Genomic DNA, 72,089 nt, shown 5'->3' with positions numbered 1-72,089 from the left:
TTCTAAATCACAACATATTTTGACGAGTGTCCTTTTAAATAAAAATGGTTTGGACATGAATGTAAAGTTTTACAATGACCAAAAGATCTAAAGTATTTTTTGGTTGTTTGCTAGTAGCATATACTTAAGATGTTCTCCTTGCTATCTCTATTGATGATATAGACCAACATATGTATGTGGTAGAGTATCGTGCCATCCTTAAATATTAACTTATGATTCTATGATAAAGTTTGCTCTTTATATAGTAAGACATACTTGAATATATTTGGAGAACAAGTCATTCATTTAACAAGATTCCAAATTCAAATATCAATATGACTTTGTTAAAAATGTCTTATTTGATATATTTAGGCGTGTCGGGATATCCGTGAAGAAAGAAACGCATGTGAATTTTTGACTGACCCACAAAATGGGAGATCGACTCTTTAAGCTAGCAGATGTTCGGGAGTACGGGTGGTTTAAAAAGAAACATGCGTGTGTTGAATTGACTGAGGTTTTCTCACTAGTGAGACTGATGATTGTAAGTTTTACCGTGGCACATACAACTCTCAAAGCTGCTTCAAGTAATGTGGTCAAACATGAAAAAACTTGTTCTGATAATTAACATCATTTCATACGATATCTTTGACACTTTTGATTTTCTAATACTAGAAGTAATGGATTTTTTTAAGAGTGCAAAGACACATGCATGCATAACAATGGTGTGTCTCCTACGACTATAAATGCAATTTTTAAAAGAGTTATTTTTGTCATAAAAAATGTTAGTAGTGCAACCTATTGTCCGTTTGTCTAATATATATACTATGACTTAAAAAAAATTATATTTCATTTGTATTGCTTAATTGCTTAGATGCTTCTATTATCTTATGTGTTAGTACTACAACATGTATCTCTTACTTTCTTCTCTTTAATAAATTTGCAAATAGTTTCATATTCACAATTTGCAAGTAATTTGAGTCCAAAAATAAAATAAAATACATGATTAACAAAAGTTCAGATTTACTGAATGATTAATTATGAGACTAATGTTGCTCTTATCAGATGCCCGTATAGTGATAATTAAGATTCGTCATCATTTACTAATTATATATTTCGTGTGATCGAATTCTTTTAAAAAGCTCACTCTGGAAAGTTAGTTGAGTCACACCAACAATAGAGTACTTATTTTAAAATTGTCACTTTAGATAAGATTTTGTAAAATAATAATCAATTTTTAAAAACAGTAAAACTATCACTTTAGAAAATGTTTCTTTTTACTATACTCTATCTCTGATTATGCTTGTGCCAATTTCCAATCAAAATCTTTAGAAAAACGTTAAAAATGGAAAAATGAGAGATCACCTAGATAGGTATGACATTTTTGTAGTTGTCCTAATTATCACTTACTACCATATTCCTGGTTAACTAACTTCTCAAAGAAAAAAACACTAATTCATAATAAACCCGCAATAAATATTGATTTATAATCCTATCTATTTTCTTATTACCAAAATGATAGTAACGTGTGAAAATGGACTCTATCCTTCAAACTTCATTGTGAAGCTTGTTTAAAAACCACAGTGATTTTTTTTTTGACAATATAAAAAATAAAAATAAAACAAGTGGTTGGTCACTTAAGAATTGGGATTTCTAGATGATCGAAGAATCTACGAGGGAGGATACTATTCTAGCTTGACACGTTACCTTCTTTTTTTTAAAATAATTTTCTTTAGTGTTATTTCAAAAAAAATTACAAAAGTTTTTTAATAAAAATTTTAAATGAAATTTTGATTCATTTGAATTATTGTTCTTGCTATTTTAGGTATTTTGTCATCTTATTAAAAGAAATTAAAATTCAAAATTTTAAAAAATTATTTAATTTTGAAGTTATTTCGAATAGCTTTTTATAAGTATTATTTTCAAAATATAACTTTTTGAAAAAAATTATAATTTGACTATGTTTTGCTCTTCAATAATGCGTATTTATGTTATAAGATGTCAAAACTAGCCTTTTGATTTATAAAAAACAAATTTGAAAAAAGTTTAATATTTTGAAAAAAGTTTTCATAAAAAACATTCTTAAAAATACAAAGAAAAAAATTATTATTTTTTAAAGGTAAAACAAACAGGCTCTTAAATATATACCCCTAATTTGATTATGAGCACGTAATATCTCATATTCTCTTAAATGTTAATTTCCTTATTTAAAGGGACAAATTGAGTAACTAAAGAATTAAGAAGAGATTAATTCTTAATCAATTCTCTTGATCCTTACTAGTTAGTAAGCAAGGAAAATTTGGTAATTGAGATGAGTGACAATTTGAAGAATATAAGAGTTAGCAAGGGTAAGATGGTAAAAGCACAAGTAAGCTCGCTAAAAGACAAGAGACTTTTCTACATGTCATTATCCATTCTAATTTTCATTCATTTTCCTCATTCTCGCCAAAGTTAGTAAAGAAAGAAAGAGGAGAAGAGAGAAAGGAAAGGAAAAAAGGAAGAGAAAAAAGAAGAAACTTGTGGAGGAAGCACTCGAAGGAGATGAAAGAATCATCATCATATTCATCTCTTAAATTTCAATTTAAGGTTCTATTAAGGTGGGTTCTTAGTATAGTATTGGGAGGGGGCTTTTCATGAAAATTGGGTTTAGGGTTTTGCTAAATTCTCACTTGATGGTGAAATTGATGATTGAAACATGATTCTTACTATGTCTTGTGCTATTATCATTAACATGTGAGAATATGTTGTATTGACGTTGTATGTTATGTTGTGTTGTTGAATCTTGATGTTGTGTTGGTGTTGTATGTTATATTGTGTTGTTAAGTATTGAAGTTATGTTGTTGTTGTGGTTGTATGGTGTTATAACATATTGATTGCATGAATTATGTTGTTATTGTTAGAGGTTTATGAGGTTAAGAAGTGATGAAATCATAGTGGTCTATATACCCTTATATGATGTTGATTTCATGGTATAAGATGCCTGGATATGTTAGACTATGATTAGGTATGGTTTATGATGGTTAAAGGTTAAAAAAATGTGTTTAAAAGTGAGATTTTTGAAAGAATTGCAAAGTACAATCGATTTCCTTGAAGAAATAGTCGAGGTCATCATGAATTTATGAAGAAATTTGGAAATTTCCAGGTGACAATCGATTGTTACCCTGCTACAATCGATTGTCATGCACATATTTTTAATTTTCTATTGGTAGAGAGTTGATAAAGTTAGGACAATCGATTACCCCCTTGTAACAATTGATTATCTCCCATGTTTCATGCCATATATTACTGGTTTTATGATTCTAAGCTATCATGGATGACCTATAACTTATACTATGATATGTATGCATTAAATTAACAATAATTGATCAAATTCTATGAGAATGAATGTGCTTTAACCTAGGATCTTGGTTAGGTTTAATAACTAGAAAAGATAAACTTAGGTTATGACGAATGACTTAGGTTGTGATGCTCGATTATGAAAGGTACCTTAGTGTGCAACCATGAGAGAGTAGTCACTTGAGATGAATCGTTCCATCTATGAAAGTTCCAAAAGTCTAATCATCTTTGTATGGAAAAATATTATGATAAAGTGATTGATAAGAATAATTACGTAGTGATTAATGAGTATAATCATGTAGTGATTAAAGAGCATAATCACATATTCGGGAATAACCCCTATTTGTGCTAGTCCAAAGTCTGATTCTTATGTAAATTAGTGAAAGGGATAGACGAAACATTGAGATGGATACTGTGATCCGCGTCTTGACCCATGTAAGAGGTGTTTGACAGGGAAAGTATTTTGAATAATGGATAATATAACCTGTGCCTTGACCCATTTAAGAGGTGCTTACCAGGGAAAGTACTCTGATTATTGTGGGAAGTCTGTGACCCGTTTCTTGGCCTAAGTGAGAGGTGCTTGTCGGGGAAAGACATTCCTTAGAGAGCGCACATTTGTGACCGGTGTCCCATTTTTATAGATGTAGGATAGATCAGGTAAATTTTTCCAACATGACAGAGATCCGTGACCTGTGTCCATAGTCCCAGACGTGTAATCATTTGGGGAAAATACTTTGTTTTTTTGCATTCCCGAGTAGTGATTTATTGAGTTATTTGAACTCAGGTTCATATGTTTCCATTCAAAGTGAAATCCCTTAGATACTCAAGCTTTTATTCTATCGTGTGGATATATACACGTAAGAAAAGTTAAGTGATTTAAGTTAGAGTATCGTATAATGGTCCTTTATAGCCAAGTGGACCCATAAGATGGGAGAGGCCACTGAGATTATCATCTCACCCCATTGCATTGTTGAATTTTCAAGTAATTCAAGGCAGGATAAAGGCAGGGGTAAAGCCATGCGAAGATATTTAGAAGATTTTGATGTTTCAAGATGATTTTCGCTGTATAGATTTTCGTATTTTGTTAGGCATTCATGTATACCAAAATCCATATCATGTACATTGGGTATCTTGTACTTCTATATAAATGATTTTGTTAGACACTTATGTTGTGGCAGTACCAATTAACATTGTGTATGATATTATTCTAGATTTATATTATACGGGGTGTTACAAGTACATACTTATGAAATTACATAAATTGACCGAAAATCGATAAAATTTAGAAATAATATATTTGAGTATTTACAATAAAAGGAATTGTTTTGGACCGACCAAATAATCTAGAAAGTATGATCCAATGTTAAGGATCAAATTTAGAATATTTTTACAGAATATTCAGAATATTTTTACAAAAGAGATTCGTGCACTTAGTAAATCACTTAAGTGCACTTGGAAAAAAACTCACTACCGAGGAACAAAATCTCAAAGTGCTTAGATCCTTAACAAGATAATGGCAACCGAAAGTACTGGCGATATCCGAGAAGAAGAGTCTATCTAGAATGACTTCTGCAACATTGTTCGGAAAACTTCAAGAATATGAAACAGAACTTGGAAGACTTGAAACGCATGAAATTCAAGTAAAAGATTCAAAATACATTGCCGTAAAGACAAGATTCAAACACCATGATAGCAATCAAGAAGAGTCCACTAGTGAAGAAGATGGTGATTTTATCAAGAAGTTTGAAAATTTTCTAAAGAAAGAAAGGAAAAAGGAGATCATTAAAGGGGAAGCACCAACAGGGAAGGTTAAATGCTTTGAATGTGGAGAAAAAGGATATATCAAAAGTGAATGCCCTACACTTGAAAAGAAGAATAAATACTTCAAGAGAAAGAAGGAAAAAAGGCCAAATAAAGCATATGTAGCATGGGATGACAATGAAGTAAGTTCATCTTCCGATTCCAAAAGCAAAGAATGTGCAAATCTAGTATTCATGACTTCACACCATTCAGATGATGAAGACGATGAGGTTAGTAATGAACTTTCCCTTTTTGATAATAATGTTCAAGGTGCTATAAACGAACTGCTTAATGAATGCAAAATCTTGTATAGAACGGTATCAACACAAGAGAAATAAATCAAATCTCTTGAAGAGAAAGTCGATATAATGCAAAAAGATTTTGAGGTTGAAAAACAACAATACGTTGATAAAGAGAAACAAAACTCTACATGCAATAATTGTGAATCACTTTCTTTCTAAATTGTCCAATTAAAGATAGTTCTTGAAAGATATGAAAAAGGAAAAATTGGTTTGGAATGTGTCCTTAGCCAACAAAGATATTCCAATGATAAAAGTGGGCTTGGTTATTCAAAGTTTTCAAAACCAAGTTCTAACAAAACTATCTTTGTTAAGGCTAGTGACCAAACAACCCAAGAGAAAGTGAACAAGCCTAAAGTTGTTCATCAATATCCTAAAAGAAAAATATTTGTTAAAAATAAATCTTATGTTCCAAGATATCAAAACAACTTTGTACCTACTTACTTTTATTGTGGTATTGTTGGCCACACATCTAATGCTTGCTACGTTAGAAACTTTAGTGTGGCAAGTGATCATTATGTATGGGTTAAGAAAAGAACTAACTATGATTGACCCAAAACACATTGGGTACCAAATCAAACTTAATTTGTTTTGTAGGTTTGCTTGAGGACCACTTAAAATCTATGGTGCTTTTGATAAGTGGTAGTTCTAAGCATTTGATATAAACTAACTTTCAAATAAAGTTCTAAAAGTCCAAGGGTTATTTCACATATTTGGAATACCTTAAAGGAAGAATTCTTGGCATTGGCAAAGTTGGAGCACTACTTTTCACATCCAATTGAAGATGTACTTTATGTTAAAAGACTAAAGCAAAATCTTCAAAAGCAAAAGTCAACTTTGTGACAAAGGCTTCAAAATCATATTCACAAAAGATGAATGTTTTGATGAAGTCACTCATGAGGTAAAACTCATAGATATAAATTTATTTTATTTTTTATAAATTTCTCTATAATTTTAAAGTCTTTTCCCATCATTTTCACATAAATTATGACTTGAGAAGTGTCCCCTGGGTAGCCAATCCAACTTAAAACGACTTAAGATCAAGTTCCCCCATCCTTTTCCCATCCTTTTTGCTAATGACAAAGGGGGAGAATATATTTGTATATGTGTATGCTTGCTTGTATCTAATTTTTGCAACCACAAAGAAGTCTAATTCTCCATGAATCAAGGGAGAGCATTGATCAAGGGGGAGTTATCAAAGTTAGGGGGAGCATTCGCATTAGAACATCATGCACTTCAAATTTCAATTGTTTGTCATCATCAAAAAGGGGGAGAATGTGAAGTCAAGACACTCCATCTATTTTGTTTTGATGAAGACAAAGTAATAATCAAATGATCATGACAAAAATATGGAAAAAGCCTCAAGTGCATTTAATCAAATCAAGTACTCAAAATTCATCATGTGTGAAAACTAGCATCAAAGAAATTATATTTTGAAGAATAACATTGATCTTGATTTATTGAGGTATAAGCATGCAATTATATTGATAATTTTAGTGCTCAAATTATTCTCCAAAAAAAATCACTTGCATGCATTGGTCATTTGTGTTCAAAATCACTTTCAAATATATTTTTTTAATCATATTTGAACCATGTTAAATCTCTTTTAAATATAATTTTTTATTATGTTTGAACCATGTCAAATCACTTTCAAATATAATATATTGACTTGAATAAATCAATAGATATTGCATTAGGATGGTTCAAATATTTAGACAATTATTTAAATATTATAATTTTTTCAAACATGCAGTTTTTTAGTAATTTATGGCTTTTTTAGCTGCCGTAACAGCACAAAAACCGCCACAATTTACAACGTTATGAACCTTTTTTTTTATATTTAAAATTTGAAAAATGCTGCAAACTTGTTAAGTCAAGTGGCCGTTTCAACTGACTTAAGAAGTGCTGTACAGAATTTAAAATTATATTTTTTCATGAACCATTGTTATTTTAAACTATTGCAAACCTTCATGAAAATGTTTCAAAATTTACCATGTTTCATAGAGGTGTTGTGCACTTATAAATACATGAAATCTTATATATAAATGCAAGGTTGTCATGATGGCAACCCTAGCCATGTGGCATCATAATAACAACTCTTAGCAACATTTGACACATGTCACTCTAATATCAATCCTAATTTTACTTTTTTAAAAATTGATTTTACAAATCCCATTGCAATGTTAAAAAATTATGCTTTTTTTAATTATTCTCTTTTATTTATTTTGTTTAATAATAAAATTATAATTTTTATATAATCATGAATTACTTAGTTTTTCTAAATAATAAATACAAATCAAAAATATAAAAAGATTAATAAATTGATATAATTATATAATATCCAAATATCTAAAAACAAATATTAAAAAAATGTATATAACTAATTTATGATAGATAATAAATAAAAAATATAAATACAATATATATATATATATATATATATATATATATATATATATATATATATATATATATATATATATATATATATATATATATATATATATATATATATATATATATATATATATATATATATATATTTATCATTTCTAAAACATAAGTTAAAAATCTCTCTTTTCCACATTTCAGATTTAAATTTAAATAATAATAAAAAGTAACGTCGATATTTTTTTATAAAAATTAAAAATATTATAGTATGTTTTTTCTTTATATTTTTAATTTTTGATTTTTATAATAATATTATAAAGTTTCCCATATCATGTTGATTTTATTATTATTAAAAAATTTCTCAAATCAAAAAAAGATATGTTAGAGAATTGAAGTAAATAAAATATTGTGAATAATAGCTATTTTTAAAAATAAACTAAATATTAAGTGATATGATAATTTAAATGCTACATACATTTTATTTTAATACTTTCATGGTATAAAATAAAAATATTTTATTGAATAACATAACTATAACTATTTTTTTCCACATGAATCAGGAGTACAAGATATCATGGCTGATCTGGAAGTCTATGACATTTTTTTTTACATAAATACATATATTTTTAATCCTAATATATTCTTATTTCTAAGATATTATTATTGTTATTATTACATTCATTTGTACGAAATTTATTTTTAAAATTTGATTTTATATTTTTAAAATTTGATTTTTATAATAATATTTTAAAGTTTCCCATATCATGTTGATTTAATTATTATAAAAAAAATTCTCAAATCAAAAAAAGATATGTTTGAGAATTGAAGTAAATAAAATATTGTGAATAATAGTTATCTTTAAAGATAAACTAAATATTTTTTTTGAATCAATATAACTTTGATTAATTCAAAAAAGCAATATGTACACGGAAATCGCTCACGATCCAGCCAAACTCGAAGCCTATACACAAAAACAAACCAAGAAGCACCACCTATACCATAAGGCTTGCTATGTAATTCTTATATTTCTTAACATTCCATAATCTATAGACAAAACTATCTAAATATCACTTAAACTAAATATTAAGTGATATGATAATTTAAATGTTATATACATTTTATTTTAATACTTTCATGGTATAAAATAAAAATATTTTTATCAAACTCAAAACTATATGTTAAAGAAGTACTGAAGTAGATAAAATATTATAAAAATAATAATTTATAAATGGAATTAAAGATAAAATGATATGATAGTTTAAAGTTTATAAGCATTTTATTTTAACTCTTTAGTAATATAAAATAAAAATATTTTTTAACTTTATTATAAAAAAATTCATGTATATTAAATATTTATTCATTTTATTATTTTTACAGATTATATATATTTTTTAATTTAAAATGTAAAATAGGGGTGTTTTTTTTTTCTTTCATTTTGACAGAAATCTTTAGTTTATTATTTATAATGTTAAAACTATAAAACTTAATAACACTAATAAAACTATAAATTATTTTTACAACTTTTTTTATTGATTTCTCCCTTAAATGGTCTTTGAATTTGTTTATTAAATTACAATTTTTTTAAATTTAATTCGTAATAATGGTTATTGAATTGATTGTTAATGAAACTACTCATTTTCTAAAATTCAATTTGTTATAAATAATAAATACAAATAAAAAATATAAAAAGATTAATAAAATTGATATAATTATATAATATCCAAATATTAATGAAATAAATGTATTAATATACCAAATAAATATTGGAGTTACATCTTTTTATGTTCTGTAACTCCTGTTATTTAATTATGGTAATTCATTCACTTATCATATTGATATAAATTTTAATTAATAATTTAATTGGTTATTTATTTTCATTATTTATTATTGTTCTATTCATATTCACATGTGTATATATATATATATATATATATATATATATATATATATATATATATATATATATATATATATATATATATATATATATATATATATATATATCATATTGAGTTATCATTGCTATATATTTCTTCATGCTAGCATAAGAATTAAACTTTTGAATGTTAGGTTGAGACTATTTTAAGGTCATATCTTCATCTTCATTTTCTCTTATATTTTATTTTCATTTCATTAAAAAAATCACATTATATCATAATAAAACTTCAGTAATATTCTTTTCATCTTAGTCTCACGTTTTTCCCTTTTCAATCTATGTTTTACTTATTTTCTTACGATTAATATTTTTTTATATTACAAAGATGATTAACAAATTATTAAAAGCAAACTATACAAACTTACCCGTGCATCGCACGGGCAAACTACTAGTTTCATATTAAAAATCACCTCTTCCATTGCAATTTAACATTGTATTTTTTCACTCATATTTTCAAACAAGTGTTTTTGTTCTTAATATTTCATAAAGAATTTTCTACATGTATGTTCATAACATTCTAGAAAATTCATATCATTCTCATAAACACTTGAGCACTATATTTTCATCATAAATTGCTTGTTTGGAAGAGAAGATAAATCCTAGTGATTGATATATGTTCATCAACATTACTACTCAAATATATTTGGTTATTATTGACTTGCTATCTAGGATTGTTGGATGCAAGGGTTTTTGATTAGTGAGAGGATTGTTCTCATAATCAATTTAGTAAATCCAAGAGGATTGTTCTTGGTGGTTGAAATCTTGTTGTCCAGGATTGTTGGAAACAAGTGAGTCATTAAGGGAGGATTGTTCTCTTAGTGTACTTAGTGAAAATCCAAGAACATTGTTCTTGGTGTTTGGTTTGTCTTGTGTAAGTCACAAACAATAGTAAAATCTCTTTCACGTTGAAAGGGGACTGAAGTATTCTCGAATTGTGAGGGGAACCAGTATACATCATTGTGTTCTTTATTTTTCCGCATTTACCACTTTCATAAATCATAACCAGAAAAGAAAGTAACACATTTCCAAACATTTCCAAACTCTTGCACCAAACCAGAAAAATAATAACAACTTGTTTCTAAAACCGGATAAATCTTCAAGGTCCTAATTCACCCCTTCTTAGACGCGCATTTCATACTTACAAAATTTATATTGATATATATTTTTCGATTATTTTAAGAAATATTGTATTTTCCTTTCATTATACAAATAAACATATATTTATTTACTATTAATAACTCATAAATAATAACTCATAAACATTTAATATTAAAATGCATAGTTAATATTGAAATAAATGACATTTTTGGAGATATATTTCAGATTTAATATTGAATTTACTCGAAGATATATTTTTGAACTAAACTTTTATTAAAAAAAATGAAATTTGATGCGTTCAAATATGCATATTTGAATTCACTCAGGAATATTTTTAGATTTTAAAAAATGTACAAATAGAAATGATCTTCTATTTTGTGATTGGTTTTTTTTTACAACCCTTTGTAAACGGCCCAACACAAATTATATGGCCTCCAACACTAGCGGCAAAGTCTTGAACAACGGAATTACACAATTGCCTTTTCTTCTTGTTTGGATTCTTTTGTCAAGCGACGCCTAAACACAAATCTTATTAAGTTAAACAATTTAAGTTTGGTAAGGCTTCATTTTCCTCAAACCTTTTAAAGTAAAGAAAGTGCTGTAAATATAATGCAATTGGGTACTACCTTATTGAAATATCCATGTTTTGTTTTATCTATACATTATACATGTTTCAACAAACAAGTAACCAACTTAAATGGCGTAGGTATATTGACTATCAAGTCACAAGGATTAAGAAAAATAAATGTGACAAAGTCATAAAGTACTCCTATTTTGTACCTTATTGTATTATTGAACATCCTAAACAAGATTTTTGGGGTTTTATATATTTATCTATTCTATCTATATACAGTGAGATTTTGGGTTTTAAGCCACATACTAAACAAGATTTTCCCAATAATTTTGTAAAACGTAAGGCATTGAACTTGTATTTTCTCATTAACTAATGTTGGGTATCTGTACAAGTACATTCAATTCGATAGGAGTCCAAATCAGGGAGTGTCGGCAATAGTATAATAGAATTTATTTTTAGGCATAATTCTTTCTAAATCATAAAATAATTCAATCAAGATTATGCTTTTTGTGTGTGATGAAAATCAAAGTTAGGCTTGATCATTAAACACTGATGGTACTACTGGGTTTTGAGAAATTAAATAATTAAATGATTACTATTTATAACTAATGTTTTAAAAATCAGTTAGGCTATCCTTTTGGCATAGTTATGAAATTAAAGAATTGATGGTTGATTTAAAAAGTCATTGATTATATAACTTGATCTCGATAACAAAGATGCATAAATACTAAATCGGATTGAGTTAGATGAATATGTCATATGAAAAACATATAATATCTAATATCGATATATTTTCAATAAAATATTTAATATCGATATATTTTCAAATGTTGGTGCGAAATATTTTTTCTAAAATGAGATTAATTTTAAATGCTATAATAGACAAGGTCGAATCTACGATTTAACCTACGTCCGACATAGGTTGGGATACTTATTAATATTTTGAATTTTGAATTTTTTTGAAAAATAATACATGTCTCAAAAGATATTATTGTTTGAATTATGTATTAGGTTGCTCTCTTTAAAATGTTTCACAATACAACTCAAATCTGTGTAAAAAGACTATCAATTACGAAGTTCCCATAATAGAACAACTCAAGCAAATAGTATGGTATCGTACTGGACTGTAAGCATTGTTCGAGAATACACCTTCAAGTATATTCTAAAGACCACTCATGTTAAATTCTCTAAGGAAGAGAAGAGCAGTTTTCTTAAAAGACAAAAAAATCTTTAAAGAGAATTTCAAAAAATACTTGTAAAGTTGAATGACTAGAAATGTAAGGATGAGTTCTAAAAATTCAAAGAGTTGAAAAGAGGGTGAAGAGGAAAAAATTCCAGAGTTTCCAGTGATATTTGATAAGTGACTCAAGTCTTTATTTATAGTAAAAGTGTCAGCTTCAACCCATGAATGAACGAACTAGATCATTTGAGCATTATGGAATCAAATTGTCAAATGAAAAAAAAAAAAGAAGAGAGATTTCGGAAGTAGATGTTTAGTTGAGGTGATTGGGAGAAAATTTGAGAGTGGTGGCACAGTCTCACACTCAATCACAACTTTCTTAATAAATATTGGCTTTAACAATAATGTGACATAGCTTGCTCACTCAACATTGTCTATAGTGGTAATCGGTCAAATATTAAGAGTACTCGAGATGACGTGTCAATGCTGAATTTAAATCTTATTAAAAACTAAAGTTTCTAATGCCAAAAAATAGCATTAATGCCAAGATAAGCCTCGGGCTCAAGCCCAAGTCCAACCTTAGTCGAGCCGAGGTAGACAGGTCGTGCGTGATATTAATTAATGACATTTATTTCTTCGTTTGCAAAATTTTTACACTCTTTGGGAACACGTAAAGAAGACTGCCTCTGATATATAAACACTTGAAAGTAGGCATGACAACGGGGCAAGGCAGGGATAAATTTCACCTTCCCATCACCTAAACCTAACTTCGTGATAAACCCATGTTCCATGTCCCCATCCGCAAACAGGATGAAGAAATTAACAACAAACCAGTTCCAAACAAGTTTGGGTTATGTTCGGGTATCTCCATCTCATTCATATTCCTACAATGGAGATAATTTTTTAATGGCTTAATTACACTTTTTGTCCTCACATTTTGACTAACTCGCAAAATTAGTCATGCCTTTTGCAATTTTAGTCCTAACCGCCATTTCCCCCTCCAAAAACTCGGATGTGTCGAATTTTTAATTTAAGTGACCTAAAGAACACCTATGTGATAATGCATATTTGGCCAATTTAAGGAAGACGAGATTGATGAAGAAGACTTAATAAGGAATTAGGGCAATGACATTTTTCTTTTAATTTTTTTGTTTTAATTTAAGAAATGTTTTAATTGTATTTTTAAATAAAAAAAATTACGGGTTTTAATGACATGTAAATATCATTTTCCAAATTAGCACTGTCACATATGCGTTCATATATCATCTGTGTGTTTTTTAGGGGAAAATAGGGGTTAGGACTAAAATTGCAGAAAATATGATAGTATATGGACTACTTTGTTCGATTTGAAAAAGACAGGACCAATTTTGCGAGTTGGTCAAAATGCGAGTACCAAAATTGTAATTAAGCCTTTTTTAATAGAAATAGTTTATTTCTGCAAACCCAAAATCTACCCCAAACACAGAACCTATCTTGAACACTAACAAACATCGAGATACGTTACAAACAATAAAGTACAACATAAAATATCATATCATTGACCATACAACTAATATTTCAAATTACCAAAACTAAATTATCAAAACTAAATTGTACCTATGAGCCAAACTCAATAATCTCCACCTTGGCGAATATCAAACTCGTATGAAGATTAACTACATAATGCCATATCCTAGTAATTGGGGGACTGTAGTTCCTGTTTAACACTGAGAAACATATAACAAGTTCAAACAGTGTTTGAACTTGTCACTAGCTTGGTCAACATATCATCTACATTCTCTGAAGTGTGAACCTTCGGAAATAATATTTGTCTGAACGTCAACAACTTTGTGATCTTGTAGAACCTCACATTAATATGTTTGGTCCTAGCATGATACATTTGATTGTTACCCAAATAGATAACACTCTAACTATCACGATGCAATTGAACTCCACCTTGATTAACAGCCAACTCTTTCACTGACCCTATAAGCCACAATGCTTCCTTGACAACTTCAACTACTACGATGTATTCTGCCTCAGCTGTAGACACTGCTACTATGGATTAAACTTGTGATTTCCAGCATATAGGTCCCCCCACAAGAGTAAAGACATATCCTGTTGTAGACCTCCTATCAACCATATCACTTGCATAGTCAGAATCCACATATTCCACAATTGATGGAACCCTCTACTCCATGCTGAATATGATTCCACGATTCGTTGTATCCTTTAAGTACCTTAGGATCCACTTGACTGCTTCCCAATGCTGCTTCCTTGCCCTGGACGTGAACTTACACACTTGAATAGTTGCTTGTACCAAATTCGATATAGTGCAAATCATAACATACATCAAACAACCAACTACACTGACATTAGGAATCTTACACATACTTTCAATCTCTGAGTATATCTTCGAATATTGTTCCAAAAAGAGCTTAAAATGATTCGACAATGGAGTACTCACAGGCTTTGCTTTGCTCATGTCAAATATGCTAAAAACACCTTAAACATAGCTTTTCTGATGCAACCATAATTTATTAGCTTCTCTATCCATGTGAGTTTCCATCCCAAGAATCTTCTTTGCAGCACATTGATCCTTCATATCAAACTCCTTACCCAACTTGGTCTTCAACTCATTTACTTCATACAAATGGTTGGCAGCAATTAACATATCATCAACATAAAGTAATAGGAAAATAAAAGAGCCATTATTAAGGCTCCTCACATAATCCATCAATCATAATCACACCTTCTTTAGCCACTCCGGAGCATGTATGAATCAAAGCGCTTGTACCATTTCCTTGGAGATTGCTTCAAGTCATACAAAGACCTCTTTAACTTGTAAAAAAGTTTGTTATAATGGAGATTGCTTCAAGCCATACAAAGGCCTCTTTAACTTGTAAACAAGTTTGTTATGTCCAATATCAATGAATCCTTCTAACTGTTCCATGTAGACTTTATCCTCTAGATTATGATGGAGGAAAGCTGTTTTTATATCCATTTGCTCTAAATGCATATCTCTGGTGGCTACCAGGGCCAATACTTCCATGATAGAAGTGTGTCTAACCACCAAACTGAAAATATCGTCATAATCAATCTCATTCTGCTGTGAATACCCCTTTACAACTAGGTGAGCCTTGAACTTTCCCCCTTCTATTTTTGATATTGCTGGCTTTTTCTTATACACCCGCTTACAAAAAATAGCTCTCTTTACTTGTGGTAGCTAAACAAGATCCCATGTATCATTCTTTTTCAAGAACTTTATCTCTTCTACCATAGCACTCATTCACTTATCCTTCTCCTGGATAGACATAGCCTCTCGAAAAATAGAATAGTCTCCTAAAGTGTTAAGAAGAGCATATGTTGCTAAGTATTCAAACTCATATCTCACTGGAGGTGTAATATGATGGGGCTCCTTATCACGCACAAATGTATAGTCTTGTACTCCATCTGAATCTTGCATTCCACTTGAATCTGAGTCAGGTTCATCCAGATGTTGGGATAAAATATGCCTTGGACTCATTGGTCGATCCTTAGTGCCCACCTGAATCATGTCCTGACTGGAATTTTCTGCCTCAGTATTTGACACAATTGTCACATCTAACTGTTTCAACATCGACTACTCATCAAATATAACATCTCTGTTGAAAACCACCTTCCTCCTAACTGGATCCCCCAACTTGTACCCCTTCACAACTTTATTGTAGCTAATAAAGATGCACGGTTTTGACTTGAGGTCAAGTTTAGACCGATTCTCACTGGAAATATGCACATATGTTGGACACCAATAAATCCTAAAATTACTCAGACTAATGGTATTACCTATCTACACCTCCTCTGCAACTTTGGCATCCAATGAAGCCCGTGGTGATTTATTAACTAGATAGAATGTCATATTGAGTGGTGCTGCCCATAAACCTTTTGAAAGACTAACATTCAACCGAAGACGCCTTGCCTTCTCTGTCAGAGTCATGTTCATTCTATCTACAATACCATTTTGATGTGGTATCCTCCTCACAGAAAAGCTCCTCTGAATTATATTCTCCTCACAAAAAGCATGAACTTGTTGTCAATGTATTCACTTCCAACATTATCAGGATGGAAATACTTTATTTTTCTTCCTATCTGGTTCTCAACCTCTACCTTCCACAATTTGAACTTGGCAAAGACCTCATATTTATATTTCATAAAATAAACTCAAATTTTACGAGAAAAATCACCAGTAAATATCACAAAGTACCTGTCTACTTCAATGGGGCGAAACCCTCAATTGAATTAAAGTTCAATGAGTGCACCCCTCTTGTAGATCTGAAAATAATACTGGAAATCTCCTACCATACTCTGACAAACGAAAAATTGTGAAGCTTGAGTATTGTTCACGCGCGATTGACTTCGAAGGAAAGATTAAGTTTAACAACTTTAAACTGAAGACGAGTGCAAATTTAAGGGTTATGTGGAACACATTTTGCCGTAGAAAATTTTTTTTGATCGAGTTGGATGCGACAATTGCGAGAACGGTCGAAGATATTATGAAGATGTAATGTTTTATTTATTTTTATACAATCAATGTTAATTTATCTTCATTATGCATCTTTTTGTTTTTATGTTTGTTTATGATATATTATGGTTTGAAAATACACCTCCATAACATTTTCAATCAGAGACACATTTCCATAATAATTTTCCATTTCCTAACAAATCCGTTCGTATCCTATATCCTAATTCCTAACAGTATGCTAGACCCAAATGCATGTGGAGGGAGTGCTATAGAGATACATTTCCATAATAATTTTCCATTTCCTAACAAACCCCTTCGTATCCTATATCCTACCAGTATGCTAGATTTGGATGCATGTGGAGGGAGTGCTACAACTCTATCCTAACAAAACCCGTCCTTATCCCATATCCTAACAGTATGCCAGACTTATTAGCATGTGGAGTACAACTATGAGGTTGATGTATTACTGAATCTTCTCATCCAACTATCGCATTTTGATTTTCTAAGACTCTAATTGTGAGTTTTAAAGAGATTGAAGTGGAGGGGTTTGGCTAAAAGAAAGGAGGAAATAGAAATGGAACATGGACAGTCATCTAACTTGAATAAGAGAGTTTATTTTTCTCCATAAGACAAAATCCTCCAAAATAGAAAAACTCAAATTGTATTAGAGGAGAATTCTGGAAGGTTAAGATGGTTTAGATAAATTATTCAAATCAAATTTATGTAGTTATAATACTCAACTAAAAATATATTAATCAAAAACATTTATTTATCATTCTCTACAAAAACACTCGAAAGATTTCTCTATTTTGCCCTTCCACCAAAGTCCCCTCATCTTCCTTTCAAACTCAAAAACAGAGTCTAGATGAAAATCAAACTCATCATTGTCGGAATGTCAGGGTTTGAAGACTCATTCAATCGTTCTCAATCTCACAATTCTGCCGAGTGCAGTCTATCAGAAACAAGTTCATATGTGAGTTAGCTCGAATTTGGTAGCTCAAATTGTAAATTTAACGACGAACATGACAGTAACCTTATTCTATGCTAGCAAACAAATCATGGAAAATCAATAATGAGGCAATCTAATAAATTGAGTCGATTTTTCAAGCAGTGTCGCTAGGAAGAATTTTATGTATAAATCTAATGACAATAAAGTGTTTATGAGGTGTTTAAAAATCTCTCATAAGTCATAAAGGATAACCTCATTATCAAAATGTGAAGCCTAAATAGACAGAGAGCACTGAGGAATGAGAAGAATTGATATTTGATAACCCTTTTCAACTAACACTAAATATCTTATAACACTAAATAACATCTATAGAACAGAACATACAAGGCCACACACTTACAGGGAGTGCCCGTTAACACCACAATAGGACCAACAAGACAATCCATTTACAAAATTTGTATGTCTATAAAATCTTTGACAAAACCAATCCACTCCCGGTATGGCTCATATCTTATTGCACTTTGATCATTCAAGCAGGTGAAAACCTGAAACAATAACTGCAAAATATCCAAACAGGAAAGTATAAATAGCCAAAATTGATAATTGATAATCTAGTTCAAAACAGGAGCAGTTGACAAATAGAAATTTAGATTGATAATGGATTTTTTTTTTTTTAAATATCACATGTCTAAAACAAAATCCTAGACAAACTTCAATCATCTTTTACCCTCTGGTGAATCCGAGTAACTTTCGCATTCTGTTTAATAAACTATATGCTGATGTGATGCATATTCAATTAAGAAACAGTTTATTTATTGCTCAGCATTTAGCAAAATTGAAGTATCACCCTAGAGAAACTACATAAAATTCCATACCCTGATCACACGCATCATGGTTACCGAATTGAGATTCAAATCGTGAAGATCTATTTTCCGAATCTTGAATCGAATCTTAATATGAATCATAAGCTACAACACATTAAATATATACTTTTTTAGGTAAAAGTAAAGCAAGAGATATATGCAAAAGCTCTCCGAAAAAGATACGTAAACCAATTCGTATCGAGTTGATTTAAAGTTTTTTTGAATTTAGATATGAATCGTATGCAATGTAAGATACTGGTAAACATGCCAGCAACTCTATACAAGAACATCAGACAAAACTTAAAAAGAATACCAAACTCGGCATTGACATTATAATATGCAACTTTAGTGAAATTCCAACATACCTAATAGGCCGCTTTCCACTTTGCTATAAGTTCATCATACACAAATTCTTTTCTTTCTTTGACAAGGCTTTGTCTCAGCTTTGACAATGTAGAAGAAGTTAACTTGATTCCAATAGCAATAATATGCTCGGCATACTTAACTGCTTCAGGGACCCTATCATTATCTCGAAGCCCTACAACCAGCAGATTAGCAGTACCCTCTAAATCCTCACGGTAATTCTCAACCAAACACTTCCAAATTTTTATAGCCATAACAGGATCCCCCTTATCCAAATAAAGCCTGACCGCCGCATCACAGTTAAGCTGATCAGGAAGACACTCATTCTTCAGCATCTCAACAAACATCCTCGACGCCTCCCTTGTTTTCCTCCCTTTAATCAAAAACCTAAACAACAAATTATAAGTAAGGGCATCAGGAAAAGCCCCCTTATAAACCATTCCATCAAGCATCTTCATAGCAGCATCAATATCATCATGATAACAATACAAAGCAATCATCGAATTATACATAGCAGTCGTAGGCTGCAACGCGGTTTTCCCCAACATAACATCCCAAAAAAACTCCGCCCTCCTTACATCATGAAACCTAACACACTCATCAAGCGCAACTCTAAAAAACCTAACCCCCGGATAACACCTCCTATCTCTCATCGAATCAAAAAACTTAACAGCATCACGAATCCCATCCGGCCCCTTAATCACAGTACAAAGAAACGAATCATAAGCCGGAACATTAACCGGATCCCAACCAATCTCAATAACCATCTCAGCAAAAGTCTCTTTAGCACCAACAACATTCCCATCACTCTCCAAACCCTCCATCAAAATCGCATACGTATCCGAATCCGGCCTCACAAGCTTCTTCCCAATCTGCAAATAATCACAAGCCTCAACAACCCTACCGCTACTACAAACAGCACTCAACAACGAATTCAACGAAACAACATCCCTCACACAGCCATACCCATCCATAACCTCAAAAGTCGTCACAGCATCAGCAATTCTCCCCGCATTAACATAGCTAGCGAAAATCGACGCAAACGTCGACCGCGAAAGCAAACCTTCTCTCCGCATAGATTTAACCGCGTCCCACATTGCATCGAACAAACGGTTTTTACCTAAAATATCGATCACGAGGTTCCACGCGTAGGGAGTGTGGTTGTGGTTGATGCGGTGGCCGGACCAGCGGAAGAATTTGACGGCCTGGGCGGGGAAGCGGTAGGAGAGCTTGAGGACTTGTTCGACGTCTTGTGGTGTGACATCGAGGCGGGAATCTTCGAGAGATTTTTCGACGGTAAGGGAAGGGTTTGTGGAGATGATTTCAAAGAGGGATTTGGTATTGCCGAGTGGTGGTAATGGTAGTGGAGAGAGAGTTGTGGTGTTTTGAAGGATTGGAACTGATGGTGAAGGAGATGAAATTGAATGGTAGCTTCTCTTTCGGTTAACGTTCATGTTTCTTCTTCTTCTTCCACTTGTTTTTTTTTTTCTCCTAATTTTTTTGTTCTCTCTCACCTGCGCAGAAACTGTAAAAGAAATCTAAATAAACCCTACCAAGGGATTTTAAAATAATAGTATCTATCTACTTAATATAAATTCAAAATTGTTACGATGGCAATGCTATCCATTATTATGATGGCAATCTTACCCATGTGTTATTATTATAATAACTCTTGGTAAAAAATTTAATTGCATTATTATTTATTAGATCCTATATATAAAATAAATAATAATAATAAATATAATAAATATAATAATAGTAATAATAATATATATTATATAACATTATTATATTTAAAAAGAAAATAATATATATATATATATATTTAATTATTAAATTTATTAAATTGACACTATATTAATAATTAATAGCAATAATAATTATTATAAGAACAATAATAATGATAAGAATGAAAATACAAAATAAAATTACTATATTTTTTACATTTTATATAATATACTATATATTTTATACAATTCAGTATATAGATATAAAAACCTACCAAAAAATGTCAAATACTTTTTTTTATTAATTTTTATAATTTATGTCACAGCTAACATTCATAAAAACATTTTACTACCTTTATATTATAAATAAAAAAATTACATATCTTCTTATTCTATTTGTATATAATATTTAGAAATAAATAATTAAAATATTTTTTATTTTAAAGCATTAGGACTCAATAATTTAATATGGAATGTCTTTAAATTATTAGCTCTTAAAAGTAACTTACTTTAATACTAAATTTTTCATATTCTATTCTATTTAAAAAAAAATAGCTAAAAAATGTATCCATTAAATATAATATCCAAATATCTAAAAACAAATATAAATAAATATATAAATAAATAATTTATAATAGATAATAAATAAAAAATATAAATACAATTTAAATATATATTTATCATTTTAAAAATATAAGTTAAAAATCTCTCTTTTCCATATTTTAGAATTTAAATTTAAATAATAAATAAAAAGTAACATTGAATTCTTTTATAAAAATTAAAATTATTATAGTATTTTTTCTTATATTTTTAAAATATGATTTTTATAATAATATTTTAAAGTTTCCAATATCATATTGATTTAATTATTATTAAAAAATTTCCCAAATAAAAAATATATATTAGAGAATTGAAGTAGATAAAATATTATGAATAATAGTTATTTTCAAAATTAAACTAAATATTAAGTGATATGATAATTTAAAATTTATATACATTTTATTTTAATACTTTGATGGTGTTATCCTGGAATTTCGACATTTTGACTTACTAGTTAAAGTATGATTGGGAAAGCACGTCGATCCAAAGAGAGATGGGTTGAAGGACTTGTTGAGTCGAAGAGCCTCCGACTTCAAATAAGTTTTATAGCCGGCGGTAAGGTTTCGCTACTTAGAAGAAGGAATTGAGAAATACTCATGTGTTTATTAGAATCAGTCGAAGGTAGCGGATAAGACTTGACAATTGTTTCTCTAGAACACGTGGAGGTTTGGCAGGAAACGATTGCGTGATCGCACACGTGTTGGCAGATGCTTGGTCGACCGTCAGAGCAGTTATTGTTTCAGACATCTATATAAGCAATAGTGTTTGCAGGTTTTAGGGTCCGCATTTTTATGTTACAAAAGAATACTCTAAATCTCTGTGCAAAAAAAGTGAGAAACGAGTGTTACTTTCTGGAAATGTACGTATGCGTACTATTTTAATCATTATGTAATAGATTTTTGTTTTTTTATCTTTTACACATATTTGTATTGTTTTTGTTACCTTTATTTCCTGCCAATTTTCCTTACATGCCTTCATTTTCTGTCATGCTTTAAATCCTGTGCACAGCTTCTTCTTTACAACTTGTCTTTTACGCATTAAATATAAGTCAAACCAAAATAAGAAAGGAATATAGCATAATAGAGTCCTGGGATTTACTAGTTGATCATGCAAAGTAAACTTTAAAAAGAAACTAGCGGTTGTTTGCCAAAATTCTGGGTAAACAAATTGGCACGCTCAGTGGGACACTTTGGTGCTAATATTCATTTGTACTAAATCATTCTTTTGATCATTATTCTTTGGTGACAAAACAGTGTTACGATTATGAATGATATTAAGAAGTGGTAGACAATTGAATGAAATGTCTAATAATAATACAAACGCTTCTGATCCCCCTAGAAATAATGTGGATATTTTCCCAACTAATACACTTCCACAGAATTCAACAGTTTTGTCTCCAGTCGGGACATCATCCGTCTTTGGTTCGACGATAGCCATTGCTTCGTCACCAGTAAATCCACCACGGTCGCCTATGAATCTGACAAGACCGCTATTCCTAGGAGGAGTCATTCCTCCGTCTGGTTTTCCCCCTTATGGTATGCCTACATCGATGATGGTAGGTTTACAAACTAACCCGTCGATTTATTCTGATAATATGATGGCTACCAGTACCTCTTTAAATCCAGGCAATCGACCGACAGGGATAGGATATTTTTCCCAGGCATCGCCTTCGTTAAACACAACATCTATGTTGTCTATTATGCAACAGATAGACGAGAGCAATCATGACATGGTGAATGCTCTAACACAACAAATTGGCACTATTTTTACTCCCATGATAAATAATACTAATCAAAGTTATGAGATGTTAGCTGGTCAAATGGCTAGAATGGCAGATTTCTTTGGTACCCCACAAGTTCCACCTAGACCCACTCCTCAGGCGTCAAATATAAGGCTTGTCGACACACGAGGAAATGGGGCTAAGCCAGAAAACCAGCGACAAGTCCCCGATCGGGACGAAGAGGAGCGTATCGACCAGAATGTTCCAAGAATGGTGCAACGTCACCAAGACGCAGATCAAGTTCTTAGAAACGTCCAGCAAAAACCTAAACAACAAATTATAAGTAAGCGAATCCGGAAAAGCCCCCTTATAAACCATTCCATCGAGCATCTTCATAGCAGCATCAATATCACCGTGATAACAATACAACGCAATCATCGAATTATACATAGCAGTCGTCGGCTGCAACGCGGTTTTCCCCAACATAACATCCCAAAAAAACTCCGCCCTCTTTACATCATGGAACCTAACACACTCATCAAGCGCAACTCTGAAAAACCTAATTAATGAGTTATGCATCGAATGGCAATCAATAAAAATTAATTATTCAGTCATTTATACCTATTTTCTCTTTTTTCTTATTGTTTGTGATTTCGTTATTTATTTAGAGGATGTATTTAAAATAGTGAAAAGGACAACAATATCTTTATTCATACATTAAAATATTTAAATTTATTTCATAGTCATGTGTGGAATTTGATCAATTTAATCTATTCAAATTAAAAAAAATTAAAAAAATAAAAATAATGAAAAGGACAACAATATCTTTATTTTAATGTTTTAGTATTTGAGAAAATATGTGATGCACTGAGCGTGTAAAATGTTTTTATATGGTCAACTAATCACCATCATGTATTCAATTAAACCACTATTTTATTTTAAAAATAATTTAATAATATGACTAATTGATAGCTTTCTATTAGATGACAATGTAAAATTATTTTATACTGTTTTACCTTTTAACTCTTAGTATTTTACTATTCTTCTCCCTCTCATTGTTAGGGCCGGACAACCACCGACCATCCGACCTATTCCAATTGAAACTAAAAAAAATTGAAATAAACCGTTAGTTTGATAATGGTGGAAATGATTTGAGTTGTACGGCTAAAATTTTCAAGATTGTTTATTTTTATTTTATTAGTGTACTAATACTACCTATGTCCCTAAATATAACACTTTATAAGTAAATATTCTCTTTTTAGGTTCACTAAATAATGAATGTATCTGGTCTTTTATGTAGACCAAATACATTCATTACTCAATGAACCTAAAAAGAGAATATTTACTTATAATTAAGAGAAATGATATGCTGACACCATATTTGACATTTACACCGTATATACCTACTATACAATATACTTTTTTTTCTTTTATTTATTAATTTTATAGAAATTGAAATCTATGCCAAGTGAAAATGAAGGTTAAGAGCATACGGTGGTGTATGTATACGGTGCCACAGGTTTTGTGTCAACATAGCATCTCTCTATAATTAAAGACCGTAGTATTATTGTGAGAGCCGTTTGATTCTTTCAGCCTAGGAATACTCTTCTTATTGGAATTTCGATGTTGAGATTAATGTGATTTTTGAAATACAAATGGTTTTGCATATGTCTCTTTCATTGTTGTTTATTTTTGCAAAGGAAACTGAGCATGCATGCTTTTATGTTAGTCTGCAATTGTGACAATCACCAGCATTTGTGTTACAAACTCCTTGGCCACAAAAGGCGGATTATTTCATCTCTTAGGTCACAATCCTTAGTAAGGTTGTATGATCTATGATCTTGAGTCATGATATGCCATATACTAAAGAGTGGAAACACAGTTAATTGCTTACGGGGCTTGATTAGCTTTCTTTGAAGACTTATTCATGGGTGCTTAAGCAATAAACTTTTGTTTTGGTATGATAGTGTTGTATATGAAAATGTATATCATAATTGATGTATTGGGCTTATGATTATGTAAGTTATAGCTTTCTAATATCTTGTTGGAATGTAAGTGAATCCAATATAATAGTACCAATTAACTTTGGAATGTAAGTGAATCCAATATAATAGTACTTCAATTAACTCAAAAATTCAAACAAACTATTTGGATCAATGCCAAACCGTCTAAATCGATTGAAATTTTGGTAAAAAATAAGTCTTATATTTTAAATTACGGTTTGAGTTGGATGCCATATTTGGGCCCAAATCTGCCCAATCCGACCCTTTGTACACCCCTATACTCGTTATGAACACTCTCGTGTTTATCAATTTTTTTTTAGTGTCTACTAGCACGAAAATATAAACATTATTTTTTTTTATAATTTTACTTTTTATTTAAATTATTTATGTATAAAATATGCAATATACTTTTGTATTTTTTTTATTAATTTTGATTCCAATGTAAAATAGTTATATAATAAATTTAATGATTTTGATATTAAACTAGTATATTTATCAAACAAAATATATTGTCCAAAATTATAAGATATAGATAAAAATAAAGAAAATAGTTTATCTCACAATTTGTTAAGCAAACAAACATGAACATTAACTATATTTTTTAATAAACATTGTTGCTTAACAGGAAGGTCAGTCATGGAATCGAAATCTGAAACATCTCTCATTTCACTAAAACAAATTTGAAGTAAATTATACTCCTTCCATCTTATAAAAAGTGTCACATTTGCATTTTTCTCTGTCTCAAAATAAATGAGTATATATATATATATATATATATATATATATATATATATATATATATATATATATATATATATATATATATATATATATATATATATATATATATATATATAGTATTAAAAAAATGCAAAATTCCTTAAAACGATAAAAACTATCACGCCTTTTTTATGTTTAGTAATCAAAAGTAAGTATATGTTATTGTATCCACAAGGTCTAGTGCGATATTGATGTCGTTCAATAGTTGATACAGTTTTAAGTAGAGAATCACAAAGTCTTTGATTGTGTAAAAAGTCACAGAATATAAAAACGCTAATTGATAAATAAAATTTCAGAGAGATGAGAACTTGCTGAGTTTAGATTTCATTAACCTAGTGCGTACGTATTTTAATGATCGATTATTATATATAAAATCATGTTGTTGATTAATATTTTCATGTATCACTAACCGACAGTATTTATGTCTAAACCATGTTGAGAAATCAACCGTATTGTTTAATCGACAATTTTCAACCTATTGAACAATACAATAGCTTTAAGAATTGACACTTGTAATGAATATCCAATCTAAATTTATTTATGGAGTTTAGCTTTGAACAAAATATTATCCTAAGTGGAGATCTACACAATATTTCTGAATCATGGTTTAAATCTAGAAGTTAAATGATAGAAATAAGGATAATATCAATATCGATGAATAATAGATTCACATATAATACTGATCAAAATAAATACATACAGTTTCAGTCAATTAAGTCTAATCCCAACAAAGAGAAGAATTAGCTACTCATGGTAGCTTGATACAAAATAGAAGAATAAAGATGAATGATCATCAACAATGATTTCTCGATGATTAATGTGTATCCACCTTTGATTCTTCAAGTTTCACTTTTTCCCTGTTTCTATCTATATGGTACTCTGTTAAGTAAAAGTGGAATCCCCTTATGGTTATGTTTGATGCCTTTTTATACTTTTCTGATCTTGCTGCTTTCGCTTAGCGAGTTGATGTCTCGCTAAGCGAGTCCTTCCTTCAGTCTGAAGTATTCTCAAACCGCCTTCTTTGAACTGCCTTACCACGCTTAGCGAGATATGGTACTCTAAGTGAGCCTTCTCATTCCCTCTTAGCTAGGCTTCACTAAGCGAAAATGATGATTTTTGGACTTTGTAATTCTATCCCATTCCTTGCTGGGAGCTCGTTGGTGCTCACTTAGCGAGGTTTTGCTGTAAGCTCGCTTAATGAGTTTTGCAAGGTAGTTTCTTTTGATTTTTTGTCCAATAATTTGCTTATGCATCAATCCTACAAAAATACATACAAATCAAGAGTAAACATGTGCAAACTCTTGCTATCCTATCCAAACTCAAATCTATTCAATAATTGGGATTTAATATTAGGAACTTTGCAAATCAAATCAATAAGTGTCTGTTTTCAATGCATTCAAATACAATATTTAGTAACTTATCATATATATAAGCAACCAAAACATACAAATTACAAACTACAGTATTCGAATCTATCAAATACATGCTTTCACTTTGACAACTATATGTTGTATCTGTAACACCCCATTTCTACCCGACAAATAATAATAAAATAAGAGTTTCAAAGTTTCAACAAACATATGAGATGCTACATTTTTAACTTAAAAATAACGACATTTTAGTCACCTATAAATCAGATACATAACACTTAACTCGGATGAACCAATAACAACATGATTTAACCCTTGAACACAAAACAACTATTTTTAATAAGCAGTGAAATTCTCAACATTCAACTTTAACTCACTTAATATCCTTATTCACTGAAAACAACTTCAACTCAACGAGTACTCAACACCGTCAACTTAAAATTCAACAATAGATGTAATAGCAACAATAAATAAAACATGCGTTCATCCCCCCCCCCCCCCCCCCGAGTGTTACGTATCAGAACGGCCAACACCTGACTCGAACTAATGAAGGTAAGCAGCCTTTACTCTGGATTACCTGCACGTTACCAACATAGGGGTAACATTCAAACATATTGAACCATATAATCGAGTTTATGATAAACAATATATTAGACCAGGTTATATAAAATCACTGCTTCAAAATATCAACATCGTAATTCACGTCACTTCACATTGTTATATCCAACAAACCATTCAAGTCACGGCACTTCACATCAATTCACACTTATGCATTATAAAATGTGACACTAACTATGCTCATGCATGTGGTACCAACAGGGCTTCAACCCCCATCGCCAAATTACCAATTAATAGAGGCATCAACAAGTGTAATACGGTGAACTGACTTTAAATAAAATGTCGCGGTAAGCAAGAGTCGCCACCGACTTTTATTTTATCCAATTTATAGAAAGGCTAAAAGAACAGAAAAAACCTTTTAAAAGACTTTGAGTTCGGGGGTAAGTTATACAAAGGGAAGGTGTAAGCACCCTTTGAATCCATGGTTATCCATGGGCTCTTAATTGCTTAGCTCACTTGTTTGTTTGAAAAGTGTCGTGTGTGAATTGGAAAACTTTGAAGAAGAACTTTAGCTTGTAAATAAGCGTAGTCTTTTTTGAATTTGTTTTGAAAAGAGTGGGAAAAGAGTTTTGAATTTGAATTTGAAGAAGAGCAAGCAATTAAAAAGCAATTACCCTTAAGTTATAAAAAATGTTCTTTTAGATTTTCAGGGCTATCCATACCATAGGAGGGTAGGAATTCCTTTTATTGGATGTTGAAGGGTCATCGGAATTATCGTTCGTCATAAGACTGACCCTGCCATAAAGAGGGCAGGTAGTCTAAAGGAAGGATATAATAGTCATTAATTTTTTTAGGCATCATGTGAGGATACCTTAGCAATGGGGACAAATCATCATTTACCGAGGCAACGTCAAGGGACAAACTTGATGATGAATGAACTGAGGGAAACATTTGCTTTAGGTATCCTCGGAATCGAGGGACTTGACTATTTTAAAGGAAACAATAATAAGGTAACAAGGCAACAGTATAAGGCAACAAGAGAGGTTACCCTAAAGGTGTGTGTGTGTGTGTGTGACACAATCACGTGGTTAAATTCGGTTACTTTATCTTGTAATTAGTGATGCTAATTCAGTTCAAGGCTTGCACTCCCTAAGATTACTAACCACGCAATTTAAAAATGTAGAAGTTAAAGGCAGAAAAATAAAAGTCCTACGCTATTACAATAAACACCCGTGGGCAGAAAATAAAAGACAAAAATTAAAAGGCAGAAAATAAACCCTAATTAAACTATTACATCCTGTGAGCAATTACATAATATGGCAAAAATTTGCAGAAAGAAGAAATAATTAAGTAGATGATAACCCTGCAAGACATCACAACAACAATAATAATAAAGCAAATAAATGAAGGCAAAATTATAAGTAATAAGGTAAAAAGAAAAATCAAGGTTATAACACAAAAGGTTAACAACAATTTTATAAATTAGTGGCTAAAAGATTTATGGGTAAAACCTAAACCTAACGGTTAATGGGCGACACCTACCAAATATGTGATTTTTAGGATTAAGGGCAAAGATAAGTGACGAAACCTAATATCAGACTAAAATTGAATAATTGACCTGAAAACCCTAATTTAATTAAATTAGCCTAAGCCTAAATTTTATATTATTAATTAGACCTAAATTAAAAATTAAATTGATTTTATTAAACCAAACCAAAAAACTAAATTAAAAATTAAGTCTAAATTAAAAAAAGTTAAATTGATTTTATTAAGTCTAAAAATTAAATTAAGAATTAATTTATGGTTATTTAAGAAAAATAAGGTTAATAAAAAAAGGGGTTTAAAAAAAAAGTAATTAGTTAAGGAAAACAATTAGTTGAAAAAGAAACAAATAAATTAAAGGGTTAATGAACTTTTTCGTCCCTTTAAATATTTCAAATTTCGTTTTTAGTCCCTCCAAAATTTTTCTTCAAGAAATCGTCCCTTCAAAATTTTTCTTCAGAACTATTGGTCCCTAACGTCAAATTTCATAGCTAATCGGTGGCTAAAGTCGTAGCTAATCTCTAGAAAATTTGACGTTATGGACTAATAGTTTAGACGAAAAATTTTGAAGGGACGATTTCTTAAAGGAAAATTTTGGAGGGACTAAAAACAAAATCTGCAATATTTAGAGGGATCAAAAAGTTCATAAACCCTAAATTAAATAAACAAAACATTAAAACCTGGAACAAGGATCTGATATGTTGCTGCCCTGGGTGTCCATGGTGAGCAGCCTTCGCTGGACGCTTGGATCTGAGCCTGCAGAGGATCCTATAGCAGGAAGCCAATGGAACATCATAGACCACGCGTGGGTGTGAGTATTGAATATGGAAATAACTTTTAACACATATTTGTTAAAAAATATGAAGGAGGCCGCGTGGGGATTCGAACTCGCGTCTCCAGCGTGACCAACGTTGGTGCGTTACCATTCCTGCCAGTTTCACACGTTGAAGAATAAACGCAGCGAATTGAATATAAAATATAAAATAATTGGAAAAATTAAAAATTCAGAATCAAAGTGGAGCCCTGGAGTGCACGCGCGTCCAATAAGATGAAGAGAGATTATTCTGGCGCGTTGACTGCCCAATAACAATGCTTGGAAGCGCCACGCCTACAGGTTCATACTCCTATGCCACTGTTCATCGTCTCCCACATTTTGTTGGCTGCGAATTAGGCACGATTTTGCTACGAATGTCTCGTGGCTATTTGCTGCAACATGGAAATTTAAAAAAAAAACAAACGAAACGAAAAAAGCTAACAGCTCAGATCGGCTTAAAAATGCTTCCCGATCATGAATATGGGATCCGTTTATCCCGAAACCCTACGCAAGGCTGAAAACGCAAGCTCATTGACCGCTTGCACTAACAATGGTGGTCATGGCTCCAAACGTCGAATCTCAACCACCACGATTCTAACATGTTCTAAACATCAGTAGGAACTCATATCCATGGTTATTTTTGATTAACACGCAATAAAATATGAACTATGGATTTCAAGAATATGAATGAACATGAATAACATGAAGCATGCGTTTTGGGCATCATGGGGTTCGTTTAATGAAGTATTCTCACCATATATTACCTTAGAAGTCGACTGGGATGAATGAATGGTCTTGAAATCAGCTGCAATTCGTAATCCAAGTTTGCACCTTTATTGAATATTTTCTTCTTTAGAATCCCTACTTCTATGCCTTCCAAAATCGTCCTCCAATGGTTGAATATATTGTGGTATATATAGAGGAATATATCAGGGTTAATAACTTGGGGAAAAATCATGTGATTGGTGATTTGCAAATATGAAGAAATTTGATTGAAAATATTGTGTAAATCTTTCTATCTTTGGTTCCAATCAAATCTCTTTTTTCTTCATGAAATTCCCTTGATTTAACTCAGTATATCTCTCAATATTTGATTGAAATATAACCTCATTCAAATCTTTGATTATTTGCTTTATTCTATTCAATTTAAATTGAATTTAAATAATTAAATTCAAAATAAAAATAAATAAGAATAATAAAAATGAACCCAAAGGCCTATGGGTCATGGATGGCCTATGGATCAAGTTTGGAATCAAATATTTGGGCCCATTTAGTCAAAAACTCAAACTTCAACACTTTGGCCTTCATGTATTTTCATCAAAACTACTCAACTTTAGTAGGTCATAACTCTCTCAAAAATTATCATATGGAGGTATTATAGGACTTTTTGAAAAGCTCAAGATGTCCTCTACAAGCCACTTTGGAACATATTTTTCATTTGGAGATTTTATCTTGATGATATTGCTCCTGACAAAAAACTGCATTTGGTTGACCTTCAAAAAGGACTTGTAATGTTTTGATCCATATCTCTCAAATGAAGCATTTTTAGCCTTGGCATGTGAGAGACAATGTTGTAGAGAATTTAATTTTTTTCAAAATGAGCTTTGGATGGAGAATTTCTGATGCTCCATATGAAAGTTATGGCTGGTCAAAGTTCAGTTGACTTTAGGTCATAAAACCCTAGTTTAGAAACTTTAGGTTTTTGTTGATTTCTGAACTTTCCTTGATGAATCATGACCAATACTTGATCAAATTATGAATGATACTTCAAAATAAGGATGTTGACAAAAAATCAAGAATTTTGACTGCATTTTGACCACAGTTGACTTTTAGGTCAAACTAGTCGATTGTTGACTTTCTGAGCAATTGACTGGGCAATCCTTGGAATTGAAGCCTGAATTTTGTCATAGAGATAATTTGAAACATCATAAGCCATATGAAATCCATTGGAGACTTTGATTCATTGATTTTGTTCAGAGAATTCAAAACCCTAGTTCATTGAGCCATTGTTTAGGAGAATGCGTCTTTGAGTCTTGAACTTTGGTATGAGCTTGAAAGGAGAAATGAGATGGGAAAATTTTGGGGTATGACAACAAGGCATAAGCCTTCATCGCAGTTTGTCAGTCCAGGCCGTCGTAGAGTATGCAAATATATTTGACTCGATATATTTGCATACTTAGCAACAAATCTCATTGCAAGGCATACGCCTATAACATTGTTATTACCAATAAATAGAGGTAATTCATCGTCACAATAATTCCTGCAACTTCGCATTATTAACAAAATATAGTAGCATCACGACATTAATGATATATCGCAAAGAAAATAACAGCACAACATAATAACACCGTAACATTATCAGCAATTACGTAACAAAAACATCACATTGGTCATAGGCCTACAACTTGATATTCGCCAATAATCAAAGGCAATTCAACAAAATTCAACAACAACAGAAATTTTGCATTTTCCGACAAAATATACAACACACCGAATCAACCAAAATATGCTATAAGAGTTTCGTAATTATTTGGACAATTCAACTATACCAGCCAAATAATTATCGGGTAAAAATTCTACTATTTCTACTTCGTACTCATGTGTGTTTTCAAGTCTCTGTTAATTTAATTAAGTTTAATACACATACTGCTATTAAAAATTTAATTCAAACCTGGTACTAGAGTTTCACCAATCTTCAGTTATTTAAATACTCAGCTAATCTAGCTTCTGTCATTCAACTAAATTATGTTTCTTCTTACTAACAAATAGGTGTTTCCAATATGGATGGTTATAGTCCAATAGGTTAATTATGTGATGGCTATTACATGGTAAGACTTAGTCCTAATAAATTAATAGTGTATAGGGTACTACATAGGAAGTGGTGGACACTCCCTGCTACTACTGTTCCTAATTTAATTGACTAACTAATTTTATTTTCAATTAAACAATCACCATATTTTATTACACTAAGGGTACATCTTACATGACTTAATTTAAGGATATAAGTACTACAAACGGTGGCCTCCATCCCTAATGAAGGAGCCAACGCCTCTTGTTTTCACTATCATGGGAGCCATCGCTCCTTTTGCCTTGTCACTAGGGGGTGACCGCCCCTCCCTCACATACACATAGGGGGTGATCGCCCCCTGTTCTATATTTTTTCCCGTTCTAGCCATCTGAAACTCTCTCAGTTTTCCTTCGATTATCCATAATATACTAACAGTGGCGGAGCCAGAAATTTTAGGGAGCCCGGGCAAAATATTTATACCTTGTTTTTACTAATTTTACACCCTGTTTCTACTAATTTTACTCTTAATTTTGTCTAAAAATTTTGCCCTTAATTTTGTCCAAAAATTTTACACCATGCTTTTACTAATTTTGCCCTTAATTTTGTCTAAAAATTACTAATTTTGCCCCTAGTGTTGTCTAAAAAATTAACTATTAGGTGGGGAATATACAACGAAAGGAGTGGTTGAGCCCGGGCGCGTGCCCGGGCTCGCTGGGCTATAGCTCCGCCCCTGCATACTAACACACACAATATTACAGCATTAATTAACATAGAATAATTTTTGCAGCAGCAATTCATTGATAATAACAAATTTTTAGTGTCAATCACAACAATCAAACACAAACAGAAGCAATTCTACAAACCCAATCCTACATACTATTCATCATATACTCTATTATAGAGTCAGAACCCCACCCTTACCTTGGATTGGAGACCGCTCTATAATTTTCTGATCCAATTTCTAACTTGCCTCTTCTTCAAATTTTTCCTCTTCACAACAACCTCATGTTTCCAATTCTTTTTCATTCCAAAACCCTTATTTTTCTTTTTCTGATAGAAAACCTAAACCTCTTACTTCCACTTTTTATTCTAATCAACTAATAATTCCATCATTCTTAATAATTCCATTGTGCTTAATTTACACCCCCACATTTATACTGTCAACCACCGAAACAAGTCCAATTAATTAATTACTTCATTATTTCTCCATCGCTAATTAATTAATTAATTTCAATAAAATAACTTAAACCCCAATAATTCACATTCACTTCATAATTCATCCAATAATTTGAAAACAATTAATTAAATAATTAATCAAAGTATTCAGGGCGTTACAACTCTCCCCTACTTAGAATATTTTCGTCCTCGAAAATCCTCTCGATAGTACAACTCTTAATACCGATCTTGTATCCTATTCTCTGATCTCAAGTCATGCTGGACTACACATCATATACTACTTATCCAGACCTACTAGCAACATAATGCAATTCAAATTAAATCCTCATGTTAACCATACAACACCTTCGCGACTTGACCGTTAATAGCTTATCAACCACTCAACAATATTCCGATATATCAACGTTTAAAGTAGTAACAACAACATACTTATACTTGGATATACAACACCACATTATCATCTTAACAACATTTCCAACCTCAAAATACCTACACAATTTCATTCTCATATGTCAATTATCAACCAAACATCAAAAAATCTATTCACATCGTCGTATCGCTCTTGTAGTGATATCAACATAACCAACATAATCAACTTCGTCACTTTATGGAGTATCATCCTTTACTTACGAAAATCAACGACAACCTCACGACAATGGTAACAAAATACTTATAACACCAACTTAATAGGATAACTCGATAAATATACACAAAACTCAACAAACATACACATAGCTCATGAGTCGTACGCATAGCAACCACGCCTCATTACGCTTCAGTTGTGCAACTCTAATCATCCATCTTAAGGCGCCGTCCTCATTAAATTTTTTGTCAACTATCTGGTTTACAAGTTTTAATCTAGTTTCGGACTTTCTTTAACATCCACCATAAAATCTTTGTTCACTTTGATATTCACAATCTTTCCCTTTGCAATGTTAGCTCGCATTCCAGCCTGCTACTCTGAATTGCTCAATAATTCTCAACCCTTCACTAGCCACTCCTCTATTACTTCACACAAACTGGTGAGCGACTATCCTCACGATACAACATCAATCACTTCACACACCATTAAGATAGCAAGATACGTTTATACCATCGAAAACGATTTCGTCTACTATCAACAAGAGATTAAGGGTGACCAGTTCCTCAATTTGTCAATAGATAGCCGACAATCATAACGGAGTATAAACCATCGTTACCAAACTATAATAGTATTCTCTTGGAACTTGTACTCAAGTCACCTGCAGCACCATAATCCAATAATTTACTTTGAGACCAACAACTACTCCCACAATTTTCCTCTCATTCGATCGTATCGATGTGACACCAACACTCAACACATGACACACTTGATATTGTACTCACTTAGCATCACACGAAGGTTAAGTCCTTTCCAACTCAAGGTTTACTAATATACCAGTACATTACCCTTCGTCTCGTTTCAATTGTAATCTCAACAATGCCGCTCCATATTGATTTGATGAAGGAACCTCTCTAAATTCTCTCTTTTACACATGTCGCCACCTTAGCATCACAACCACGACTCTAATTCCTCTTAAAAACATCTTCCCTAAAAAGGACATCTTCATTCTAATCATCGTTAGTCGACATTAGCTACATATCTATGCACTTCTTCAATACTTCCACATCCTTTTGAATGCCGAACATCTCATTTTATCAACTTATTCGCCAACAACAAATTACACTTGACCCCGTCCTGAACGACTGCGCTAATTACCATTTATGCCCACAAGCTTCTAGTTTCGTAACCAACTTCAGAGTCCCTCCATATAGGAATGCATCTACCGTATTTGAAAATACTTCATAGGATAGAAAATATTCTTACCTCTTCATAGACTCAAACGGAACATCAATCCGATAATCAGAACACAAGATATGAATTTTCAAAGTTATCCGAAAATGCAAACACCAACGTCATGTAGCAACATACTATTACACGTTGTACGATAACATCAGGACAAAATTCCTTTGTACCAGTATCAACACTTACTATTATTGAAATCATACTCATCTCCTCGCATTTCCGACTCTGATTCACGATTCAAAACATTCCAACAACTTCAATAAACCACGCATAAGGATCTTACAACAAGGCCTACAACAATTCGTCGCTCTATTCTTGTTCACATGTCGACATCTTAGGCATGAGCTACTTAAACCATCAACTTCCTAGTCCACCAGCAGCGCTGGAACATCGCAACTTTCTAAATTCCATCTTCGAAAAATTATCCATTTTACTTTACAATCACCTTCAGAGAACATCAGGGATTTACACTTTACTCGTATGTCAACGACCATTACATTGCTCCTCATCCGTCGAGAATTAAACAGCATCTGTCTTTGATCATTCTCCCTCAAGACGCTCCAACTTGATTGACAAACAAAATCTCGAATCCATGTCACCTTCGGATTCGGGAAACAACAAAACTTCAACAATACTTGCACTGTCTTCATCACCAACACACTGAACCAACATCTTACAACTGGAACGTTTTCAAGAAGCAAAGTTTCTCCCCTACTTATCTCAAACTAACTCCTGCATACAATCGATTAGAAAAGAAACAAATATCGACAGTGTTTCGCACACATGTCACGTACTAAGAAACAACATATCAATAGTAATCAACTCTCACATTACTCAACTGACTCGACAACTTGGTCGGACGGACCGACCTGCTTTGATAGCACTAATGTAACACCCTATTTCTACCTGACAAATAATAATAAAATCAGAGTTTCAAAGTTTCAGTAAACATGTGAGATGCTACATTTTCAACTTAAAAACAACGACATTTTAGTCACCTATAAATCAGATACATAACACTTACCTCGGATGAACCGACAACAACATGATTTAACCCTTGAAAATAAAACAACTTTTTATTAATAAGCAGCGGAATTCTCAACATTTAACTTTAACTCACTTAATATTCTTATTCACTGAAAACAACTTCAACTCAACGTGTAATCAAGAACGTCAACTTAAAATTTAACAATTGAACTAATAACAACAATAAATAAAACACATGTTCATCCCCCTGAGTATTACGTATCAGAGTGACCAGCACCTGACTCGAACTAATGAAGGTAAGCAGCCTTCACTCTGGATTACCTGCACATTACCAACATAGGGGTAACATTCAAACAGAAGAGGTGAGATATCGAACCATATAATCGAGTTTATGATAAACAATATATTAGATCAGGTTATATAAAATCACCGCTTCACATTATCAATATCGCAATTCACGTCACTTCACATCATTATATTCAACAAACAATTCAAGTCACATCACTTCACATCAATTCACACTTATGCATTATAAAATGTGACACTAATTATGCACATGCATGTGGTACCAACAGGACTTCAACCCCCATCGCCAAATTGCCAATTAATAGAGGCATCAACAAGGCATAAGCCTTCATTGCAGTTTGCCAATCCAGGTCGTCACAGAGTATGCAAATGTATGTGACTCGATAAATGCAACCTTACATACTTAGCAAAAAATCTCATCGCAAGGCATACGCCTATATCACTGTTATTACCAATAAATAGAGGTAATTCATCGTTACAATAATTCATGCAACTTCGCATTATCAACAATATATAGTAGCATCACGACATCAATGATATATCGCAAAGAAAATAACAACACAAGATAATAACACAACAACATTATCAGCAATTACGTAACAACAACATCACATTGGCCATAGGCCTACAACTTGATATTCGCCAATAATCAAAGACAATTCAACAAAATTCAACAACCACAAAATTTTGCATTTTTCGGAAAAAATATATAACACGTGGAATCAACCAAAAAATGCTATAAGAGTTCCGTAATTATTTGGACAATTCAACTATACCTGCCAAATAATTATCGGGTAAAAATTATACTATTTCTACTTCGTACTCATGTGTGTTGTCAAGTCTCTGTTAATTTAATTAAGTCTAATACACATACTGCTATTTAAAAATTAATTCAAACCTGCAACTGGAGTTTCACCAATCTTCTGTTATTTAAATACGCTGCTCATCTAACTTCTATCATTCAACTAAATTATGTTGCTTCTTACTAACAAATAGGTGTTTCCAGTATGGATGGTTATAGTCTAATAGGTTAATTATGTGATGGCTACTACATAGTAAGACTTAGTCCTAATAAATTAATAGTGTATAGGGTACTACATAGGAAGTGGTGGACACTCCCTGCTACTACTATTTCTAATTTTATTGACTAACTAATTTTATTTTCAATTAAATAATCACCATGTTTCATTACACTAAGGGTATATCTTAGATGACTTAATTAAAGGATAGAAGTACTACAAATGGTGGGCCCCATCCCTTATGAAAGATCTAGCGCCCCTTGTTCTCACCATCTTGGGAGCCAGCGCTTCCTTTGCCTTGTCACTAGGGGGTGACCGCCCTTCCCTTACATACACATAGGGGGTGGACGCCCCCTTTTCTATTTTTTCTCTTCCGTTCTAGCCATATGAAACTCTCCTAGTTTTCCTTCGATTATCCACAACAGATTAACACACACAGTATTACCGCACTAATCAATATAGAATAATTTTTGCAGCAGCAATTCATTGATAATAACAAATTTTCAATATCAATCACAACAATCAAACACAAACAGGAGCAATTCTACAAACCCAATCCTACATACTATTCATCATATATCTTATTATAGAGTCAGAATCCCACCCTTACCTTGGATTGGTGACCGCTCTATAATTTTCCGATCGAATTTCTAACTAGCCTCTTCTTCCAATTTTTCCTCTTCATAGCAACCTCACGTTCCCAATTCTTTTTCTTTCCAATTTTTCCTCTTACTTCCACTTTTATATTTTCTTTTTATTCTAATTAACTAATAATTCCATCATTCTTAATAATTCCATTGAGCTTAATTTATACCCCCGCATTTCTACTGTCAACCACCGAAACAAGTCCAATTAATTAATTAATTAATTAATTATTTCTCCATCGCTAATTAATTAACTAATTAATTCCAATAAAATAACTTAAACCAAAATAATTCACATTCACTTCGTAATTCATCCAATAATTCGAAAACAATTAATTAAATAATTAATCGAATTATTCGGGGCGTTACATATTCGACTCTGTCGAATGCCTCATACTTCGCTTACTTCGACTATGTTACCTACAACTGCTTCTACTAGATCGAGTACAACTATGTCAAATAAAACTTTCTTACTAAAACAACGAATTACATCTTCTAACATCCCTTTATAGTTATAGAAATTAATGCTCGATATATGCAAAATCTCCACCTCCTATCCTTTTTCTTAACACGCGGAACAGGAGATGAGATAAGGCTATTACTTGGCTAAATGATATGCTGATTGAACATTTTTTTAATCATATTTTCAATCGGCTCTTTTTGGTATATGAGGATTTCTGTATGACTTCACCTTCACTAGATTGGAACATTCATGTATGGTTATAGGTTCAGGTTGATACATTGTTGTGTATTGAGAGTTGTCATCATTAGAATTAGAAACAAGTTGACTATAATTTGATGAGAGGTTAGTATAAAGTTTGGTGGCCATGGATTCATTGGAATCATAATAGTAGGGAAATGCAAGGTCAAAAACCTTTACATTTCTAGATACTATGATTTCATGATTTATAATATCCAAAAGAACAAATCCTTTCATTTCTGACTTTTATTCCAAGAAAACTCACTTTCTTGCTCTTGGATCAAACTTGTGTCTATTATTTGGAAGTGTTGAAGCATATCTCCAACAGCCATACACTTTCAGATGAGTGAGATCAGGTACATTGCCAGACATAACTTCATATGAAGATTTTTTATACAAGACCTTGGATAGAATTTTGTTCATGAGAAATATTACATGCAATACTGAATAGGACCAATACTTCTTAGGTATCTTAGATTTAAACATAAGAGCTATGTTGATATTTACAATAGGTTGGTGTCTTCTCTCCACTCTACCATTCTATTGAGGAGATAAGTGCAACTACTTTTATGAACGCTACCTTTTGAAGCGTAATACATAAATAATAGAAGCTCTGGCCCATTATCACTCCTTATTATCTTTACATTCTTATCAAATTGAGTCTCTACCATTGCAATGAAGTCCTTCACCTTTGTGGAACTCTTGACTTAGACTTTAATATTACTATCCAAACATGCCTACTGTAATCATCTAGGATAGTTAAGAAATACTTACAACCATGTACTGACTAAGTATTGAATGGCCCACAAATATCAAGATGAATCGAATCAAAAACACAACTAGCACTTTTATTACTGATAGGAAAGGGCAATATTTTTTGCCTAGATTATTGACATACATCACAGGTTGTATGAACGTTGGTAGGAATGTATCACACCACATATGAAACATCTATGTTTACATGTATATGAACATTAGTTGGAATGTATGACACATATATGAACATTGGCATGCTCTTTAGCCAAACCAATCCTCTTCAAATCCTTCTTTGCACGTATCACACTCTATTAGTCTCAAAAATTAAGTTACAATCTTGCTATTTGCACAATTTTGACACAAATATTAAATTCACTTCTAATTAAGGTGAATAAAGCACATTCTCAATTATCAAATGATCATACAGTTTTATATCTTTACATAAAGATGTAGCTATAGAATTGTCATCAAGTAAATTCACCATTATATGACTAATTTCATTATGCATAATGAACAAATCTAGGAAAAAACATATAAGATGTGTGGTTCCTGTGTCTAATATCCAATCTATATTATTATGTTTTGCATTAAAATTAGCAATATAGGAATTATCTCCCTTGGTTACATTAAATGATCTTGTGTTCTTCTAAAGCGACATCATCAAATTTTAATATCGACCCTTGGTCAATGTCATGTTGTCATTGACATTGGTGGATCATATTGTTGATTTTGCCTCTAATTTGCCACCTTCAACTTGATTCACATAAGAATTCCCACTTCCAAAGTTGGGTGGTCACCCATGCTTCTTATAGCAACCACCAATAGTATAACCTATCTCTCCACAGTAGGTGCATACTTTTCCATTTCCTCTTCCTTAACCCTAGTTACAATTTCCTCTACCTATTCCAAACTGCTTTTGTCCATCAACAGCAGTAGTCAATCCAGTGCTACCCTCAAGCATAATAACACTAAATGAGGTGGATCCATACTACAACTTTATTTCTTGTTACATAACTACAAAAAACTCTATTTATCTGTGGCATAGGATCGATAAGAAGCACTTGTAATGCCACTCCTTGATATTGTTCATTCAAACCAATCAAGAATTGGATTATCCTATCCTTATATCTAAATCCATTAGCATTTATTATTGCTAAGTACGTGCAAGGAATAAGACACATACAATTAGGCATTGATCTATATTGATCTAATTCTTCCCATAGACCTCTCAATTTAATAAAATAATCTAAAATCTTTTTATTACCTTGCTTCAGCTTTGCAATTTTTATTTTGTAATTGAGTAACTCTGATGTGATCTCCTCTCATGAAAAGATATTTAAGATCAATCCACATATCTATGACATTATCAATGAATACCATACTTTGTACAATTGAAGGTGCGATAAAGTTGATAATCCATGTATGAATAAGATTGTTTCACCTTTGTCAAGCCGCAAATTTTAGATTCGTTTCATTAGGAATTGGAATCGATCTATCTACAAATTTGAACTTGTTCCTCATCACCAATGCTCTTCTCATCTTCATAGACCACACATGATAATTGTCACCTGATAAAGCTGGTGTAAAACATACAGTTGATGAATTTTCTAAAAGGTAAACATGATAGGGATTAAGTTGATCTTGAACTTGATTCGATGCCTGATTTAAAACAACATTATTATTGTTGTTATTTCTCACCATGATCATGGTCTTACGAACAGAAAACAAAATTATTCAATCAATTTAATCACCATGAATGATTAGCAAGAACTTGATTATATCAATCAAAGGCGTAGCAAAAGTAGAGGAGGACGAACCTGCTGTGATACCATCAAAATTATTTTCATGAACATATTTGAGGGAAAGGGAAAAAGATGAATCTCAAGTTTTCGTTATTGTTAGAGAATTGTACTGACAATCACTTATATACAAACTCCTTAAATGCCACGTAAGCATAATTAACTAACTAACTAAAAACCCCAAATGAGAGTCTAACTAACTCCAAATGAAATGCAAATTCAGATTTGAAGTTAAACAAAACTAGGAAGAGTAAGCTAGTTAGTTAGTAGGGTGAGTGAGGTAGCTCAACTGATAAGTGTTAGTTGAATTAAATTGGTGTAAACTGTTGGTTTGATCCTTGACGACAACAACTTTTAAAAAAACTAGCTCGTTAGTCAAACTGACTTGTATCACAAGAAACTAGATCAGCACTGTTTTTCATTTAATTTTGATAGCTTTGAGTTCGATCCTTGACAGCAACAACTTTTTGAAAAAAAAATAGTTCGGCAGTCAAGCTGACTTGTATCAGTTTTTTATTTAATTTTGATAGATTTTACATTTTCTTCACCTTGATATTAAGTTTCTTCAATTATGTGATGAAAGCATCAAATATAATGAGTCTAATTAAAAGTTGTTGGTCGCACATTAATATGTAACTAACAATGAGCATGCATGCAGAGCCGCATGAACTATATGAACCATCAATTCACATAAGATCATGACAATTGACAATCCATTTTATTTAGTTCATATTTGATAGTAGCTTAATTGTGCATACGTATAGACGCTGCACACTTCCTGTAGAATTGACTCTTGTGGTTCCAAGTTGATTTGGCTTTACATAATTGTGGATTCAATTGCTACTAAGCCATGGACCAATTTTATTGCGTGATTAGGGGGGCACGTACTGAAAAATTGATGGGTCAATTGTTTCAAATTAAAAATCACCATATATAGAGCATAGCACTATTGCTTTGTAACATTAACGATAGATATTGGTCATGCGGCAAAATTGAACACTACGTACCATGTGGCACTATAAGTGGTTGACTTGCATGGATGAAGACCACACGTGTTTTCCTTTTGCCTTATCATGCTTGAAGATAAAAGATTATGGTTGTCCCTATAGAATCTCAAAAGAATTGGTGAATGAATATTTAAATGGAAATAAACTTTGAGTGCATTGGTCGAAATTCGCTGGATATTTCGAGTCTATGCATCATGACAAATAAGAATTAGAGGTGGATTAAAAACAATTTAAATATTACGAGCGTCTCTCTAACCGGTGCACCTACAAACTATTATTTGCTTTGAGAGTTTCACGGGTACGAAATATTATCTATTTTGAGGGTAGGAATTCATCATATTTTTGTTTTAAAAAAAGATGTCGGTTAGATTAATGAGTGTTTTTAAAAAAGATGTCGGTTAGATTAATGAGTGTGAGTATTTCATAAATTATTATTTGTCTTGATTTTCAATCGGTGTGAAATTTTAGAGAATTTTTTAATACATTTTTATGGATTCTGACGAAATTTCCGTAATACCTCTTAATTCGAATATGTATATTCGAATTTATCACATTTTAATTTTTTTATTGAATAAATTTGAAGATGCATATCCGAAAGCATCAAATGATAGCTTTCTGACACACATCTCCGAAATAAACACTGATTACCAAACAGAAACAAAAACCTTAAAATCAAAACAACTTAACATAGATTTAACATAGATAGTCGAAATTACATAGATAGTGAAACAGAAATTTAACATTACATATTGTTATAAACGAATAGCTGAAGACGTTGCAACATTTTGATATCATTTTCTCACGATTTTTGAAGCTTCGCATCGACTTCAACCAGCCTCTTAGTAGAGTATCTGTAAAGTATTTCACATAACTTTTAAATCATCACCCGTCTTCAGTGCAAATTGGGTGAACTTTATCTTTGTTTCAGTGTCAAGTGAGGGTGAACGATACTCGAGCTTGATCATCTTTCGATTTTCTGAATATTGCATGAGACAATTCAGTATGGTAATCAGCTCGGCGAGAGACGTGTCCTCAGAAAACCTAAATTGAAGTGACGACATCTCACCACTGAAGTAGACAAAAGCAAGGTGATGATATGTTTGCGTCATCTCTGTTTGTGGTGTGTGATGTTGAAGAAATAATTTGGAGATCCTATTTATTGAAGATTTGGAGCCATTTGGACCCAAAAATTCTTATCCTGTCATGAGGGCGTGTTTCGATATTAACCTCTTAATTCAATTATTTTTACGACAATAAAGAGTTTTTAGACAGGCATATATGAAATAATCCATATTTAAATTTAACGTTCAAATAATAATAGTGTATAAACATGGTGTTTCCAAACATGCATTTATGAAATACCTTAAAAATTAACATAGAATATGTTCGGAGATACGTTTCCGAAAAATATTTTTTAATTTTTAAAGATTTATTTTATTTCTATAAAATGTATTAAAGAATTCTCAAAATTTTAAGGTATACTGTAACAATGTCCAATATTATGTTCATGAAGTACAGTGAAATTTTTATTAGTTTTTTAACCCAAGAAAAAGATATTTTGGTAAAAATGATTCTTGTGGAAAAATGACTTGAAACTCAAGAAAAGAACTTATCTTTGAGTTTTATAAACTTTTTTGCTTTTTCTTTTCGTATAATGAATGGCATGAACATTGTAGTGTAGTGCTCTTGCTTTTGTGAATACAAAACTTATACTCCAAGGACACTCACACATGGCATGTGGCAAAAGTGCAACAGACACAATTTTCGTTACACATTCCTCCAATATGGCTTTTCGTACCTTTAGCACATTTTTCAGGCGATATTATTATGTGGTCAAAACAATGTCACTATGTGAATGCGATGTAAATCAATCAATATTCAATAATTAATAAAAAGTTAATCAAGAAAGTACATTATCCAAGTTTAATAATTTTAGTATCCAAGAAAGCCATATTGGGTCAAAATAGCCACAATGAAAGTTTAATGCATATGATTCACAATTATTGAATTTAATGATATTGGGTATATTGACCTATTTTATCTAAAATGTTATATATTTTAAAATTATTTAAATTTTAATTAATATAAAAACTCTAATACTAAATGTCTTATGATCAAATAAAATTAAAAGAATAATAAATTTTATTTAGAAATTAATAAATTAATTAATTAAAGAAAATTTCTTTGCCAACCTCCCAACTCTCTAGCCCACCTCTGGTGAAAAACCCAAACTACCCCTGACTTCGGAAGTTCATTTCCGAAATGCAAGAAAAAGGTGTTTTCGGAGATGCATCTCCGAAAGCGCCTTTTTTTTTGTAAAAATTGTCTTATTTCGGAAGTTCATTTCCGAAATACTGCGCGTTTTGCAGATTAAGCAAAACAGCCCCCTCCCCCAAACATTTTACCCTAATCCTATTCTAAACACAACCCTCTTCAAATTTTCTGCAAAAAGCAAGTGTAAGATCAAAGAGATTGCCCAAGTCTTCTTCCAATCTCAACCAAACTCATCATCAAACACTAATTGGTAAGTTTATCATTGTTTTTTCAAGTTTTAGATCTATTTGAATAAACTCTATTAGAGTGTTTAGGAACTGAAAAAATCACATTAAGATAGGTTAGTACTGATATTAGGATGTTTAGTAGGCATAAAAATAGTTTTGGTTTAGGTTTTTGGGGTCTGCCATTGGAGGTTGCAGAGAAATTCTGCGCATGGGTGTTTTCGGAAATGAACTTCCGAACTGTATCAGAAGTGCATTTTTTTTTGTTTTTTCATTTGTCTCGCATATTAATCGATTTCGATTGTTTACAGGAACATGTCAGGCAACCAACCAGCACGCATCAGACAGGGGAGAGAGTCTCAGACTGCGTCGGCTAGACGCGAGCGGGTGGCGGCGCAGCTGGCGTTGACCCAGGGACGGGGGCAGGGCCGGGGACGCCGTGTGCGAGTTCTCGTGGACGTGGGAGAGGGTACATCTGGTTCAGGATCTAGGAGTCGGCTGGCTCGGGCATCTTCTTCCCGCCAGCGAGAGGAGGAGGAGGAGGAGGAGGTGGCGGCAGTGACTTACCACGAGCCGGAGGGGGTACCGGATGTTGACCCTCTAGCCGGAGAGGATGATGAGCAGGAGGACGGCTATCCGGGAGGGCCCTTTGACACCTCCGTGCTGATTAGCTACCACGATCACGTCGCTCGGCATATCTGGGAGGGAGAGGTATTTTTTATAATTTAACCGTTTAATTGTCACCATTTTTTATAATTTAACCGTTTATTTGTCGCTTATTTGATATATGTTGCTTATTTGTTTTTTTTTGTAACAGGAGCGAGAGCCGTTGAAAATGGTTAACCACGCCCGGAAGATTTTCAGTCTGTTTAAACCAACAGATGAGTGGTTTAACGACCATGTGCGAGGTTCAGGGCTTAGCGGGCTCTGCATGACGGGGTACACCACCATCAGCACCGGCATGCAGGGGGCATTTGTGGAGCGCTGGCACAAGGAGACGTCCTCTTTCCACTTGTCGGTTGGGGAGATGACGATCACCTTGCATGACGTGTAGTGTCTTCTCCACCTGCCGATTAGGGGGCCGCTACTCACCCACTCCAAGATCCAGAGGGTCGAGACCATTGAGTGGATGACGCTATATTTGGGCATGGAGCACGAGGTTGCTCACTTTGAGTGCGCCACGACATCTGGGCCTCATGTCCGGTTCACCAAACTGAGCACTTATTTTGAGCACCACCTGGACGCGGCTGCCGAGGCTGAGGGTGAGGGTGACGAGCTATTCACACAGTATCACCGCGGCTGCGCTCTCCGGTGCTGGTACATGCATGTGGTAGGCGCTGCATGCTTTGTGGACAAGAGTGCCAGGTACGTCGACGTGACCTACCTCCGCTACTTCATGGACCTGGATACCGTTCACCAGTGGAACTGGGGGGCAGCTACTCTGGCATACCTCTACCAGAAGCTGAATGAGGCCTCTAACTGGAGGACGAGGCAGTTGGTCGGATCCTGCACACTACTTACGGTACGTTTTATTTTAATACATTATCGTATTTATTTATTTATTTATGTTTCGTATTTATTTTTAATATATTATCGTGTTTCTATTTCAGAGCTGGATCATCTCCTACTTCTCCCGCATCCACGGCTTTCAAATCGATCCTGCATACGTGGACGCCATGCCCAGGGCCGCCAGATACGCTCTCCAGAGGGGGAACGATGCGGTGGGACCATACCGTTTGTACTTGGACCGCACGATGCACGACGACGTCACCTGGAGGCCGTTCAGCGACTACGCTCAGATTGTCCCCTTTGACGACATTGCTCTATATTCAGGCTGGCTGGCATGCGGGACCGGCATCATGGTCCGGTATCTCCCTGAGCGGTGCATGCGTTAGTTCGGATTCGTGCAGCGGATACCCAGGTCACCCTTTGAGGCTGCTCCCGACACAGTGACCCGAGTGCAGCTCACTGCCATATGGGCGGACTGGCAGGATCATGTGGTACCGCAGGAGTACCGTCTCACTCGGGTCACACAGGACTGGCACAGTGAGGAGGGGTACGTCACATGGTTCTACCGGGTGTCCCATCCTCTGCTGAGACCCGACGTTCCCGGCGCTCCTAGGCCAGCACACGAGGAGATCCTGGAGAACCAGCAGGCCGAGGATGACCACGCCATTGATCTCATGCCGATCTGCCAGCGGATAGAGATGCTTGGGCGGGACGCGTTGGATCGAGGTATCGTTGATCAGGGCGGTCCAGAGGCAGTCGCTGTGATGGAGATGATCGTCACTGATGCGGGCCGTGCGGCGGGGTACAAGCGGCAGAGGAGGGCCCAGGGTGAGAGGGTTAGGCACACCCAGTAGTGGTCGGGTTTATTTATTTTTTGATTACGGATTGTATCTTTCGCACAGTGTTATTATTATTTTCGGTTTGTATATATTATTTGGATTGGATTTATCATATTAGTATTTTCAGTTTATCTGTTGCTTATTTTATTTGGCGTTTGCGTTTAATTAAAATGCGAGACTATTAAGAAAAAACATTTAAAAAAAACACAGTTTCTGCATAATTCGGAAGTTCATTTCCGAATTCACCCCCCATGAGGTGTTTTCGGAAGTTCATCTCCGAAGAAACCCCTCATGAGGTGTTTTCGGAGATGCACTTCCGAATTGTGGAAATTTTTTTTAAAAAAAGCGCTTCGGAAGTTCATTTCCGAAGCAGGGGTATTTTGGGATTTTCGCTGGGGGTGACCCCCATAGGGAGGTGGCTAAAGAAATTTTCTAATTAAATAGGATGATTCATTTCGGAAAAATGGAAATCTGAATTGTCCATCACTCTATAAATAGACTATGGTCCCCCGCAAATAATCTCTTCTTCTCATCTAAAGAGTATTTAAGATATTATGAGTACTGGTTAAGGAAGAATCATACAAGCTATCAGATATTTTTTATTCATCTCTTAACCTTCAGGATTACCGTTGCCAACAAAAATTTTCTTAATGAATCCAAGTATTCCTAAAATCAACTCGTAGATCATTTAATTACATGCTTTATGACTATTTGGTTTTCGTATAAATTATATGTTATACTTTATGAACATGTATATTCAATTGACTGTTATCGATTTAATTCTAACAATTCTTGGCGCTTTCGCTCTCTTCAATAGAACCCCTCATTATTTCAGGTAGATCTTTTGATCATCATGCGACACATCTGATTAGATCAGTCCCATTTTTAAATTTTAGTTTTATTTGGGATCTCAGCAATGGTGGTGGAACGTTCTTCTCTCAGGAGTAAGTCTAAGTCCATGCATCCAAGAACGATCTTTACAGATTCTCACTACTACAAAAATAGATTTCATAAAAAAATTTAAGCTGAAGTATCCACCATGGTAGAATCTATTCAATTATACACATTCCTTTCATTTTCATTTTTAAGCCACTTTTTACCATGGCTAGGTTTCCAACCGTTGTCAAAAGTGGCGGCTGGTCATGGTCAGGGCCGTCTCAAGATGATTGAAGGCCCTGTTCTAATGTTAAAGTCGGGACTTAATAAAAAAATACAAAAATTGAAAAAAATTGTTTAAATTATTTAAATAAAAACTTATAAATACCATTAATTACATAAAAATTATATAATCTTATAAATGACCTAAAAATACAAGTTTAAGCAAATTTATTCTTTTAACCATTTAAAAAGTATTATTCTAACTAATCAAATTGATCAAGTAAGTGAAAAGTGCTAGAAACATAATAAATATATATTTTTTATTTATATGATTAGATTTTAATTAGGTCAAAATATCATTAAATTTTTAAAACCTTTTACAAATTTAGATTAATCAAATGGTATGTAAAATTTTGTATACTCGTTATATGAATCATACGAGAATTAAAAAGAATTGTCAATATTACGATTAAAGAGAATACAACAATCGAATTAAATTCACACTACTATATGATAATCGAATTACGCAAACAATTATGACATAACAACATTGAAAGGAATCGAATTTGGATTGAAATTATTATGACCTCAAAGTATAATGGAACCTGTAATCAACAGATTTTGTCTTGGGATTAGTTCTCATGAATCGTATGACACAAAGAAAATTTTCGTGAATAGTGAATTGCATGAACAGTACTGCGACTAACTTAGGGCAAAGGAAAAACATAAAATTCGGGTTCTAACCCAACTGGGTCGAAAAACATTAAAAAAACGGCCCAAAACTAAATATTTCTTAAATCTGGAACTTCAAAGAATTATTTGAGACTTCTGCACTCCGAATCAGTTGTTGGCTTCAACAGTAAACATGTTGCACTTTCTCTTAGCTTTCCAAGGCATATCAAAACCCATCAATTCGATTCTTGTAGCTTAAGTTATGGTTTGCACAGTGAAAAAGTATAAAATAACCGCTAATGCTGAAAATAAAATACGAAAATAAATAAAGGACAAAGATAAACTTAAAACTAAAAACACAATAAAATAGTAAAATTAATAAAATAAACTAGAGAAATGCCTAAGTATAGTAGTAGAAGAATGTGCAACAAAATGCAATGATCAACGACTCGAGAACCTTGGGTCCATAGAGTAGTTACACCCTAACATTGTATCAAATTAAGGACAACCAAGCACTAAAAGGATCTTCATATGGATGATTAAGTCCATTGATATCGGCTACCTAGAGCAATTGTCCCCAAAAAAGGCTATAGTGCTTTAGAACCTTGAGATGGATGTGCTATATAGTATACTTTATCAATGCTGACAGATCTATGGAGACCGTCAGATTGCACTCTACATAATCTTCTAACATTTTCCCTCGCTATAGTTGTGACTAGAAGAAGGTTCTAGAGTCTCGCAACCCTAGAAACTCATAAAAGATTAATTACAAAATAGTCTCGTGTACACGCTACTCTAAACTCAAATCTCACTCTTATGATTGTCACTAACTTAATTGTCGCATGTTTACAAGAATACCCTTAACACCGAACAAAACTCAACGACCATTACACCAGAATTTATCATCAGATCTATCAACTTCAACTTTTAGTAAGAAAGTTCTTTCACAAATACTCTTTTTTCACTTAGATTTTGTCCACTAAAATATTTTTTAATAAGATTTTAATGAATATTGTTATTACGAGTGAATCTTCATTCTTTAGCATTCCTTATTCCTATTACTTCCATTATGGAGTTGATATTTATTGCTATTTTTTCAATGGTGATGGTCGACTTACCAACTCGTGTTTCATAAATAAGACTTGCATATTGATTTTTAGTTACACCAATAAAAAGGAATAATAGAGTATACTATTATATTCACAATCTTTATTATTCTTTTAGTTTGGTTTATGAGAAAGACTAGCGATAAACTTTCTTTCACGTATTTTCTAAAATATTCTTTTTATTGATTAACATTCACATAAGTCTTGTTCAAAGTCCTAAATTTGGTAAGACACAAGTAAATTTTAATCAATAAAAAAGAATATGTTCATAATTAGCTTTTTCTAATTTCCACCCGTTAACTATTCATTTGCTTGAACAAGCCAACAAATGATATATACCATGAACAATGCTAGGAAAGCAAAAATTCCATGTCATGTTTTTTTGTTTTACATTAAGTAATAACAATATTGTAAAAAAATATCAAAAACAAAAATAAATAAATAAATAATTGAATCCATCACATCACTCCAAAAGGAAACAAATTGTCCCCACACATTAACGTCTTAAAATATGAAAACAGTTTAACACATGTATGGATGGTATATATTGGCTAATTTTAGATCTCAAAATAACTAATAATAAATTACTAAAATAAAAAAAAAAAAATCATTATAAAACTGGACCCAAGAACAAGCAAACAAATTAATAAAGCACACGTTGATAATGGAACGGACCAAACAAAAGATTTAATAAAATAATAATCATATTCAAATAAATAAATATATGAGATGTTTATTTCAAAGAACTACTCAGTGGTATGTTTGATTTTACTTTTACTAGAAATTAATTTTAGAGACGTAAAATTAATTTTAAAGTGTTTAATTTTTTAAAATTAAAATTGATTTTATCTCCCGAACTAATTTTATTTAAAGATAAAATTTATAACTTCTGCTTCAAAAATTAATTCTAATTTTAGGTGATTTTTACATTAAAATTTATTGTTCAATTTTATCAAATTTAATTCTACTAAAATTAATTATGTCAACCGACAATCCAAAGATACCCTTAATATCCTTTAAAAAGCCTATATCTAACTTTATATATATATATATATATATATATATATATATATATATATATATATATATATATATATATATATATATATATATATATATATATATATATATATATATATATAAAACTGATTTGTTTCAACTTAAAATTGGAATGAAACCTCGTGTGTGTTAAGGCCGGTTTCAACAAGTGGAAGATTCAGAATATGGAAAATGTGAAGTGGCTAAAGAAGGATATCTTGGCCAGACTTAATGAAATACAAACATGCCTGCAACGTAATGCAAACAAGGGGGTTGAAGAAGCTCGAGCGAAAGCTGCACAACGAGCTCAATGACATTCTTAGAACGAAAGAACTAATGTGGTTTCAAACAACGAGAACGGTTTGGCTTAAGGATGACGACAGGAATACTAAGTATTATCACATGAAATTCGTGAATAGGAGAAGAAGGAATCGAGTGCTTATGCTCAAGAATGATGAAGGAGTTTGGATAGAGGATGTGAAGAGTTTGCAGGACATGGTTACCAAGTTTTACCGGCAACTATTTACTAAGGGAAACCAAACCAAAATTATAGCAAGTGCTGCTATCACTTATTCGCCTATGTAGGAGGAGGATCTAATCATGCTAGCAGCTCCCATCTCTAATAGTGAGGTGCAACGAGCTTTATTTGCGATGCAGCCGTGGAAAGCCCCGGGCCTGATGGTTTTCCAGCCAGTTTTTATCAGAAATTATGGACAACAGTAGGGGATAGTGTTTGTGATTTTGTTAAGAAGAGTTGGAGCAACCCCTCTATTATTTTTGCGGCTAATCAAACTGATACTTGCTTGATTTCGAAAATTACGAATCCACAAAATCTTAGTCGATTCCGGCCAGTCTCCTTGTGCAACACCGTTTATAAGATTGTTAAAAAAGTGATTGTGGATAGACTAAGAACTGTATTGATAAATTAACCTCGCCATTCCAAACTGGATTTGTGCTAGGGAGATCCATTCACGAAAATGTTATTATCGCCTTTTTTTAGCAGTTAATCATCTTTATCACAAGAAAAATGTGTGTCATCATATTTGAACCATCCCCGTGAGTATGGATCTTCTCAAGTAAATGTGACTTTGTCTCCAAATCATCATGTATTCAATGATATTGCACCTTAGAGTGCTTAAACCTAAAATGAAATATCGGGTTCTTACCAAGATGAATTGTCCTTGACTATCACATAATAATGCAAACTTCTCTTAATCAACACTAAACTCTTGTAGGAATGGTTTTATCCACAAATTTTCTTTAGATGTTTTTGTTGTTGCAGTTAATCACCCTTTGTAGTAGATAGAGCAACACAATTTTGTAACTTTGCCAAAACATCACTTTTCCTGCAAAAGTCATCATGTATCCGATAGTATATTTTTTTGAATCAACGTCACCAATCAAATCTTCGTATGTGTAGCCATGTTACAAAAGTTCACCACTCTCAAAGTATAAACACAGTAACACACTCTAGAAATACCTCTAAGAGATATGAGAATCCACCTCACAGCTTATCAATAATCTTTATCAGAATTAAAGATAAACAGACTAAGGACACGAACATCATGAAAAATATATGGTCTTGTGCATACCATAACATACATAAAACTACCAAATTGTGGATGCATGAGAAACATTTTGCATATCTTCTATGTCTTCTTCACTTGTAGGGCATTAATCAGAAGTCAATTTGAAATGACTAACAAGTGGAGTACTAACTGGTTTTGAAAATTTCATGTTAAACCTCTTAACACCCACTACTACAAATAACACATCTAACGTCGGACGCGAAATGCGTTTTATCTCGGCAATAGAAGCGAGGTAACTAAGGTCATCATAAAAAGTAAAGTCTTATCACCTCGGTGTTTAAAATACCGAGGTAAAAAAATTTAGCGCATGGGTTCGAACTATGACTTTTGCACTTTTATTATTTACAAAAACTCGCACTTTTTATCTCGGTTTATCAGGAAAATTGATGGGTTGTTTATTTATTTTAATAGAACTCATTACATTGCTACACAGAACATTAATAAAATAATTTGCTGACAAACTAATTGATTGTCCATGAAGATTATATGTTGGATCTTCAATTCCTTGACATTCAGGGCAAAGTCAAATGATGGGAAAATCTTTTCTCCCAACAAAAAAAAATAGTTAGGTAAATTAATTTCCCCATGATATAGATTTTAGATCGTCAAATCATATAATTTTAGGGTAGATCAAATGTTGAGTTCCAATGTGTTTTCAAATGCTTTTACTTGCATTTGTTTGTGATATAAACAAAAAAAGGATTAGATAAATAAATAATTTTATGTTCAAATAAATATTTAAGAACACAAACCTTAAATCCAAATAATTTTTTGCTCCTGCAATCCATCATAGAGAACTCTTCATGACAAAGACTCTTGTAAATCTTAAAGTGGAGGATAGTTTTAAGCGCTTCATGATGTTGTATTATCAATTTTTGATATTCGGATTGCTTTTATAATGAAAGTTATTTAGGTTTCACGCGGATCACTAATGATAGTGTCTTGAGCGTTGATAGTCATGAAATGGACGACAAGGATTTGATTAGTGACAAATCCCTCAATATTAATGCTAAAATATACCCTCTGTTTTTTGGAACACCGATATATATATATATATATATATATATATATATATATATATATATATATATATATATATATATATATATATTAAAGTTACATTGTTTACAAATTTCAAATACTCTTTAAAATAACAAGTTATTACAATGAATTCCCACTTCAAATTTGATGTTGTGAGAAAAATCTCCAAGCTGCATTAGGCTTAGTGAAACTAACAAGCGCATATCTTTTATTCAGCTCAGTTACAACAAATCTTTGTTCTTTTGAATGAATATCTTCTCTGAAGGGAGCTTCCTTCATTGTCTCCTTGAAGGAAGAATGAATAAATAGTTTACAACAAAAAGAGAAAGGAGCTTCCTTCATTGTCTCCTTGAAGGAAGAATGATTTTTCTGCACTTGCAATATATCAAATAAGAAAAAATACAACAACAACAACAACGAGAACACCACTACCACCAACAACAACAACATCAATACCATTATGTGAGATATATTGCAAGGGTAGAAAAATTGTTTTGTTCTATAAGAAGATTGAATGTTTTTTTTGTCTTGCAATTCATCCCAAAGAATGATGCTTGCGAGTTTGGGGCGGCTACAAATAAGTAAGGTTTAAGGTAAAATATGTTTCTTTTAGATTGAAATCTAAATATTTGATTCCTCGATTATATCGAATTTGATCCCTTGGTTATATCAAGAAACCGAAGGGTTAGTTGTTTTAGTTTACAATTATACACGTCGGATATATTAGAAAATGAGGTAAGTTGTTACTTTTATTATTATAAAAAAAAATAAAACATGGCGCTCTTAGGCTTAACACCTCATTTTTTTCTGGTTGACGTGAAAGCTTCGTCATGAAAAGCCTTATTTGTAGTAGTGACCTTCTCAATGTAATTGTGTTGAGACAACCATAATTTACCTTTCTTCCTCTCACAATAAATTCTCATACCAAGAATTTGTTTTGCAAGATCCAAGTCCTCCATTGCAAAGGAAATAACTCTTTCTTTAAGCTTTGAATTTTTCCAGTGTCATGACCAATAATCAACATAGAATAAAAGAATAATAAGATCACCATCATAGAATTTCTTAATAAACATACAACGATCAATAGTACTTTACTATGAACATTTTTTCCCGTTGTTGAGGAATTTGCTTGAAACCATACAATTTTTTCTTATTCTTTGACTTCAAAGCCCCCAGGTTGCTCCATATATATATATATATATATATATATATATATATATATATATATATATATATATATATATATATATATATATATATATATATATATATATATATATATATATATATATATGTATATATATATATATATATATATATATATATATATATATATATATATATATATATATATATGTATATATATATATCTTCATCAAAATCATCATGAAGAAAAGCATTATTCACGTCAAATTGTTCAACCTCTAGATTCAAATTAGCTACTAATCTAAGCACAACTCAAAAAGAAAGTCACCTTCACCACAAATGAGAAAATTTCTTCAAAGTCAATATCTTTTATTTTATTAAAACCTTTCATAATCTATTTAGCTTTGTATCTTGGTTGGAATTTATTCTCTTCAAAATTAATCTTGTATACCCATTTGTTTTTTTAGTGTTTTTCCACCCTTAGACAATTTAACCAACTCAAATGTTTGTTTCTTATGCAAGGAATTCATGTCTTATTTTATAACCTTCAACCACTTTTTTTTATCAACATTTTAAATGGTCTTTTGACAATACTATGGATCCCCACTATTAGTGATCATTGCATACTCATGTGGATGATACCTTTGAGATACTTGACGTTCTCTAATATATCTTCTCAACTCAGGCTCCATCGGTGTCTCAGGTGCAGTCTCCTTTACAAGATCATCTTGATAAAGTTCTTGGCCCTTAATTATATTCTCATTATCTTCCTATATATCTCTCACATCAACAAAAAATTTACTAGGAGGTTTAGGCATAATATCAATGTAACTTCAAGGTTCAGATTTTAGCTTCTTGTCTTCATCAAAATCTTCAATAATTTGGTCTTCAAGAAATATCACACCAAGGCTTATGATAATTTTCTTGTCAATTAGATCCCATAATTTATAACAAAACTCTTGATGACCATAACCTACAAAGACACGTTGGTTATTGGATATCTCATCTCATAGAATGTGAACAAAATTCCTAGCACCAAACACTCTCAAGTAACCATAAGAAACATTTTCCCTTTTTCATACTTTGTTTGAAACATCACCATCAAGTGGAACATAATGAAAGAGATCGATCAAATACACCATAGTTATCAATGCTTCACTCCAAGAGGCTTTTGATAACTTTGCATGATAAATCATACGCGTAATTCAATCATCAATTGTATTATCATTCTCTCAACAACCTCATTATGTTGAGGCATTTTTGGAATTACATTCTTAAGCTTGATTCCACGCTTTTTAAAATACTCTTCAAATAGACCTCTATATTCACCATCATTATCATCTCTAACACATCTCAAAGTTCCTTCCTTTTTCTTTGTCAACACTTGCATGAAAGTGATGGTGGACAGAGATAATTTTATTGGGCCTAAAAAGGACGAGCCACGACAAAAAAGCCTAAATTAAATGTGGAAATGTTGGACGTGTGCCCTAGGTAAATCAATTCGCTCGACTCGGTAAGGGTTGGGTTACCCCAACTATAATCCCTTATTTGTCCCTTTTATCACACGTGGCCTACAAGGTGTACAAAGAAAAGTTGTCTCCTCCATGACCTGAGGGAGAGTCAATCTTCCTGTACTTCCACATTTTAGATCATGAAGTTGGGGAAGCTATTTTCTAGTTTTCTAGGTCAAGTCCAATGAGTCTTATATCAATATCCCAGTCCCATAATTGGGAGGGGGTCCGAAACTTCAAGAGAGAAATACACAAAGTCTCTCACAATCCCCGCTTGAGCAGATTCTTTCTCACACTTATTGTACTTTATATAGTACAATTGGTGCCTATCGTGGGTCCCTAGTAAAACTATCCTAGGCCACACCTACATTCCCATAAGAGACCACCTCAAGGGTTATCCTCGAGACGATACCAACATGAGGCGTCACGTTAGCCTATAGAAGTTCGGACAATGATCACCAGGACATAGTAGAAATGCAAGCAGCAACTATGGAAGAGCAACGTCGTCACAATCAAACTTTGGAAAACAACAACGTTAACCTTCTCCATCAAAAACAGGAAGTTGACCTCCAAGAGAAAATTGAAGTCCTAGCCCCGGGTCTTTTTCTAACCAAATTTGAGGGGGTATAGTGTTGGAAAATTTCAAACCTTCAAGACCATGTCGCCTCCATTAACACCCAATGGTTGTCATCAACATTAATGACTCCTTGAAGTGGAAATTACTCTCTAGCATTTTTTAGGATGCCATAATGAGGTGGTACATGAACTCATCACTCCTATCAGTTACAAGTTACAAGTTACAAGGACTTGGTGAATAAATTAATCCACTAATATCTGGAAACCAAGCATAGGAAGGTATCAACCACAAGCATTTCAATGTCCGCCAAGGACCATCCGTGTCGTTGAGGGAGAATCTTGCCCATTTTAACAAGGCAACCATCAAAGTCATACACCCAAACTAAGGGATGTTTTTATAGGCATTCTAGAATAGTTTGAGGGTTAGAATATTCAACGAGTTCCTCGCCCAAAAGTCGACAGCTTCCATGATAAAAATCATGGCACGAGTTGAATACTATATCAATGATGGGGAGAGTAATGAAAATAAAAAATCTAAGGACCCCAAGGAAAAACATCTAGAGTTTCTAACACATCTCAACAATAATGCATGATTCATTATACCTCACTTGTAAGATAACGAGCAAATTTTAAATGCAATTGAAAACCCTCTAAGACACGTCATTAAACACTCGTTAAGAACAAATATGGTGTGAAGTCTTCCACACTCATGATATTCCTTCTCCGTCAGCTTCTAGGTATATAAATATGGGGCATGATTCCTGGTAGATGGTGCCAATATCTTAAGGTGAAGAGTAATCACATAGAAAATTGCTACCAGTTGAAGAAAGAGATTGAGAAACTTATTCAAGATGGATCATTTTAAGAAGTATGTATGGGGAATTCCCCAACATTTAGGAGGTGGACCAAACCTCAAGGGTGAGATCCACCAAGAAGCTTCAGATCCATAAAGGGAAAAAATTAAGAGGGAGGGAAGGATAGACCAGTCTATCACACTCTCAATACCATAGCTTATGGGGGTTTTAGGTGGCACATAATCCTACTCCTATCGCATACGATATGCCCAACAACTTATGATTGTGAAAGATTTTTCTACCATATTTAAATCAGGCTTAGAGAATGCTCAAAAACCTAAAATTACCTTTTATGACAAAGATACTGATGGAATTCCTTCTTAAGGCAATGATCACATGGTCATAACGGTACAGTGTGACAATTGGGAGATCAAGTGAGTACTGATTGACTATGAGATTTATATAGATATTCTTTAGTGGGACACGTTCGAAAGGCTTGAATTGGATCCATAAGAGATTCAATCATTCCAAGGCTCATTAGAAGACTTCTTTGGCGTCTACCTTTTCCTTCTCTAGTGTTTCTTTCAGCTTTGCCTCACAACACTTTGACTCATAGCGTTCCTCACTGATAGCCTTTAGTAACTCCTGCTCCCGAGTCAGCGCCGCTTTTGCACTGTTCAACCTGGCCTTTAACTCATCAACATACCTATTTACTTGGTTACTAGTATTGAAGAATACACGCTTCAGCATCAGGCCCTAAAGCAGATAACTTTCCACCGTGTTAGACAAATATTTGATCCTCATTTGACTCACCACTTTAAAGTTGTTGGGAAAATATTTGCCAAAGAGGAGACGAGTACTAGCATAAATTTTAGTACCATAATTCTCATTCCATAATAACGGTGTTGTAATGCCTTTTGTCTTGATTTTGGGGACTTTCGCTTTGATGGGTGGTCCGTTTTGGTCACCGCCCTCAGTCTCGTCCTCTAGAATGACTGTCTCTGCATGCATTATGCCTCCGTCCTTCTAGCCTTAAGCGGAGGTTACACTTCCTCCAAACTCCTTAGACTTATTGGTCTTGATAGGACGAGAGTTAATAATATTGTTCCTCTTAATGCTTCTCTTTTCCGCCCTTGATTGTAATGCTGCCAAGGTGGATTTTTGGACTATCATTCCATTGCTTGGCCCCGACAAATTTCTCCTTAATCAAGTGAGATTTCTTCTCAGCGGCATTCATGGGGCCATTCTTTCTGCAAAAAAAGAAAAAAAGAAAATAAATAGTAAGAATTAAGCGATAAGAAAACCCTAATTGAGAACACCTACAGAAGTTAACTTACGCAAATGTTCATCAATTTTGCTATCTACACCCCAGTCAAACTCCATAATCTCCATAAAACTCATAATATTATACTCGTCCAAAACATTAATCACATCTAACTCCATGATGGTTAGATATTCAAAGTAAAAATTATTTATGTCCTTGGGACCTTCCATCTAATATAAGGGGAAACAATATGCATCATCGTCTCCGGTGATAACAATGGACGTACCATCTTATCCCCTTACCTTCACAAGCGTGTCTTTTCAGTTCTTGTAATGATTAGAGTGGGGTGAGTAAGATTATTCTTAATAAGGCGCCTAGAGCTATCCAATCACTTTTGGATCTTATCTTAACACCATAAAAATAGAATAAGATATTTATGGTGGGGTTAACTTATAGGCACAAACAGATAATCTCAAAGGCCTTTATAAAAGCCTAACCATTTGACGTTATTTGGAAATGGTGGCATTAATAGTCATGAGAATCTCCTATTTGAAATGAGTAAAGACTACGGGCACTCAAGGTCGTGGATAACTTGAAGATACATATAAAAAAAGATGTATAATGAATCATTTGGTGCGACCATAACAACTCGTTCTTTGGAGCAAGGCTCCAGGGTAATCTCCCAATTGTTATTTGTTCTAAAGAGATTTATCTATTTCCAAAAAGAGACAACTCTCTTCCTAAAGGTGTAGCAAGTTTTAAAGTCCTCAACTCCCAAACGTTTGGATGAGTTGGTTGCCATTGACAACTCTGAATTTTCAAAAACAATAGTTTGATCCTAAATATTTTCAAATTTTACAAATGGGCTTCTTAAAATTTTTAAAAATTACAAATTATTCTCTATTTTTTAAATTTTAATATTATATACAAACAAAATAATTTAAAAAATAAAAAAATAAATTAAAACATTTGAATTATCTAAAAAATCTAAACTCTTAAAATTTCTAATTACTTCAACTAAATACACCATAAAAAATTATTAAGAAATATATTCAAGATAAAAATATGATTTTGATAGAATCTTATGATATCATTTAATTTCATGTAGCCAACACCATTTTAGTGAGATAAAATATAGTTATTGCCAATACAACTTAAAATTTAAAAGAAAGGTTATATTAATAAATGATTCAATTCAAATGACTAGTAATAAGTTACATTTAAAAATAAATTGAGTATTCAAATTAAAGTCAAAATGAAATAATTACACAAGCATGTGTTGCAAAGGAAGGTGATTCTAAAAATTTCACCAAACTACTCCCAACAAAAAACTAACAACAACAACAACTGCTCTTTCTCTCTCTATCTCTACATCACTCTCTTTCTCTCTCTAGAATATGACTCTGTGTGTTTGTCCTATAAGTTAAGTTATCAACAATCATAACTGTTGCTTAACGCCTCTCTAATAACCTCCACCCTACCTTTTCCATTTCCGTTTCTCATCTCTTCTCTTCTCTTCTCTTCAAATCACACACACTCTCTCTCCACCTTTCTCTCTCTTCACATCAATGGACACTCCTCATTCTCCTTCCTCCTGTTCCTCTTCCTCCTCCTCCTCCACCTATTCATGGGAACCACATGCTACCGACACAATCAATCTTGAACCGGAAGAACCACAAACACCGTTAGCCGTTCGGCGCGCTCTCCAGCTTCTCAAATCCGGCTTACCAGAATTACGGCTTCAAGCCGCTCGCGACATCCGGAAACTCACGAAAACCTCCCAGCGGTGTCGGCGCCAGCTCTCTGAATCTGTCGGTCCACTCGTTGATATGCTCCGAGTCGACTCAGACGAGTCGCATGAACCCGCGCTTCTCGCTTTGCTTAATCTTGCCGTCAAAGATGAAAAGTAAGCAGCAACTACTTTTTCTAACAGAATTTTCTAAAAGAAATAAATAATTATACCAATCGGAAGCTGAAATAGCATAAAATTAATTTAATTAATTTAACTTTCGTGCATATTTTAGATTTTCTTGTTTGAAGTGCTTTTGATTTTTTTGGGAAATTGTGCGCTTTATTATTAAAAGTAAGCGATGCCTTGAAGCCACGGACTTTGAGATTCGATCCAAACTTAAAATTAAAACTTCAGTTTGGGGTTTGGTTTTGTTTAATTCTTTAATTTCTTTTAATTAAATTTTATTATTATTTTAATCCGTATCTTATGCATAACGTTAGGATTCTCTTTTGGAGAACCAATTCTTTTGTAGATCTTTGTATACCAAAAGCATATACAGGGTATTAATACTTTAAGGTTTATGGATTTTCATTGACTGGTGTATTTGTATAAGAATTATTCTTCAATTCTTGGATTCTGTTCTTTGTTGGGTCCCTTCATTTTCTTTTCTTTCATTATTTTTCCATATCTCTTTGTATTTGATTGGTTGGTGGTAAAATATCTCTTTTATTTTATTTTTTGTTATTGGTTTTTCATATTCTACCATTTTAGATAGATGGTTGTTAGCAATAATGGGTTGGGGTATAGAGGTTGGTTAATAATACCAACTATCTTTGACATGAAATAAGAAAGCTACTTTTTCATGACTTCCTTCATCTTACTTTGGTAATTTACCATAGTTTTGTGATTCATTGAATGAGCCATAATGAAAGAGAAAATGAGCCATCAAATTAGGTTTTTTCTGTTATATTTCCATTTTTTTATTTTTCATGGTGATGACTGATGACTATGTCATCTTATGACTAGTAGAATTGTCAATTAAGTTGATTTTTTTTTAGTGATATTATTGTTTTTGATAACTTCATATGCATTATGTTGTCAGAAAGAATTAGATTCTTTGTTGTCAAAGTTTATCCAATTGGGTAGTGGATTTCCTTTGGTTGTCATGGTGCACTTTCTTTTTTACCTTTGGTTTCTTTTCCTTTTTCGCTTATTATTTCTTCTTTCTTAAGTAAACTCCTTCCTAAGGTTCTACTTGTTCTCTTCTCATCACCACTTTTTTTTTAATTACACTTTTAAACTAGTAAATTAACTACAGTATACTCCATTTTTCATTGAGGTTATGCGTGTCTGAGGGGGTGGAAAGTGACTGGTTCAAAAAATAAGAAAGAGGGTGAAATTGTGAATAGAGACTGTGGTAGGAGGTGTTGATTTTCATATCTCACTCATGGTTGCTGAGAAATCGCTTTCATTTTATGGGAGTGACCAAATTTTGTGAGGTGGAAATGAGTTGCACGCTAGTTTCAAGCTCCTTACATTTTTGTTATGCTTAGCAATTGTGAAGGGATTTTCATTCCAAATTTCCTACCCTCTCATCTACTACCTATATTCAAAACAAGCATGGACTAAAATTCCTTATTTTAGTTTGTGTTTTAATACATAATTATTGTCATTCTATATGCTTTTTGAGAAGAAAGGATACTTTTACGTTTCTATCTCACTCTCTCCCTCACATTCTAGATGTGTGTAGTACCTTACCTTATGCTCTTTATTTCAGATTCCATAGTACTGATTAACTTTTTGCTAAATAATTTTTTGTTATAAATCAGTCATATTCACAACTGGTCTTATGTCTTATCTTGCAGGAATAAAATCAAAATTGTGGAGGCCGGAGCATTAGAACCAATACTTAGTTTTCTCAAGTCACAAAATCCAAATCTTCAGGCGTCTGCAACTGCAGCTTTGCTCACACTATCTGCTTCTTCAACCAACAAACCAATTATTAGTGCTTGTGGTGCTATTCCCCTTCTTGTGGAGATTCTTAGAGACGGGAGCCCACAGGCGAAAGCTGATGCAGTAATGGCTCTCTCAAATTTATCAACATACCCTAATAATCTTAAGATTATTCTCGAAACAAATCCAATCCCTTTCATAGTTGATATCCTCAAAACTTGCAAAAAGTCCTCAAAAACAGCTGAAAAATGCTGTGCTTTGATAGAACCTTTAGTGGACTATGATGAATGCAGAACTGTCTTGACATCTGAGGAAGGTGGGATTCTTGCAGTTGTGGAGGTTCTCGAAAACGGAACTCTCCAAAGCAGGGAGCATGCCGTTGGAACACTATTGACACTGTGCCAAAGCGATCGATGTAAATACAGGGAACCGATTCTTAGAGAAGGTGTCATTCCAGGATTACTTGAGCTCACTGTTCAAGGAACACCGAAGTCTCAGATAAAAGCGCGCACCCTCTTGCAACTTCTAAGAGAATCTCCTTATCCAAGATCTGAAATTCAACCTGACACTCTTGAGAATATAGTATGCAACATCATATCTCAGATTGACGGGGACGATCAATCTGGTAAAGCAAAGAAGATGCTGGCTGAGATGGTTCAAGTCAGCATGGAACAGAGTCTGAGACATTTACAGCAAAGGGCACTCGTGTGCACCCCGAGTGATCTTCCTATAGCTGGCGCTTCTGAAGTTTCTTTTAAGTAATAGTTGAAGCTGGTCAACAGTTTATCTTTTCCCTCATCTTCTCCACCTCTTTTGTTTTCTACTTGGGGCTTGTGAGATATAAATTCCATAGAAAAAAGGAATTCAAGGGAATAATACATTATGAATTATGCCAGTCCAGGCCATTGTGGAAGTATCGAGTCGAGTGACTGGTAGTTGTCAATAAATTAAGTTGTAATACATTAAGAAACATGGTTTTGTAGTTGGTTTGTAAAGAAACTGTTGTATAAAATTGTATTAGTAAAGGCTCTTTGTTCTGTTATTCTTGTTCTTCATTTTGTTATGAGTTAAACTAGAGTGAGTTCTATAGAGTAGGGAAGCGTGGTACACTAGTTATACGATTTTTGTAAATAGAAGCCTTCTCCTTTGGACTTTTAGTTGGTCGTGCTAATTTTTCTTTAGTTAGAAAGGGCTCTGGTAAATCACAAACTCTAGGTAAGATCTAATTTTTCAGAAATTAGAAATACACACATTTCATAAAAGTGTTTGTGGGAGCTAATCATTTCATATTAATGTATTACGGGCTTATTAACATGCCATTAATTATTTTCAGCAATTTCTCATTATACTCTTATATAATGGGGGTGCACCTCTAAAAACTCCAAAATATTTTTGAGTTTATTTGAAGATACATCTTAGATTGCACTAAATTCCATTTTTTTTTTGTCTAAATTTAGTTTGGAGATGCATCTTCAAATAATTTTAAGGTTAATTCGCAGATACATCTCTGAAGTCATCTTTCGTCTTTAGTAAATCAAACAGTCACCACATTTCTTAAGAAAATAGTTTGGAAATGTATCTGCGAACTATTTCTAGAATAAATTTAGAGATACATTTCTGAATTCTTGCCTGCATGTTTCTTTTGCAAAAACAGTGTAATGAGATTGTATTTTTATCAATCCAAAATAATTTTAATTCAATTAACACTGCCATTATTTGTTTCAAAGATTAATAAACATGAATATCAAAGAACATAGTAATGTGTTAATTAATCAAAAAGTCAATCATAGTACAAAAATTATTCTCAAAGTATGGAAAAATATACAAAATACATAATCTACTGAGTATGTCTAATCGTAACACTGGACTCCTCTTTTGCCTACGGTAACCCAAAGCTTTTCATGTCTCAGTAAGAATAGAACGTGCTAGGGCACACTTCATCGCCACCTCTCTCAAACAGCCCATACTCTATGCTCTCAAGTGTAATCTGCATAATTCTCCAACATACCGACAACAAATCAACGACGTGGTCATCCATGGCCTGCTCATTCTCCAGGATCTCCTCATAAGCAGACCTAGGTGGACATCTAAAAGCGTCTGGTGTCATGTAAGAGTATGACATAAAATATAATCAAGTCATGTAACCTTCAACATAATGCCACTCAGACGTGGCTTCTTGACTCCGGTACCAAACGAATCTCAAAATTTGCTAGAATGTCATCTAGTTGTCTGTGTACAATACTTTCAAGAGTAGTCTATAAGGGGGACCTCGGAATGATATGCATGTACTCAAACTGCTGCATGCACCGCTCTGGCACATGATATTAGTCCAACATGCCAGCCATCCAGAATATAATGAAATATAGTGGAATATAATTCTATCCCGATGAGTACTGTATGGCATCCAAACAACGTCATCATGCTGAGTTCGGTCAATATACACACGGAATGGTACCACAACAACATATTCCCTTTGTGCGGGAGATACAAGAAAGCATGTAGGTAATTCTCAATATACGGTGGGGAGGTGGAAAGATTACATTTCGCTATGCCATTCCTCATCAAATGTCTCCTGTATGCCAAGAATGATGACAGAGTACCTGGAAGCACAAAGACTTGCAAGACTAGAGGCTCGGAGTACAGTAAGGAACCACTCTTCCTAAAGCCGAGCAAGCTTGTGAATCTTTGTGAAATGGTTAATTGATTTCAAAAACTCTCGTTCTTGTTCAAAATAAAATATAATAGTCTCAGTCAAATTAATTTTGGTTCAAATATAAAAAAATAGAACCATTGATAAATATACCTTTCCGTCTCAGATATGTGGAGCCACATGATCTCAAAAGTATATCAGTAATAAAGTGTCTGTGGGCCATCTCAAATAAAGGCCTGGAAGTGGGGCCTCCTGTGCAGCTGGGGCCTCCTCCTCATGGTGTGCACGACCTTGGGATGCCAACCCTTGTGATAGTCTGCTCGTAGACGTCCACGCTTCCTTGTCGTGAGACATAGGGATGACTCTAGCCTGCTTATGCTGATGAGCCCTCTCGCGGTGAGCAGACGCAGTTAGAGTGGGAGGGCCGAGTCTCATCTTGTCGTCGTTTGCATCCATTATCCTTCAAAAAACATAACAAAATATATTAGTGCATCATGAAGGAAAGAATTCAGAGATGTATCTCCAAACATCGGAAATAACACATTTCGGAGATATATTTCAAAAAAAAAGCTTCATTTTTTTCATTTTTAATGGCAGAAACATCTTAACCCTTGCTCTAACCATCCAAAACTCATCCAAATCACCCCAAAAGATATAAATAGATCCTGCACATAATCTATTTCAAATGCTAATACTTTCTAATGCATTAAAAGTAACATATTTGACCTAATACATTAATCAAAACTCAAAATAAACTAAATGAGAAACTTACTCAAAAATGTGTTGATGATGATGTAAAGTGATGAATGCAATTGTTAGAGGTAATTGGGAATGGCAAGATACGAGCAAAGGATCTGAAGTTGCTTCAAAAGTTAAGGGAAAGTGAAAACTAAAAATGGGTAGAGGAAGGGAGAGATGGAGTCGTTGAATTGAAAATGAAAATGGAGAAAATAGGGAGAGTCTGGCGCGCATTTATATACATTCACCTAATTTAGAGATGCATCTCCAAATTAAATTTCTGAATTAAAAAAAAGATTAATTCAAAGAATTATCTGCGAACATACCCTAAAATCCCTTTGCAAATACATCTCTGAATAAACCTTTAGATAGAATGAAGAATTGGTGCGTTCAGAGATATATATCCGAATATAGGGGGTATTTTTGAAATTTTGCACAGGGCCTGAGAGAAGGTATAAGGATGCAATGAGAAATTCTCTTATTTTTAGCGGTGTTTTCTTTATCAAACAGGAAGTATTATTAAGTAAGTAAGTACGAAAAGGGCATGTTAGCAATTACATTTGGGGAAATTATTTTCTCATCATTATAGTTTTTTAGAAACTTTTTGTTTTGATAAAAAATGTCTTTCAGATTTGTTCTTGGTCACTTGCAAGACTTATAGAGAAAGGCCTAAGATAAAACGTCGAGCGACAAGACACATTGAGCATGTGGACTTTTGTTATCATAAGAATCAAGTGATTCCTCTCTCTATCACGTCAATCACCTTCTAATCCAATATGAGGGTTGTCCGCACAACATCACATCACGCGTGAGCAATTTCAACAACTGTGACTACATAAAGGTGAAATGTGTCATTTCAGGTATTCGAATACATCTTCACTCACACATTACTTATGATTTCTCTCACTAACTTGGGTGTTTTAGTGTTAACCTTGGATGTCGTCCCCCTCTTCACTGAATTGAAAGTACAAATCCATCGCAAGAAGACACGACTTCACTATCTTACCTTCCATTTCTAGTTCCTAACCGAACAATGACGTTATTTGTGGAAATTGACTTCTGATTCCCACTAGTTTTTATGAAAAACATTGTCTCTCCATCAAAGATCTAAATCTCCTTTCCTCGAAGAGACAATGATTTTCCCCTTGAAGTTTTGAACTCCTCCTCCAACATATCTATCATTAAATTCATTGAGTATGTAACATCCAAAGTCACTAGATATGTCATTCAATGGCAAGTTGTTGTTGCATATGCTGAAGCTGCTACAATTTCGCCTCTTCCTCCTTCTCCTCTTGTGGTATAGGGGCTTGTTTTGGTGATGTCTCCTGAACCTACACAACAAAGTTATGCTCTTCCAAGAGTTGAACAAGGAACATTCCAAGATCTTTGGTTCTTCAGATCCACACAACAACCTTACCAAGTTGAACCATTACACCGACCTCCTCCATTATCTGTTATATCTAGACAAAAAATGCTCATAAGCCTTTAGTTGTTACAGGTGAATATCACATTCCAGGGAGCAACATACCTGTTAAACATCGTCTATATACCTAGTACAACAACAGAATTCACAATTATTGAATGAAAGAATTCTCATGATTGAAGAGAACCTTCAGTATGCTCCACCAAGAAACATTATTGTGCGGGAGGTAGCCTCCCATGGCAATTAGGTCATCGCTCCAGAGCTATTTTTTACTGACATATATATGCCATAGAGGGAAGTCTTAATGTTAAAATTTCTTGAGAGGATGATACTCCTCCAGAGGTTCGCCACCCTCATCATTCACTAACACGTCATCTTTGAATGAGAGGATGATTTAACACATACACTTCAATTCTAGAGCGACTGAAGAACGTGTTGACCCTCTGCATCCTTAACACTATGATCATGAGGTCTTTAGAAAAGCATATAAATATGCAAAGTTATGATGGAACCGGTGATCCAAATGAGCATGTTAAGCACGTTGACACTAGGTTGGTTTACTACCACGCACAAGGGGCAGTAAAGTGCATGCTCTTTGCATTAACCCTGTTTGGAGCCACAAAGACATGGTTTAAAATCCTCCCAGATGGGAGCTTGTGACCTAAGTGATATGTTAAATATAGTTCATCATTTTACTAATTATGAAAATGAGCTCATAGGTGGAGAGAGTGATAGAGAGAGATTGGGGAGCAGGAAACTTTGGGTATTGTCAGACACAAAAATTGATAACAATTGACATAGAGAGTATGGGATCAAGGACCTCGATCCATGTTCAGCGCCTACAGCCCACTAAACACTTCAAGGGAGCAAAATATGGAAAGAGTGTGCGAACATTGAGTTCAAGAAATTTGGGATCATGAATCCCTACCCGGTTAGAGAATCATCTAGCATGACTAAGTCTAAGAACTTTCATTTTCATAAGAGTCACAATCAACACACAAATGAATGCATCCATCTGAAGGATACGACAGAAGAGTTGATCAAGAAAGGACGACCTATTGAGTACATCAGGGATGGTGACCAGAAAGGAAAACAAGACAATACAAAAGAGCGTATGTGAATATTCACCAAAGAATGAATGCTCCCCTTATAGAGAAAAAGCATCCTCTAATAAAGTTATTGAAGTTATCACTGGGACAAAAAGGGGAAAAGACAACAATAGTGGAAAATAGGAAGACTAGTAAGGAAAGCTCCAATACATTCCATATATTACTCGTGGTTTTCTAAGCACTAAGAACCCCTCCAAAGGGATGATGAAGAGAAAAATTATCAACTTTATGAGTGTGAATAAATAAGAGAGGAAGGCTTCGATCGAGGAACTAGAAAGACTTATCCTTGGATTTCGGGGTAGTGAAAATATAAGAGGAATCTCAAATGAGATCTTTACTCTAGTCATAATGGTTACCATATCCAATTTTGATGTCTCTAGGATCCTCATCGACAGTGGGAGCTCTTTGAAAATCTAGTGTTGAAGAGAGAAAAGTCGTATCGATATGAAAGATCGGACTTGCAAGCTTTCAATGGCATATTAACCCGCACTAGGGGTATATCAAGTTGATGCTCACCATGAGATAGGGAAGAGATACCAAGATGATGGACTTGTAATTCGTAGTGGTTCCATGCAAAAGAATCTAAAACTGTATTTTAGGTAGACCTTTCACAACAACTTTAAACGCAATGGCTTTCCTAGTCCATCTCAAGATGATATATTACAATGTCCATGACGAGTCAATGACAATATGCATCGATTTTTCTAAGGAAAAAAAGGATATACAAGGCTCTGCAATGTGGCTGGAAAAAGATAAAGGAAATGCTATGGATATAAATGTAGCCTCCCTCATTGTGAAATTAAAATATATGGCAATGAATCCTTCAACAGTTAAAGCGAATCATTCTAAACGAACAACTACGGAGAAAGACTCCAAACGAAGCTAAAGTCGGAAATCACCAGCCTTATCAAAATCTCTAATTGGCAATAAGTAATTGATATGTAACTTGATTAAATTTAATTTAGTGTACATGTAAAGTACACGTGATAATATGATGTATGATTTTCTTCCAGTAAAGAATAAATGAATCTTCACTAAACTCTCTTTTCATTATGATCATATAATATAGCCACGAGCCAGGAATGCTATCACAAACGCCACTCGTGTTCCACTAAAGAAATTAAAGCCTCATCACAAATGACTCAGGGGTGCTATCATAAATGCCACCAAAGTACAACTAAAGCAATTAAGTCCACATAATGACAATGCACATGTGAGGACAACAAACCATAAAGTGGTAATTAAAGGCTTACCCCCTTGGTATCTAGCCAGTCCATGGGTAAGGGTGAGTCCTCATTATGTCAACCTTGAACCATGTTCTCACCTAGGGACATGAAAGAGGTACCAACCCTTGGTCGGGATCGATCCTCATTGACGTCCAATGAAACTTGGAGCTCAATCTTGGAGAACACGCTATCTCTCAGAGAATTGAACAGGGGAGTTAAAAGAAATGCCATATAAATAGGTAAAAATAATTGTAAGTAATAGAGATTTAATACACATTACAAAGCAAGAACCGTAAATTTTACTTATGCATTGAAGTTACTTTGGGTACAAGTAATTTGGATGTAAAAAAAGGAGAATGATTGCGTATATGACTCATTGCTAACACAGACCGACTCCATATTCACAAATTCCTGGTCAGGTCAAACTTTCTCTCGTGAAATATGAAATTAAGGATAAAAATATTTCACATGTTTCAAGGCATTTTTGAAGGATACAGACAATGGAGAACCTTCTTCCAGTTCTTTTACATACTCCTTAGATAAATATAGATTTTTAAGACTTATCTCCCTGTTGGCATTAGATTTACGACATCAAGAGCTTGAGATAAGGGAAAGAAGCTTAGGAAATACTTATCAAAATGATGATGTTTGATAGTGTTATCGACATGAATGGTTTTGGCTTTGGGTGTCGAAAAAGCCATGTTACCCTAAAACTTGGGATTTAGAATGTTTTTTAGATTGTAAAGGGTAGCATCCTCAGGGATTCGATATGGACGATGGTCAACAGATGCAGTTGGGGTGAAACAACAAGATTATATTGAGTAACTGCTTTTTGGTCTTATCCATGCATTGAAGACGCATGAAAGAAAGATAAAAGGTTGGAAGACATACAACGAGATACATGTCGCCCATTAGTAATAAAACACTTGCAGACAATTATCTATGTATTAGTATATATATAGGGATTCCGATGTTAGGATTCAGGGTGGCAATATCATTATAAAAACTCTAAAAAACTAAAAGTATCCAAAAAAGAGTGAGAAATGAGTTTGTGAGCAAACATGTATGATTCTGCACACCCGTATTTATATATTTAAGCAAAATCTTTTCCTTTACCTGTCCTTGTCTTTCCAGCATTTCACTTTTTCATTTACATTACATTTTATGAGGATTTTGACCTAGTCAAAATTCCTCGTTTTCTTTATAACTTG

At 33.2% G+C, this 72,089-nt stretch overlaps 2 protein-coding genes across 2 annotated transcripts; one reads left to right on the top strand and one right to left on the bottom strand.

Annotated features, from left to right (window-relative positions):
• Positions 1-18,131: 18,131 nt before the first annotated feature.
• Positions 18,132-20,806, bottom strand: LOC131661833 (pentatricopeptide repeat-containing protein At1g77360, mitochondrial-like). The gene is made up of 2 exons (XM_058931472.1): positions 19,248-20,806; positions 18,132-18,576 (listed from the first exon to the last, which is right to left on the bottom strand). Exon 1 carries the CDS (start codon positions 20,697-20,699, stop codon positions 19,248-19,250), a length of 1,452 nt encoding a protein of 483 aa, XP_058787455.1. The 5' UTR covers positions 20,700-20,806; the 3' UTR covers positions 18,132-18,576.
• Positions 20,807-61,394: 40,588 nt separating this feature from the next.
• On the top strand, positions 61,395-64,774 carry LOC131661832 (U-box domain-containing protein 4-like). The gene is made up of 2 exons (XM_058931471.1): positions 61,395-61,953; positions 63,645-64,774. The coding sequence occupies exons 1-2, from the start codon at positions 61,616-61,618 to the stop codon at positions 64,492-64,494; spliced, it is 1,188 nt and encodes a 395-aa protein (XP_058787454.1). The 5' UTR covers positions 61,395-61,615; the 3' UTR covers positions 64,495-64,774.
• The last annotated feature ends 7,315 nt before the right edge of the window (positions 64,775-72,089 follow it).

This window comes from Vicia villosa, linkage group LG3 (genome assembly GCF_029867415.1).
Source record: "Vicia villosa cultivar HV-30 ecotype Madison, WI linkage group LG3, Vvil1.0, whole genome shotgun sequence".
Taxonomy (NCBI): domain Eukaryota; kingdom Viridiplantae; phylum Streptophyta; class Magnoliopsida; order Fabales; family Fabaceae; genus Vicia; species Vicia villosa.
The sequence above is the reverse complement of the archived record's forward strand: the minus strand, read 5'-3'. Positions and strand labels throughout refer to the sequence as shown.

Bases quoted from the DNA above. Each gene is read 5' to 3' on its own strand.
- LOC131661833 (XM_058931472.1), bottom strand. From the start codon at position 20,699: ATGAACGTTAACCGAAAGAGAAGCTACCATTCAATTTCATCTCCTTCA.
- LOC131661832 (XM_058931471.1), top strand. From the start codon at position 61,616: ATGGACACTCCTCATTCTCCTTCCTCCTGTTCCTCTTCCTCCTCCTCC. The intron at 61,954-63,644 runs GTAAGCAGCAAC...CTTATCTTGCAG, and splicing joins CTTGCCGTCAAAGATGAAAA to GAATAAAATCAAAATTGTGG.